At 43.4% G+C, this 72,089-nt stretch overlaps 1 protein-coding gene across 4 annotated transcripts; it reads left to right on the forward strand.

Moving 5' to 3' along the window:
* The first annotated feature begins 20,510 nt into the window (after positions 1-20,510).
* On the forward strand, positions 20,511-50,965 carry LOC147446289 (sugar transport protein 2-like). Of its 4 annotated transcripts, XM_086525542.1 has the most exons (13): positions 20,511-20,660; positions 21,229-21,548; positions 22,910-23,200; positions 23,915-24,256; positions 24,665-24,838; positions 48,182-48,252; positions 48,423-48,566; positions 48,656-48,916; positions 48,997-49,262; positions 49,334-49,408; positions 49,490-49,903; positions 49,981-50,102; positions 50,180-50,965. In XM_086525542.1, exons 1-13 carry the CDS (start codon positions 20,531-20,533, stop codon positions 50,411-50,413), a joined length of 2,844 nt encoding a protein of 947 aa, XP_086381668.1. In that variant the 5' UTR covers positions 20,511-20,530; the 3' UTR covers positions 50,414-50,965. The 4 variants fall into 4 exon arrangements, with proteins under 4 accessions (XP_086381668.1, XP_086381667.1, XP_086381669.1 ...); XM_086525541.1 differs by having other exon boundaries at positions 48,512-48,916; XM_086525543.1 differs by lacking the exon at positions 48,423-48,566.
* Positions 50,966-72,089: the final 21,124 nt, after the last annotated feature.

Genomic DNA, 72,089 nt, shown 5'->3' on the forward strand with positions numbered 1-72,089 from the left:
CTCTCACCCACACAAACCCATGCCCCGCCATAGCCCCTCTCCCCCTCACTCTCCCTCACACACTCTCTATCTCTTATCCCCTCCCCCTCTCCCTCACTCTCCCTCTCATCCGGGTACCGGCAGCGCGCAAAGCTCACTCTCTCTCTCTCTCCCCATGCGGGCAGCGCTGAAATCAACCCACACGCACACACACCCTCTCACTCACACACACACACACATACCCCACACACCCCCCCCCCCCCCCACCTCTCCTCTCTCTCGCATGCGCTGTAGCACACACACTCACTCACACACACACACACACACACACACACACACCCCACACACCCCCCCACCTCTCCTCTCTCTCGCATGCGTTGCAGCACACACACTCACTCACACACACCCTCTCTCGGGCGCCGCATACGCAACAAACACACACACCCACACCCTCGCGTGTAGTCCGCAGACCAAATACACACACACACACACACGCGTCTTGCAGCAGCAGAAAAACGCCACACACACACACACACACTCACCCCAATCCCCCCCCCCCCCCCCCCCCCCCCCCCCCCCCCCCTCCTTCCGCCATGCGTAGCAGTCCGCCATCCGCCACAGAAAAAAGAAAAAAAATATAAAATTATATATTATATATTATATATATACATTATATAACTCCCCCCCCTTCCCGTGTTCCCACGCACGCATGCGCACATACATATACATATACGCACTTACCCGCAAATACACATATATACACATATATGCTCCCACACTCACATACATACATACACACACGCATAAACGCCTACGACATCGACAAACGAAAGAAGAAGGATCCAAAGCACGCGCCGCCAACGACAAAAATAGAAAATGCGCCGAAGGCATGCCCCGGCCGACTCCGAAAAGAAGTACGCTCGACACCAACGCACTGGCAGCTCGCCATTCGCCCGCAACACGCAACCTCGATGCCATCCCAGTAATTTTAGGTTATTTTACCATTATCTTTAGTTTTCACCCAAGCCATTGTAAATTTCCCTTTCTGTAAATATCCTCTCTTTATGTGATGGTGACAAAGGCCCACCTAGAGATTTCCATCTTTTAATAACCTTCCCCAAAACAAAGTAAGGGTCAACCGCACCGGGCCCACCACTTGCTTTGTCTCCCCGATTAAGATTACCCTAACCACACTGGGATTACCATAATCCAAGCAGCCAACACCTATAAATTGGCACTGAGAGGTCACTATCTGGGGGGGGGCAACTTATGTGGAACCATGCATTGGGTAGAGTGTAGTAGGAGGGATTGACACCATCACCATCACCATCACGGGGAGAGGGTTTAGGGTCTTGTGTGTTGGGTTTGCCTTGGAAATTGCACCATGCGAAGGGAACCACACCCATCTCTCGACTCCAATGGTCGATGCACACACGTATGCACGCTCTTGGCAATGAACATTCACAGTCATGGAGTCGCCCTAGAGAACGCACCAAGTAGGTTGCACCATCTCCTTCCCCTACCTCTCTACCACCACGACATGCCACCTTGTAAATATTGCAAAAATAATTCACCCTCACACCCCCGAGGATGTCTTCATCAATTGCGAGTGTTCTCTCTCTCTCCCTCTGTGTGTGTGTGTGTGTGTGTGTGTGTGTGTGTGTGTGTGTGTAGGCTTGCAGTGTTCATATCATCGTGGGCTTTGCGTCCTAGCCGCTCAAAGCTAGGTGGTGCCCCCTGTTCGCTTTACCGTGGCAGGCTCGAGGCGAGCCATTCGCCCCCCGGCGTTTTAGAGGCCTTCGCGGTTCGGGGTCCGCTTTGCGTCCGTCACCATGTAAACCTGGACAATAAAACTATCATCATACAAGAGTATAAGTCTTTTTAATACCCGGGTGCCCTGCACTTGGACTATCATGACATTCATAAAAAATTTGGCATCGAATGTCCGTGTCCATAGGTACACAAACTCTCCCCTTGTGGAGTAGGTACCCATTATCGATGGTAAAATTCTTCCATCGCTGTAGTTCATCACTCAACAGAGGAGAACTGCGTGTGGAGGTTAACGACACAGTACCAGCATTGGAGTGAGAAGGATCCCTCATTTGCACATGGCTCCACACTTTGGAATATGCGTTATCATGCTCATATTTGCCCTTCAGAGAATCCAAAAATTCACTGCAAAGTTCCATGAACAAAAGAGAATTGATCTCAGGCATACGACTAAGAGCATCAGCCACCACATTATATCGTCCTTTACGATACCGGAGCTTTGCGTCATACTCCTAAAGGATTTCAGCCCACCTGGCTTTTCGACCCTTCAAGTCGGTTTGTTGTGTAAACCATTTAATGCTTTCATGGTCAAATACAATCTCAAACTGATGTCCATACAAATAATGTCTCCATGTCTTCAAGGCAGACACTATTGCATGGAGTTCGCGTTCATAAGCAGAATAACTCTGCTGTGCTGAATCAAGCTTCTTGCTTTCAAATGCAATTGGCCTCACTTCTTGTAGAAGGACTGCTTCAATAGCACGGTTACTGGCATCCGTTTCCAAAATGAATGGTTTCAAAGGATCTACAATAGCTAGAATAGGAGTTGTAGCTAATTCATCCTTGAGTGTATCAAAACTATGCTGTTGAGCGATCCCCCACTGGAAGGTCTTGCCTTTGTATTTCAGTTGGTCCGTCATTGGAACAATAACATGAGCATAGTTTTTAACGAACCTTCGATAAAAACCTGCAAAGCCCAAGAAAATATGTAACTCTTTCAGATTTCTAAGAGAAGTCCACCGGAGAATGGCATCCACTTTGGATTGATCCATGTGCAACCCAATAGCTGAGATAACATGCCCAAGATAGTGAATTTCCTCCTAGAGAAAATCACACTTGGATGCTTTGGCATATAATTGATTTGTTCGTAGCAATTCAAAGACCTGCCTCAGATGTTGTAAGTGTTCTTCTTCAGAAGCACTGTATACAAGGATGTCATCGAGAAAAACGATAACAAATTTGCCCAAGTATGGTTTCAAGACACTATCCATAAGCGTCGTGAATGTTGCGGGCGCATTGGTTAACCCAAAGGGCATAACCAAAAACTCATAATGTCCAAACCTTGTTCGGAATGCAGTTTTGGGTATATCAGCAAGTCGAATACGTACTTGGTGATAACCCAACCGCAAGTCTATCTTTGTAAAAATACGAGCATGTGTGAGCTTGTCAAACAACTCATCCACGCGTGGCAATGGGTACTTGTTATTCACAATAACCGCATTTAATCCACGGTAGTCTACACACATGCGCATACCACCATCCTTTTTCTTCACTAATAGGATAGGAGAAGCCCATGGTGAAGGACTGGGTTGAATAAACCCTCTGCTAAGATAGTCAGCAAGCTGACGTTCCACCTCAGCAGCTTCAGAATAACTCATTTTGTAGGGTGGTTTACTGATTGGTTTACTGCTTGCAACCACGTCAATGCTATGTTGTACAGATTTTGTTGGCGGTAATCCTGATGGAAAATCATTAGGAAAAACATCGTGAAATTCCTTTAATAATTTTTTTAATTCACTAGCAACCTTTGCTTGTTGAGAAGTAGCCATTGGTGGAAGAGATGAGAGAGAAGCATGCGGCGTTGAGGAATGTTCAACAGATTCAACATTGGAAAGAAAATGACACAATGAGTAACACAAGAAAACTTCATCTATTTCATTATCAGAAACGAGCTTCATAAGATCTACTGTACATATCAGTGGTGAGGAAGGCACATCCTTCTCTCCTAACAACAATGCATGTGAGCCATGGGATTCAAACATCAAGCTGTTGTGCTCGTAGCTATGCTTCAGTGATGGTCCTAGGCTATGCAACCAGTCCGTACCAAGTACCACATCTACCTTCTCCATATTCATAACCTGAGAATCCAAGGATGTGGAATAGCCTTGTATTTCCAACGGCACAGCTCTAACTTGAGTATCCCATATTTCAGCATCATAACCATTCATCATTGCTACCAGCGGTGGGAACTCGGAGTTTGGGGCAATTTGAGTTTTTTCACTAGTCCATAGTTAATGAAATTGTGAGTAGCACCGTCATCTACCAAGATGCGCACCTTTTGCCCTTGAAGAGATCCATGCATACGCACTAACTCATGTGGACCAAAGGTCTATTGACACATGGAAGCTGTGATACAGCATTCATGCACCACCTCGGTGTGTGTTACTTACACCGTAAGAAATCGTGAGGAAGACTCAAGAGGCAGCAGTTGCACCGTGTGCACTGCTTTCTCCTTGCCGTGAGCAGCAGATTTCCCCTTGGGACAATCCTTTTTGCCATGTCCGCTTCCCAAGCATTGAAAGAATAACTTCTCTTTTTTAGACTTCTCAAATTCCTCAGGATAGAGAGCACCACGAGACCCCTTGGGTTTTTTAGCTGCTTCAGAATTGGCTACTATAAATTTTCTTTTATTGTGTCCATACTGTGTGCGTATATTACCATGTGTATTAGCAGGCACGTGATTATTATGTGATTTATTTTCATCTGGATCATCATGAATATGTGCTTTCACTATGGCCTCCTCAAGTGTTTTAGGGTGCTGAGTCTTGACGTGCTTCTTAAGCTTGGGAGTCAAACCACGGATAAACCCACGTACTTGCTAAAAGGTGTCTAGCCCTTCCAACTTTCAAGCAATGATGGGTGTTGGCGCACGGAACACGTGCCTCAAGCCGTCCAATTTTGATATGCCTCATTGTTAACTCTCACGCACATTCCTATCACCTAAGACGGATGTTGTATTATTTATTTGGTAGAGTCAGGTACCGGGCTTGTCGGTCCAATAGGAAAAGGGTAAGAGTCATCGCTGATGAGAGGCGCACTCTAACTGGAACATTGAAGGGATTAGTTGGCTAAGCATGCGTGCCCAAGTGTGAATGAGGCGAACTCATATAAAAGTCAACTAAACCTAAAATTCACTTATCTCTCATTTGTGCAATTGAAGAGTGCTCTTGCTGCATCTCCATCTTCTTCTTCTTCATCTCCTTGTGTATGTGTGTATGCGAGAGAGAGAGAGAGAGAGAGAGAGAGAGAGAGAGAGAGATAGAGAGAGATAGAGAGAGAGTGCGATCGAGCATTGCGGTGGCATGACGACGGCGAGGCGGTTGAGCACGGCGTGCGGCATCTCCCTCTTCTTCGCAACAAGGAATCCTCCACGATAGCAAGCGTAGAGCGGTGAGTGACACACCATCGTCTTCTTTGAGCTTACTAGTTTAAGCTAGTTGCGTGCTTGGAGCCATCTGTGGCTCGCACACAGTGTATTGGCAAGTTCCTTGCATTGACACGTGCGACAGACGTGCACATTTTTGGTTCCACTACCGGGGAAATGCCATACACTAAGCTTGAGTGGCACTCTGTACTTCTTTGTGGTGCAATTTCAATTATAGGAAAGGTAGGGAAGGAAGGTGTGTGTGTTGAGAAGAAGGATTTTGTTTTGCTACTGTGTATTTCTTTATTAATGAAGTTTTGAAAGGTACTATGTTTTCTCTGTGATAAGGTGTTAGTATTAAAGTTGTTAGTTATGTGTAATGTAAAGTACAGTAAGTAGGAAGTAGATCTGTTAGAGCTAATGAAGTGTGTTAGTGTGTAACAGTAGGTGTATTAGTTGTAAGTAGGTAGGTAGAGTGTGTATGTGCTCGCGCACAGGCCGCGATGACCTTATCCCCCCCCCCAAAAAAAAAGGTAGGACTAGGATCCAGAATATCTCCCACACCCAAGCCCAAGCTCACGCTCAGGCTCAGGCCTTAGTCGCCTCTTAAAACTACGTATTTTAGCTTCAGACGTAGCTAAAAATCGACTTTTTAAAGGACCAACAGAGCTTCAGGTGACCGAACGTTGTGCTGTAAAGCACACCACGACCCTCTGAGTGATACGCTCGTTTTGAGCTATCACACACTTTAATAAAAAATCCGATCATTAAAAAACATAAAAGAACGAATGAAAACGTACGCCCAAAAAAGTAAGCGGTTAACCTTTGAGGTTATTTGCCGACGCTTGTAGGGTGCCAAAGGCACATGCATCTGCACTCTGGTTGTGTGCTAGAGACGGAGAAACTGGAGAGAATTTCGACTTACGCGAGTTCTCAATATCCACCTACCTTAGGTTCCGGGCCCTCGGCGGGGACCCAAGGTAGTACAAACAAGACCCGAACATAGCGGCTAGTGACTCTTCCTCTGACTACGACATCATGGAGGGTTTCCCAATGCCTAATCCTGATAGCTCAAGCCAAGACATGCATGCCATGGGCCCGCGGTCCAGGCCGAGCGCGCTTAGCCGCTTGAAGGAAACCTTTAGTAGAGCCACTTGCTCCGAACATGGAGCTAGTGATGTAAATGAGGAGGGTGGGGAAGTAAATTCTCCATTGATGACCAACATAGATCATATGCCCTTAGAAAATGTGCACGTGAATACTCCATTCACTGCACCCCCTGACTCTTCAAAGCTATTCCCCTCCGAAGTTATATTACCTGATGGTAGAAGCCTTGCCGAAGTGCAAGAGGTTGAGCGATATATCATTGCGGCTAAGGAAAAGAAAATCGAGAGCTTACGCAAGGCGGAGCAACAAAGAGAGTTAAAAGCAAAAGCTCCTATGTCAATATCCTTGCTAGGAGAGCAATCGAGTGCTCTTGACTTAGCAACCGCTAAGAGCCAACCCCTAGAAATCAACATTGCATCTAGCTCAAAGGACACCCCTAGCACCTCAATCCTAGATGGAGCATTCTTAAATGAGAACTGGGAGTACGAACTACAAACAGAAACTTTAACCGACCTATACACAGGTCACACCATATCACGTGGGTTGGTTAGATGCCCTACAATCAACAATGGGTGCTACTAGTGTGGAGGATCAACAACAAAGAGTTTGTGAGGTCATCCATAGGGTCATTGAGTTAGAGAGACATAACAAGGGGATCCACATGCCTTCAACGGGTTTCATGAGATTCTTGGATACAGGGAAGGCTAAATAACCAACCTTATTGCAAATGGAGACTCCCTCGGTAAGTCCGATGGATCCTGCATATGTTGTTTCGCCAGGGGTCTGGGTGCAATTTGAGCCCACAAGTGATAGCTTTACCTTTCCAAGTCTAGCTCATATTTCCCTTGATGACACCACGGCTACCATGCCTACCAATGATGGGCATGCCTAGAAACACGCCATGGATCTCATTTGTTAGTAAAGCACCACTACATGGTAGCTCAATGCTTGCAATAGTACCTACAAGTGTGTACCAATCATATGCACCTATGGGTCATCGCACTCATGTAATCCCTACCCCTCCCATTGTTTCAACTACCTATGCTCCACAACCACAATACCCAAGCTCTTATTTCCATGGGACTATACCGGCTAGCATTAGCATGTCACATCCGACGTCTGCTATGCCTAGGGACACACATATGAAGATTGGGCCACCATATGGCACAACACCGTACCAAACGTGGAATCCAAGGGCTTCCTATGCGCCAAGCCCAATGCCAATACCTACTCCACATGTAGTCTCTGGAGTACCTTCACCCACGGTGCCTGCTCACTCAGGTGACTTGGCAACATTTGCTCAAGCTATTGGTCGATCTATTGCTGAGAATATGCGTAACACGCCTGATAGAGAGCCTAGAATTAAGGTAGTACAAATAGCCAAGCTCACACAAAAATTTAGTGGAGACGGGGATGTGAGAAAGCATATCGAAGTGTTTGAACAAATATGCGATTCTCTAGGAGAACACAATGACCTGCATAAGATAATGCTTTAAGCTTAACCTTAAGTGGGAAGGCAAGGGATTGGTATAGAACCCTAAGGGTGGAAGAAAAAATGATTTACCCTACTCTTAGGAGACTATTCTTGAAAGAATACATACGAGAGGGAGTGCTTTGGAGTGTAGCCTCTCAGCTCCAGAAAGCCCAACGAGAGGAAGGAGAGTCGGTGAGAGACTTTATTAGTCGCTTGAAGCATTTGAATTCTCGTTGTAATCCAAATGAGTGCTTCAATAATAATCAATTGCTTGATAGATTCATTAGGGGGTTACGACATGAGGATATTCATAATGTCCTAGTCATTAGAGGTATCACCACTTGGGAAGCAGTCACCACCAATGCGATCCAATTGGAGGATAATTTAATGATTCAAGGAGAAAGAGTGTCTGTTGAGCCTAAATCTATTAGCTCGCAAGCATCAGGGCATCAGCCAATGACCCTAAAGCCTATTGCTAAGGAGCCAAAGATATCTGAGATGACTTTAGCATATCTCACCAAGGCTATTCAAGAGAGTCTTAGAGACAATCGTGCTCCACAAAAAAATCATATGTATCCAAGAAGGGAGCAAAAAAGGTGCTCAATATGATATGGACCGCATAGGACCAGTGAATGCCCTACTTTTAGAGTAAAATTCAATGGGAACTACAATGCCTGTGGGAGGTATGGTCATCAAGCTAAGGATTGCATAGTATTTAAGCGCGCGATGGCCAATAGGCCAACCTTAGCATGGACAGACACACCTCGAGTGCCTGCATTGATGGCAGCCCCACCTCTTGAACAAATAGCACAACACATGGTCCCTAAGGCCCAAAATGTTGTTCAAACAACACCCTTACCACCTCCAGTGCTAGGACCGCAACCACCACATCCGAGAATCACTTATGTGAATCAAGTGGGTTGTGAGTCATCCATTGCTTGTTTGGAAGGCTGTGAGGAAGATATAGATCGTAATATTGCCTATGGGATGGATGTGCTTGAAGAAACTCCACAATACTACATGGAGGACTATTGGGGACAAGTCAAACTTGTCTATCAGGTAGCTGCTCTTGCCGCAAGAGGCCAAAATATCAATTACACTGCTAAGAGACCACCTCTTCAATGCTATGAGTGTGGAGGTCCACATCATGTGGCCGAGTGTCCTATTAGGCTACAAAAGAACGCCACACTAATGCAAACCAATCAAGCGAGCACGTCTACAATGCTGATACTCATGTGTAATCAATGTGGCATAGATCATTTGATTGCCCAACGTCCAAATAATCCAAATGCACCGAAGATCACGCCATTAAACTTGATTAAGGTTACCAAGGAGCCATCACAAAGTACACCTGTGGTACCAGTAAACGTACTCACATGATCGATGCTCCAAAAATAAAATTATGTTCTTGAGGAAAGAGACACGACATCAATTGTCCAATCTCAGAAAAAGAAGAAAACACGAAGGAAGAGATCACAAAAAGCAGCGAAGTCAGACCCCAATTCAAAGACCAACATAGGGATTGGTGACGACCCCGTATATATGAACGACATTGAAGAGGATTCTGATTCAGGTGAAACCATGGAGACCAAAACGACCACTAAGATAGAAACCAACAAGGAAGATCTTCATGAGCCACAATGACCAGGATCCAAGAAGAAGATAGGAACTTATCCAAACCCTACAAAGGAGATTGAGCAAGTCAAGCAATTAAGGATTTTGGTAGAAGATACCCAAAGGGATCTAGAACCAGCACCTAGGCAAATCCAAATTACAGACACCGTGTTCCCTACGCAACAACAACCTCACCAAGTCCATAGACCCTTAGCCATACCTAGTGTCATCCAAGAAGAAAGTGATTTAAAGTCATGGGAAAGTGGACTTGATGAAAAGAATGTTTACAGAGGGACTACCTGATCCTATTGAAGAAATGGAGATCCCATCTTCCCCACGTCAAGGGTCTGAAGTCCAAAAGGTGTCGTAAACATTGCCAAATTGATGGATTTCATGTCTACAGAAGTTAGAACCACCATCATGTCCAAACTATATAAAGACCCTGAGCTAGTCTCAACTCTTTGAGCCTTCCTCAATGGAGAACTAAAGTTTGGGCTACCACAATTTGCACAGATGGATGTAGCTGGGGAGATGCGAATAGAGGAGGAACACTTAGATCCACAACCCAACCTAAATGAGAACCTTGTTATAGAAATACCCGTTAACAAGTTGGGACAATACTTTGAGGGTGATGAATCCAATGCGACCCTACCAATCACTATGAAGGGATTAACTGTGAAGGGAATCCTTGATGGTGGCGTTGGGGTTAGCATTGTGACTAAAAATTGCTTGGAAACTATGGGAAGGCCTCACCTTGCGACCACAACCATAGTAGCGAAGATGGCCAATAGGTCTATTGTTAAACCTATTGGGATGCTAGAAGATCTCAAGATCAAGGTCTTTGGACATAAAATAAGGATTACCTTCATTGTTATGGATTTCTCCAAACACACTATGGCATCGGAGATGATCTTAGGACGTCCTTTCAAAAGGGAAGCAAAAATGGTGCATGACTGGTCTAAAAACCATGTCTAGTTGCAGTTCCAAGATTCTGTCATTCGAGTGGATCTTGTGACTAGTCGAGCACATCCTCTAGGAACATGTTTATAATTGATCATAGATCTGACACCACAGTTCACTCGGCCCCATTGTAGTATTGTTACACGTGTAAAGCGAACACTGATGTTGGGGAAGATTCTCCTTATATGGATGTACTACCTGGGATGACTGAGCCGGACAATGTGGATTGGGTCCACCTAGCAGCAACCATAGACACTTGGGGAAATAGGGGGATGACCTGGCTAACACCTGAGGGGGCTGAAATGCCCCCACTCGTACCCATAAATATGCTAGAAGCAATGCATATAGCTTCTGATGACCTACAAGATGAAAGTTTGACTGGCAATGGAACCAGTAGCGCCTCACTAGACTATAGCCCACACGATTTGGGGTCAGAATCATCAATTGAAATTGACTCTGAGGAGGAAGAATCTGAGTTTAAGCTTAGTGAAAATGTGGGGACAAACCATTCAGGGCCCAGTGGTACCCCTAGCTGACAATCTATCCAAGGGAGCAGAAGACACAAGAAGTGATTCATCTAGTGACTCTTCACTAGAGATCGGTTGTAATCGAAAATTAGACAAGAAGAGTAAGAGATATAAGAGGCGACGATATTGAGCAAATATGCATGCTAGAATAAATGAAAAGAAATCTACCACAGAATGGCTTAATTATATAGGGGCATGTGATGCTCATCGAAGGTTGGTAGATAACTGGGGTGAATACCTTCAAAGCGTTATGTGGTGTAGTCCACAACCCATTGACATCGCACAACTAGAGGCTACAGAGAAGCCAAAATTGGGCCGTACCCTAAGGAGACGACAAAATCGAGAGTTAGCTCAACAACAAAAGGAATCGGAAGTGAAATCACAGTCCACAGAACAATAGGACCCCACAAACTTACACCCTGCACCTAAACATTTCAAATCCTATACCACAGAGGAACGTAAGGTTGTGTATACAAAGGCTCAAAGAAAACCTATCGATGGGAGCAATGGAGTCTATGACGGTCCAACGATAGTTAAGGAAATAGAGTTATCAGACCCAAGAGAAGAGTCCAAACCTGTTTTCATTGCCCAAGATCTGACAGAGACTGAGGAGTGTGTACTTAAAGAACTTCTCAAGGAATTCACGGATATATTTTCCTGGACATATCATGATATGAAAGGTGTTCTACCTTCTGTGGTGCAACACACAATCCCCATGAATAGCATGGCTAAACCAGTTCAGCAACGACCCTACCCAATGAATCCTAAATATGCAAAAATCGTTCAAGAAGAGATTGAAAGGCTTGTGGAATGCGGATTCATGTACCCTATTGAGCATCAGAATGGGTGTCTCCAATAGTGATTGTGCCAAAAAAGAATGGGAAACTCAGAGTGTGCGTGGATCTCAAGAAGGTCAATGCCGCCACTAGGAGGGACCATTACCCCTTGCCATATTCAGAACATGTGCTTGAAAGAGTTGTAGGGAAGGAAGCTTATAGCTTTTTAGATGGGTACTCTGGCTACAATCAAATCACAATTGCACTGGAGGACCAAGCTAAAACAGCCTTTATAACCGAATTTGAAGTGTTCGCATTTTGTGTTATGGCTTTTGGCTTAACCAATGCCCCTGCTACCTTTCAAAAATTAATAAACACTGCTTTTAGAGAATATTTGAGGGAGTTTTGTGAAGCTTTCTTAGATGACCTTTGTGTTTATTCCTCTTGGAAAGAACATCTATCATGCTTACGAAAAGTGTTTGAGAAGTGTAAATTGTATCGCATCTCCTTAAACCCTTTCAAATGCCAATTTTGGGTTAAACATGGAGTCATTTTAGGACATATAGTGTCTAAAAATGGGATTTTCATAGATGAGAGCAAAATTAAAGCCATTGCTAAATTGCCACCACCTACAAACTATAAAGGAGTTCAAAAGTTCATGGGCCATGTTGGTTATTACCAACGGTTTATTTTAAACTTTGCCGAGATAGCTCGTCCTTTGTACAAGCTTCTTATTGAGTTCCAATGGACTGCGGAGTGTGACCACGCTTATGAGTCATTGAAAAAGACCTTGACTAGTGCTCCTATTGTACGAGTGCCTGATTGGAATGTAATTTTCCATGTGCATATTGATGCATCGAACTTTGCTATTGGGTGTGTTCTAGCTCAACTAGGAGAACATAAACTGGACTACCCCATTAGCTTTGCAAGTCGTCAATTGAATGATGCCGAGAGAAACTACACCACTACAGACCGAGAAGGTTTAGGTATGATTTATGCAGTGAAGAAATTTTGCTACTACCTTCTGGCCAACAAGTTTGTGTTCTATGTTGATCATCAAGCCTTGTTGTATCTAGTAAATAAACCTTGTTCCACGGGAAGAATTATATGATGGTTGTTAATTCTCCTTGAGTTTGATTTTACCATTGTGGTGAGACCTGGTAAAAGACATGTCATGGTGGATCATTTGTCTCGCATACCCAATGGTGAAGCCCCTACTGGAGTCGATGATGAGTTGCCCGATACTTCTCTTTTCCTAGTAGAAACCATACCTGAATGGAGTGAGAAGATTGTGAACTTTCTAGTTAATGGTTTTCCACCCAAAGAGCTTCGTAAAGACATAGCTCAAAAACTATTAAAAGAACGTGAACCTTACTCTCTCATTGTAGAAACTCTGTACAGGCTAGGGAAGGATGCTATTCTTAAACGTTGAGCCCGGAGGATGAGTATTTATACATACTGCAAGAAGCCCACATGGGTATAGTCGGAGGACATTTCTTAGGGGAACTAACAACTAGAAAGGTGTTGCAATCAGGCTATTGGTGGCCTACCTTATTCAAGGATGCATCACTTTTTGCAAAAAGATGTGATGAATGCCAACGTTACAAGATCACACAACGAGAGGATAGGATGCCCTTACATCCTGTTAAAGTGACTCGACCATTTGAAAAATGGGGTTTGGACTTTGTAGGCCCAATTAGTCCGGCAGCTCGTAGCACTCAATCTTGATATATTATCATTGCCACTGACTATGTGACAAAGTGGGCGGAAGCCAGGGTGGCACGTAAGGCCCATGCGAGGTCAACTGCCAAGTTTCTCTTTGAGAAAATTATTACAAGATTTGGTTGTCCCTTTGAGATTGTGAGTGACGATGGTACTCATTTTATAAATGGAGTAATGAAAGAAATCACTACCAACTTTATGATAGCTCACCATAAGTCCACACCTTATTATCCACAGCAAATGGCCAAGCTGAGAGCACCAACAAGACCTTAATCTCTATCTTGACCAAAACGGTGGAAGCTCATTGCACAGATTGGGATTTAAAGTTTACATCAGCTCTATGGGCTTATCGTACTGCGTACAAAGTTTCCATTAACTGCACACCATTTAAGATGGTGTATGGCCAAGAAGGGGTTATGCCATGGGAGTTTGTTGTTCCTAGTCTTCGAGTAGCTTCTCAAGAAGGTTGGGATGGTAACCCTTAGTTGAGTGATTATATATCCTTGAAAGGCTAGATAAAGAGAGGCAATTAGTGCTGCAAAATGCACTTGTGGAGAAAAATAGGAGGAAGAAATGGTTTGCCGTCATCTAAAGAACAAAGATATCAATGTTGATGATAAAGTCCTTATATATGGAGTGCGTAACGAAAAGAAAAAGTTAAAATATGCGGGAAAAGGACCATATAGAGTATGTGAGATCACCCCACAAGGAACCATTTGTGTGGAGACTCTTGATGGAGTTGAAACCATTGGATTCCTCAATGGGAGCAAATTTAAAAGATACTATGATCCTTTAAGCCAAGAGGAGCTACGTGCCATCCATACAAAAAAGGCAGCCAAGGCACAAACAGAATTGAAGAAGATACAAACTCAAGCTGAGGCTAAGGAGTGACAACACGAGAGGCTAACCTTGGAGTCACACATGAATTCCACATTGAAATCGACGAGGATTGGTTGGACTCTGACACACCTCTACGATACCCTATTGAGCTAAATAGCACCTATAGAAAAGTGCTATATAACGCCTTATTGGACACGGGTGCTAAATATAATTTGCTATCATATGGGGTGTGGTGTCAGTTAGGGAAGCCACCTCTATCTGAGAGTATTATCCAAGTCCTGGGGCTTCATTCCATGCGACACCACATAAGAAACATTTCCAAAATTACACCAAAGGTAGTTTTGGAACTGCGGTTTTTGGAATCTGACACACTTTTATCAGTTATGACAATGGGGTTGTAGCTCAAGACTTTTTGGTAATGCCTGTTGGAACTATGGAGGGTAATATAAACCTAAGACGCATGTGGATGATAGCCACCAAATGCACTATTGATTGGGGGACATGGGGTGTCACAACACAGAAACCAACTCTTAGCCCTGCCACTCAAGCCATAGTCCCTGAGATATTGCCTCTTAAGAAAATAGAACCCAAAACATTAGAGGTTGAACCATATGTCTCCATATCACAACTCTAGAGCTTCATTTGATGTAGTTGAAATAAAGCTTGAGACACACAAGACCCATCCCAATATAACAAAGAAAACATACAAGTGGGTCCCTAAAGCTTCTTTAGCAACCATAGCAGTGCTAAAAGACAGGAGCCTGGTAAGAGAGGTCCCATTCGCCCCAAGAAATATAAAGAAACGTTGCGTTGGATTCCTAAAAAACTATTGAAAGCCCAAGGCTACTATGAAGGAAATGATCAAATCTGGGTGCCAAAACGTAAATTGTGCTCTTACTTGTCAACGGGCCCATGTGAGCTCAATCCTGTGGCTCCAAAACAAATTGAAGATCGCGGAAAGGAAAAAATCACGGAATGCTACATACCTGCTCCAGAGCTAGTTTGGGTACCAAAGAAAGAACGAGTTGTTACACCTAGCTCAGGAACAGGGAAATCAAATGAAGCTTCTTGCTCTTCATGTAGTTCCTATACAGAAATAGAAGCTTCGACACAACATATCCATACAAGCAAGAAAGAGTTTGCACCTCCCGTTGTAAGTTCACTACCTACAACAATGTTGCAAATAAAATCATGGGAGAGTACCTTACCACCCTTGCAACTAGATGAAACGCATACGGCGGTCGAAAAATATTGGTTAAAGCCTTCACCTGTAACAACTTGGAACAACTGGTTTCAAAGGGTGACGACATCATTCCAAAAGATATGATCTACCCAAGGAAGGGAGGAGTGTTTGCTGACATCCATCATTCACTTGCTTCCCTCTCAACCTTCCTCCCTGACCTCTCAATCTCCAATCTTAGGGAATGTATATAGCCTTATACTCACAAAAACAAGATAAAAAAGTAAAATGAGCAAGAGCCATAACACAAAATAATAAAAACACATTATGCACAAGAACACGACCCTTGTAATATTTGCACTCTAACCATCATCTATTTGCTTGTACAGATATGGCTAGTACGCTAGAGTCATCCACGTCTGCCTTGGGTGAGAGCTACCCTCGTTACTTTTCACAAATGTTTCACATGGTCTTTCCGGTGCTTGCGTGTGAATGGGATTTGGTAGGTATGCTAGCATGTGAGAGGAATTTCGAGGAGTTAGAATGGCTGATACGTCTCTTGACCACGACTAATCCATACTTAGTAGAGAGTGTAACTCCCATTGCACAAGCCTATCCTTTTGACCAAGTGACTATAGGCATCTAGTGACCTTCTTAGTAAACATTGGTGCCTCTGATGAAGAAGAAGATTTACATGATTATACGGATGGCACATATGGTCTCACGGATGATGACTTTGTTTTTATCGACGACAAGGATAGGGGTTTAGCCTTAGGGTTTTCCCCCCAATCTCTACAATATCCTATTCCCTTGACTCTCTAGGGGGAGTGCAAATAATTAGGTTAGGGTTCCTTATGTTTTTTTGTTGTGTTCAATAAGCGTTGGTACCTTTTCCCACTGATGTGCCTCCTAGAGGTATTCTTTGTGTTTCCTAGTGTGTACAGGAATGTGTTGCTGTTGTTAGGATTTGGAACTTCATGGAATCTTTCTCTCGTTCACACTTCAAATCAAGCACGACCATCAACACAAACAGGTGTTTCTTGTCCATTAGCATTGCCCCTTATCTTTTTGCATCCATGTTTGTCTACTTTAATTGTGATTGGTAGCATAATATTCAACACATTTGCTTAGTATTAAACATTAAATTCAATGTAATTTTTTGTCATAATCACTTGTCTAGGTTTGAAAATCAAGCAGTCTAACTAAGCTAGTTTGACCAAGCTAGGCGTTAGAGATCTTCTCTTAATATCATGGGGAATGCCTTCCTAATTATCAATGGTTACTTAGGTTCTTAATCCGATTTAGGCAGCATTGTGTGCAATGTACTAGAGCTTTCTAGTGGGCTTAGTCCTTATTGACCTTTAGCTTAAGTATTATGAAGGGAGTTTACTAATGTGATGAGCTTGGGGAGGGTATATGACCCCCAAAGTTACAAAATTAAAATGCTGAAAACGAACAAACAAAAAAATCAAAGTGCCAGAATGTAAAATCTTAAGCTGGAAGAGAAATCTCAGCTTGATTTGGTACTTCACTCACATGTATCGCCTATGGTCCTAGAGCCCTAGAGGTTCCCAGTGTGGACGCTTTTCCTTGAAAAGCACAAAACCCAAGGCATACAAAATAAGCACACACATCAAAATTGAAACAATGTGAAAAGACTTTGGGGGGTCAAAGAAAAGGAAATAAGTCAGGCGATGATTTCATGAGCAATTCCTTTTATCGTAGCTTAACTACAAGGTCTTCTAGCTAAAGCCTCTAGTCAACCCTCGGACATGAAATACTTGACTCTCGCGATTAAACAACTTAATTGACCAAAGAAAATTGAGAAGCTTACCCATGGTATTAATAATTGATCTTTAGTGCTTTTCGATCGTTAAATTAGCGACCCCGAACTTGTTTAGTTTTTTACCTTCCCAACTGTTTATGCGTTTGATTATATTGCAATTTAATGTTTATTGCTGACAAATGGTTTAAATTTTTGTTACCAATCAAATTGTCTGCCTACAACTGTATATGCTTTTTAATTGCATATGAGAATGCAATTACTGTGCCAATGTTGTTTGATTTTGTAGTGACTGAAGAAGGCTAAGGACATTCATCTCAAATACTCTTCCAATTACTGTGAGAATGCAATTACTGTGCCAATGTTGTTTGATTTTGCAATGACTGAAGAAGGCTAAGAACATTCATCTCAAATACTCTTCCACCTCAATGAACGAGCTTCAACTCAATAGCTTCCGAGGATGGAATCTACATCAGGAAGGGTTAACCCTCACGCACATTCCTATCACCTAAGACGGACGCCGTATTATTTATTTGGTAGAGTAAGGTACCGGGCTTGTCGTTCCAATAGGAAAAGGGTAAGAGTGATCGCCGATGAGAGGCGCACTCTAACTAGAACATTCAAGGGATTAGTTGGCTAAGCATGGGCGCTCAAGTGTGAATGGGGTGAGCTCATATAAAAGTCAGCCAAACCTAAAATTCACTCATTCTCTCATTTGTGCAATTGAAGAGTGCTCTTGCTCCATCTCCATCTTCTTCTTCTTCATCTCCTTGTGTGTGTGTGTATGCGCACGCGTGTGTGTGTATTGTGTGTGTGTGTGTGTGTGTGTGTGTGAGAGAGAGAGAGAGAGAGAGAGAGAGAGAGAGAGAGAGAGAGAGAGTGCGATCGAGCATTGTGGCGGCACGACGGCGGCGAGGCGGTTGAGCACGGCGTAGCGGCGTCTCCCTCTTCTTCGCGGCGAGGAATGCTCCACGACAGCAAGCGTAAAGTGGTGACTGACACATCATCGTCTTCTTTGAGCTTACTAGTTTAGGCTAGTTGCGTGCTTGGAGCCATCTGTGGCTCGCACACAGTGTATTGGCAAGTTCCTTGCATTGACATGTGCGACAGACGCGCACACTCATTCGTAGGCAAAAATTCTTTTAGAAATATAGCCTCAAAGGCTGCCCAACTCTGTGGTATAATATTCTTCTCCTTGAGAGACATCTACCATTTGTAGGCCTTGCCTTCCAGAGTCAGACTTGTCTGCAGTGCTCTGACTGCATCCGGAGTACGCCGTAAGGCGTGAATTCCATCCCACTTGCTGAGAAAGATATTCATTGCATCCTTATTGCGATCTCGATCCTCTCCCTTAAAAGTCGGTTGCTTGGTGTTTTTCAACAACTCGTCCACCTCCTTTGCAATGAGAGAGTGCAAAGAGTCCGGAGATGGACCTTGTCCATGATCAGAAGGGCCTTGCCCCTAATCGGCAACGTGCTCATGCATGTATGTGTCAACAGGGTCCTTGGCCTGCTGCTGCATAAATTGTGTCACTAACGTGGATAATTTAGTGACATTTTCATTTAGAGATGCAAAATTTGTTTCCATTACTGAGATGCTTGTTTGAAGTGCGCGAAATTCCTGAATATCGAGCAATTCATAAGCGTTATCACCTCCCGTAGCGTCGTGGGCACCCTCCGTGAGAGTATCCGGCTGCGAGCCATCATGGGAAGGATCAGGCGTATGATGCTCGAAATCAAAGGTCATATTAATATCCGAATCCATGGCAACACCGTGCAGTGTAAGAAAGAGAAAGAAGAATACCTTGATTTGAAAAACAATATCGTAGCCGTAGTATACTTCGGTGCATACTACGATACTACCGCAAAGGGGGAGAATTAGCCGTGCTAATTACTTTTGTTCGTCAAAGCTTTGTCAGCCCATAATTCCACCTGTTCACTTACACCGTTGAACACGTCGTAGTCGATTCGATCTTCTGAAAAAGACAAGTGATGTTGGATACTTGTTTGAAAACCTTAAAGCCGTCGCAAATTAACCTTGACGCACTGCAAATGTTGATTTCTTTAGTGCAACGGCTCTATGGACATTGTATCCAATTGGCAAAATTTTGAAATGTACCAAATTTATGCAAGGAATTGTCGACTGATGATTGCTGAAAAAGACCCGGCCCTTTGCCGATGGTGGCCCAGTACGCCCTCGAAGCAAAGGAGAAGCTGCGACCACCATGGGCACTTGCCCTAAGGATTTAATTTGGGTTTGCCATAAGGCTTTGGGCGGCCAAATATGGTGAGGCCAAAAGAATTCAAGGGTTGGTGATGGGAGCTGAAGCTCCGAGTGCAAAGAAGAGAGAGAGAGAGAGAGAGAGCTCTGTGGCTCTACAGCTTCTGCTCGCGTGACGGATTCTGCCCAGCTCCCCCGCGCGCACCTTCTGAACCCAAGCGGCCGACCTTGCCGCTACTCACTCCCCTCGATAGGGTCAGATCCCGCGGCTTCAAGTGCCTTCGACTCTCCCTGGTAAGCGACCATGCCCGCCTGCGAGATGTGTTCGGTTCCCCTTTCCTTGCATGAACATGCAAAAGAAGTGAACGGCTCTCCACGCCTTGTATCCCAAAATAGCGGCTCTGATACCAATATAAGACTAGCGGTGCTAGACCTTGAGATCCTCCTCCTAACCTCCCATTATATAGGCAGGCTCCTAGCCTCTTGCCCTATACGGATCCCCTGTCCACATTTTCTAGCCCGGCCGCCTGGCCGTAGTCCGTGACCCCCTGGCCTTGCACACAACAACACACATAGAGGAAGGATGTGCCGTTGTGATATTGCAAAACATCATCATCCCACGAATGCCACTTAAAAAGAAGCTATGCATTGGGTGAGCAACACGTGTGGGTAGTTTTGGTTCTCCAGAGTTGCAAAAGGACCTTAGTATTGGGGTGACATAGTGTGGACATAGTGCCATAAGAAGATATAGAAATTTTCTCATGAAGGAAAACACAGTCTTTTTAAGTGTTTTTCATACAATGCATAACATCATGAGTTTTTGTTCGGGAGGCACCGCATACCTAGCTAGGTACAATTGGGGTAGGGGACCGCCAGCCCCCCCCACCGGGCCGGCGGTCCCCTACCCCCAATTGTCCTCCCTCAGAGAAGCTCATGATGTTGAGGTAAGTCACAATGTTGGGAATTATTCCAAAACTTCTTGTGGTGCGGAACAAGAATATAGTCGAAGTGTTCCATTCGTGTTGCATAGAGAGAGGCCCACAGGATTATTACATTCCCGCACAAAGTAGCGTCCACTGTGTGCCCTTCGCAAGGCCCATACGCAGCTCGTGCTTAAAGGCCCCTTCCGACCACCACCAGAAGAGCACAAGCTGATGAACATGGCTGCCACCCCTCTTTCGCCTTCATCTGCCTCTGAGGCAAGGCTTACCCGTCATGTCCTACTTTGCTGCCTCATGGCAGCCACTGCAAGCTTCATCTATGGATACGACCTCGTCGTTGCCGGTAAACTCATATCTTTCTCTCTGCTTTCTTCATGGATGTCTGTGTATGATAGCAACTATAAACAAGACATTTTCTCATGTAGCAAAATGGGCTCTTTCTTATTGTTTGCATGTACTGTCTAACATCACTAGCTTCCGCTCGTGAGGCACTGCCTACCTAGCTAGGTGCGATTAAGGGCAGGGGGCCACAGGTCCGCCCACCGCACAGGCAATCCCCTGCCCCCCACTACACCTAGCTAGGTACACAATGCCTCCCTCACCTAAGCTCATGATGTTGTGGTAAGTCACAATGTGAGAATTACTTTAGCAATTTGTTTGAAAGCTCTTGTGAGCTAGGCTCTTTAAGACTTTTGAATGAGAGAAAAATTGCTAAACCTTTTTTTCAATGGCTAGTTATGCATAGTCTTAGTCTTACAACAGGTAAAGAGGAGTGGTGATTTGGACTCCTTATGTGTTTTGTAGTTAAAATTGCTTATGGTTTTACACAGTAGTGAGACAATTCGAGCCACAGGCTTGCCTTGGCATCGAACTAAGCTCAAGCATCTGATTTTTGTAAGTATTGTGTATAGGTGGAATTGGTATAATGGATGATTTTCTACAAAAATTCTATCCGGGGGTGCTGAAGCAAAAGAAAAATGCAAAACAGGATGTGTATTGCCGGTATCGAAACGAAGCATTTCAGCTCTTTGCATCAAGTCTTTACCTTGGCGCCTTCTTTGCCGCCCTTGTAGCCTCCTTTGTGTCAAGCCGGTATGGGCGCAAGCCTAGTATGCTGATCGCTGGCCTCTTGTTTATGGCGGGCACCCTTCTTAGCACTTGTGCTCTCAACATCCAAATGCTTTTGTCTGGTAGAGCCTTGCTTGGTTGTGGCCTTGGCTTCTCCACTCAGGTACTTTATTTGTGCGTGCTATTCTCTTTTGAATTGCTTTTAGTTTATCATGTTGTCTTTGAGCTTATGCTTACTATTGCAAAAAAACATAGATTTAAGGAGTTTGTATGTAGTAGAATGGCAGGTGGTGCATGTTTGAGAAACTACATCATGCAAGGCATTGCTCTTGGCTTGCGTATGGGTTTGGTTGTGGTTGTGCTCGATGGATGCCGCAATTTGTTCTTATTAAATCCTCTTTGGAATGGCAAGGGGTATTTGAGAAGCTAGTTTTTAAAGAAGTGCTTTGCATAAAACATCATTCTTGACATAGATGCTACTATGTTTGATTATATCTTAACGTAAGCGATTTAATGCTCACTCCCTTCGTTGCATTTGGCATATCGGCTCTCACAAGTGACCTCTTTGAGATTATTTGGATCACTAAATCCATTGTAGACATTCTACTAAGCTCTTACAGGGAAGAAATTTAGCATTGCAGGGTAGGAAGTCTATTGAGTCTCCATCGTTGGGCTTTCGTTCGGGAACTTCAATAACCATTGCTTAGGGTACTTCATGTTGTAATGCACTCTATGAAATCCTTTAAATTCTCAATGAGCAAATGTTTCAATTCAAACATGTTTATTGGGTCACATATGTTTCTTAAAGAGCTTGGAACTAGCATTATCAATCCCAAGCTGGTATTAATTTGACCATTTGCAAACAGATACAAACAATTAACATGCATTGAAAGTGATCTCATTTTACTAGTAATCATATAGCCCAAGGGCCCGTATCACCATTAGAAGGTATCCTTAATATAAATTCGACCATTTGCAAACGGATAGGAACAATTAGCCACATAATGACATGCATTGAAAGTCGTCTCATTTTACTTGTAATCATATGGCCCAAGGGCCCCTATCACCTTAGAAGATTTGCCATTAGGACCTTAAAGACCATGAGACATGCATTTGCCATAGATTTCCTTGCCAATGGATTGCTTGGATATACATTATACTTATGGAAGCAACATCACGTGGAAGGAAATAGGAAGAATCAACGGCGAAGATTTGAAGCTTATGGAGTTGCGTTATACAAGCAAACAATATACATATTTAAAGCAATAAAGTGAAATCCACACTGTTGATACTTAGGCAATCTCATCCAATTAGGAATATTCAGTGGTACTCCAAAAATCCGAAACTGATGGAAAATGAAGGCAGTATGAAGCTTCCTTTCCATGGCCAGGTTTATTTACACCACTTAATATTCATTAATATTTGAGAAAGGTACAATTTTGTATAATGTTTCGCTCGAATGAAGTAGCATTTTTTTAAAATATTAGTAAAAGTTTTTCTAACACTTCTTTAATCTGGGTGAAGGTCGTGCCTATCTATATATCAGAAATATCACCCCCACATTCAAGAGGTGCAATGAACTACATTTCCGGATTGTATTTGACGTGCGGGATACTAAGTGCTAATGTCGTAAACTACTTTGCAAATACTGTGCATCCATGGGGTTGGCGCATCTCACTAGGGATCTTGGGAGCTCCAGCCCTTGCTTTTACACTCTTTATTTTCTTCTTCTTTGAAACACCAACAAGCCTCATCCAACGAGGCCATTACATCAAGGCAAGAGATGTATTGGCCATTTTAAGAGGTCATAAGGAGGTTCTCTCTCTCTCTCTCTCTCTCTCTCTCTCTCTCTCTCTCTCTCTCTGAGCCCTTAAAATGAAATAGGGGTGACACTTTGTGCATGTGTGTGTGCAATTTATGTGTATTTCTACTTTTGATCTATCAAACAAAGAAATGGTTGTCTACTAATATTTTGCTACAAATTTTTTGATGTGTTCTAGCTTTGCCCATAGCTTTGCAAGCCGCTTGTGTGCTTTTATTTCGAATGTCACAAGTTTCCGCATAAATCAGCACAAGTGCACAATGACAAATCTCTCTTTCTCTCTCTCTCTCTCCCAAAATTTCCATTGTATTGTGTACTTTTCACTCAAGGAAGAAAGGGCAAGCCATTTTTTGTGATGAGTTTTGCAATTGATGAATCTCTCAACTTCATTTTAGAAATATGACTACATATAGAGTTTTTGACACTTGCTTACAATTCTATAAAATGGGGGTGCTTTTAATGAATATTTAAGCCAACATCATGTGTCAAAATGGCTCAAACCAATATTGTTAAAGCAAATCATGCATATAAACAATGGATGCTAATCCTCTCTTTCCCTCCAATTTTTGTATTTTTGAGAGGTGGTGATGCTAAACAATTTCCTAATGTGTGCATTATAGAGAGGAATAGCAACAAAGAATACCCCCCCTCCCCCCGCCCGCAGCAACACAAATTGATTACTCTTAATTGTTTGTATTTGTAAAAAGGTTGATGGAGAATATCAAGGTTTGTTGCAAGCCATCACTGTCCAAGAGAAGCTTGATAAGAATGCTTTTGAGAGATTATTCATGACTAAATCCAAAGTGCCACAACTAGTCATAGGAATGGCAATACCATTTTTTCAACAAGTTTCCGGAATTGATGCCATAGCTTTCTATGGGGTTTTCATCTTCAAAATGGCTGGCTTCACCGACAATGTTGCCCTCTATTTTGCTATTATCACTGGAGGTGCATCCCTTTTGGGGATTTTTATCGCACTCTTTTGTGTAGACCGCATTGGTAGAATAAAGTTACTACTTGGGGGAGCTGTCACATTTTTCCTGACTATGGTAAGATTTCCCTTTTGTGTACTTGCATTTTTGCATTGATATTGTTAGCAACTTTGGTGTTAAAAAAGGTACCAAAATGCAAATAGATCTTCATAGAACATTCTTTTTTGGTGCAAATAGATACATACAGGTGTATGGATGCCAAAATAGTATAAGTCTTTATATGCATACTTGCTTCTTTGTATAGTATATATGTACGCACATGCACACGTGCGCGCACGCGTGCGCGCGCACACACACACACACACACACACACACACACACAGACACATACACAATGCTTGAACATGTATGTGGATCTATTATAATTAAAATGACATGTTCAATGCATGTTGCAACTTACATTTATTCTCATATCATATTTCGATAGAACAAGGCATGTAAATGACTAAATGACTATTATTGCAGGTGATTGTGGCAATTATATTTGCACTAGGGCTAAAAGGAGCAAAAACAGGGCAATACCTAGGCCATGGTGAGGGGATAGCGCAAGTGATATTGGCGTGCGTGTTTGTAACTACCTTTGCAAGCTCATTAGGGCCCTTAGCATATGTTATTCCGAGCGAAATATATGACAGTGAGGTACGATGTGTTGGAATGAGTATAACTATTTGTGTGAACATGCTCTTCAAATTCATCATTGCCCAAACCTTTCTCTCTTTCTTGTGTGTTCTTAAGTATGGCATTTTTTTACTCTTTGCTGCCTTCATGCTACTATTAGTTGTATTTACTGCTTTATTCATTCCAGAAACCAATAACATTCCCCTCCATGAATTACAAAATATATGGATATCCCATTGGTTATGGAAAAACTTTGTAGTTCCTATAAACAAGTTGCCAAACTCTAGCTCGACGCAGTTGCGAGCTACTCTTCAGTGAAAAGCTTCATCTACTAAATAGCACAATTGATACTATGTTATGATAAAAACTTGGTGGTGAGAAGAGCCAATAAATAAAAACTCTTAATGAAAACTTCATAGAGTGATGTTCAACTATCCAATCCACTCATTCAATCCTTGTGAATCTCTTTTCAGAAAGTCATTTGAATAGTGTTGTCTATAATACTTACTAGTCTGGCCGACAGCCTTCGGCCCTCTCTCTCTCTCTCTCTCTCTCTCTCATATTGAGCGTTGGGGGCTGCGCCACATGTGGTGGTGATTTGGGGGGGGGGCGGCGGGGGGAGACCGGAATGCCTCCCCTTTTTATAATAGTATAGATGGATGAAGAAGAGCTATAACTTTACTAACAATGTAATTTTAGAAACTAAAGGTTCAAAGTGTGCTCGTTGCTAGTGTTATGATAGTTTTTTTTTCAAGCAACTCTCTTTGGTTATCTATACATCATCTATCGCATCAAGACCAAGGAGCATGCATGGCATGCACATAGAACACACCGTGTACGTCGATATTGGGGGTGGAGTCTATTGGGGCAATGATCAGTATGGTCAACCGAACACACCCCTATAGTAACTCACAACTAGTCTTATTTTTATATCAAATATAAATAAAGAGCTGGTGAGCTTTATCTCACTACAAACCATACATACTGCACTCCTCTTTCTCACCACATGCATGCATTTGCGATCATACTCCTTTCAGAGTCCACATAGGATTTGAGGAGGCTTAGACAACACACACCGTAGGCTTGGGTGATGTTTGTCCAAGTGTGAACGGATAGACCATGATTATATAACAATTGAATTCCTAAGGTTGGGTGGATAGTTCTAGGGAGTGCTCCAAGGTAGAGAGCTCACAACAGAGCTCTTCCAAGGGATTTCCACTATGAATTTTGCATCATATGTACCAAAGCAAGTGGCATTCTTGCTTGTGGTTGAGGATCCACGTGCACAAATCCTAAATTGGGGCCAATCTCTTAAAATTGGCACAAAGAGGGTCATGAGGACTTGACATTAATTTTTTAAAGGGCGGAGGAAGTCACCCCCACACCACAAACCCTCCATTAAAGATAAGTAGGAATTTGGAATGCTTACTAAAGATAATGGTAGCATTAAAGGAACACTAGCTTACAAAGAAGTGAAGCCAATTGTATCTAATTCACTCGGGCTATGGAAGCATGACAAGTTCTATAAACTTAGACTCTCACTTAAGGCGTTAGAGCTAGAATGCCCAGTGAGACTATTAAAGGCACTTTGGTAGCAATTCAAAAGTAGCTATGGCTACCTAAGGGTATTATACAAGGTTGGTCCAAAGGTGGGTTGTGCATGGCAATCTAGGTCCCTTGATAGACCTAGTCCCTCAGATTTTGAATGTTTAGATGATGGAGGCATTTTCCGTCGTCAATCTAAGAGCAGTTAGTCCCTACATAAGTGTAATGACCAAAGGAAACGATTACACACACATGTGTTATCAAGTATGCTTATGATTTGGATACTTTGATCGGCAAAATACTATGTCATCTAAGTGACCTTGAGTGAAGCCATATCGTATGGGATGCATAGTTTCATCTGAGAGAGCTTCATATACATTTTTCTGCTCAGCTTTTAGTACACACGAAGACAGCCAAGTTCAACAAGTTATTGCACCTGAAAAAGCAGTTTTAATTGAGGACAAATAAAGTCCTTAAGGGAGGAATAAAGTAAAAGAGTAACACTACTTGAAGTAGCGGCTAGAAAATACTAGAGGAAAGAAAACAATCTAGGTGGGGTAGAGAGTGCATGCATTGAGTGGGCAATGTCTGATGTCACATCATCTATAGTATCGAGACCATGGAGCAGAGATGCATGTGTGTCTAGGTGCGTACATCACACCACGAGTGCCATTGTTTAGGGTGGAGTTCACATGGGTTTCCAAGAGGCCATCTTTGGCTAGGTGAGAGCAGTGAGATTCTAGGTTGTGGTTTAGTTGGCCTTCCAAAGTGTTGTATGTGTAGGATGGTCTCAGCCTGACAAGCTAAAGAGATTTCCCCCATGTGTCTTTCGTGTCATTTGTATCTTCGATTGACATTATGTTGATCTAGGTTGTGTTACATGCACTTTATGGGTGGTGTGATTCACTCTCGCAACATTGGCGCCGTTGCTGGGGATACAAGGACTTAGGTAGGTATTCCTACTAACACTCGTGTGATGGTTGCTTGCTTTAGTTTTGGCTAAAGAAAGCATTTTTCTTAAGTGGATCCGGAAGAGATTATTCCAAGATCAAGTGGATAGGTAGAAAGCGTTGGAGAGGGGGAATGGGGAGAACGCCCAACTCGCCAACATGGTTGCCTCCTATAGCCCAGGGCACACACTGCACCCCAATCCACTTTGCGAGCACCTTCGACTCGCTCGATTCACCAAACTCTCCGCGCACACGCGCTCACATAGACACACTTGAACTCACACAACCCGCACCCATCTGCAATAGCCTTTGCGCGCTCCAACTCATTCAAAACACCACACGCACTCTCTCTCTCTCTCTCTCTGCAACACTCCGTAGGGGCGGCACACACTTGCCGACACGCCCGCACGCATACACACGAGAGCAGAAGAGAAGGGGGAAAGGGGGGATGAGACCGCGCAAGAAACTTGACTGCAATGGCGTAGTTCTTCTTCATTCACGCAAGAAACTGTACAATCCTCATCGCCGCAACCGGCGTGGACCAAAATACACGAAAGGGCGAGCTCCGCTCAAGCCCGGCTTCAAGGACTCCATGGCCTATGCTCCTCGTGAGCTTCCTATGGCTCCAAACGAGCGATCAGTCCAACAAGCCTCCAAAAAAACCCCCTAGTTTTTAAAAAAAAACGTTTTTTTATGTGAGAGCTAGACATTTTTAGCAATTACGCCTTTTTGCCGCCATGTGGCGCTCCTTTTGACCTCTTGAAAATTGGGCTCGAACTCCCTCTTATCACTCTCTCATGAGGACTCCCCCTAGGGAGCAACGACGGCGCCGTCGTTGCTCATAGGCGGGTAAAAAACCTCCTTCTCAAAAGACTTTTGCAACGAGGGCCACTGCCCATGTGAAACCGGGCTAGCCACGCAATCATGCCACGTCATCACCTTTCCCGTGCGGGCGCGCCGCCCTTGGCGCCACCTGCCTTGGCCAAAATCTCCGCGGATCGCCACTGTGCGCCGCGCGCAGTGTTCATCTGGGCCGCCCACTGTTCACAGCGCCCACGGCCGCCGACGCCATAGCCAAGAGCTTGCGGAGCTCTCGCTCCCCACACTAAATCACACAATATCAAAAGGCCCAACGGCCTGGCCTTTATCCACTGCCGGATAGGTCCCTTCCTACACATATGGGTTATATGCTTGGCCACGTGGCAGCTCCCAGTCCCTTGAGCCCTCAAGGTCTTTGCAAATTTTTTTGAGAACACTTCCACAAAGGGCCCACTTTCCCCAGCTTGCAGAGCCTGCCAAACATCACCTAGTGGTCCAACTCCCAAGCAATCAAGGCTCACTGAGATTTCATATCTCCGGCTACAAGCCGCATAGTCCTCATCTCATCCCTATGCTAGGAAGACCTCGAACCGAGGTTATAAAAACTGACCAAATCACGTGACGCTCAACCTGGGAAAATGCACCTCCTCTTCCGACTTCAATCATCTCACCGCTCCGGACTTCGAACAATGCGCCGTCGACTCTGACTAGGTCCACATGATGCATACTTCCACCGAGAACCCTGGCAAACCCATGAAAACACCAGCTGGCGCATTTCCCAATGCGGCCCATCTGCCTCGAAACTGACCCCTGTCAAATCTTCGATGGCCCCTAACTTTCCATCCACAGCTCCGATTCTCGATCCGAGAAGACTGGCATGCTCCACAACTCGAGCACTACACACATATGCACTGACATCAGCCCAGGCCACCTGTCCCTAGCTGCCCTGTCCGTCGGAGATCTGCTACACACTTTAGCTTTAAACCGCAATATCTTGAGCCCCAGGGCTCCGTTTGACGAGCCGTCTGGACCTGCTCAAAAAGCACACCGAGCACCACATTTTTGGCACACAAAACTATCATTTCGGGCATATAGGGCCATATCCCTGTTTGGCCATCTGCAACATACCGTCGGCCTAAAAAGCCGCATCAAGCATACATCTCCACTTCCACCTAGCTGCAACCGCACTTCACAGCTGCATTATCACCTGGGCCTGCATCTGCTCGACCACATAGCCCCGCTTGTGTCCATTTCTATCGTCGACAGCATTTGGCTGTACCATCATTGCCCACCCCCTCGTTGAACATTTATGTTCAACCAAAAGCATGCACACTACACACCACAATGGCATAGCCTGGCCAACACTGAGCAAAACTACAAACCACACCACAAACTGTATGTACACCCTATACATAGCTCCTGGTTGCTGCTCATCAGGCGGGTTGCCCAACCCCCTGCAGTATCTGCTATTATCCTCCAGGATCAAACACCTGGCATTGGCCATCACCATCCACCTGCTGCAGCTCTCTGTAGAACTGCTCCCAAACACCAACCCAATAGTGCATATAAAATGCACCCAACATCTCCTCACTGCTCCACACAGTCACTAGCATCCAAGCATTCAAAAGAGCACTTCCGTGCTCACCACTTTGCCCAACGGCCATACCAACACTGCCACCAACATCAGCATACAAACCTGACAAACCTGACCCTCCCTCCCAACCATGTAATGTGGAGGCACCCTCCACGGACTCCTGTAACTGGCGAATTGCCCACTGTACCGCTGCACTGACAAGCATGGCCTTCAACATCTCAATGCACACCTCCATTGATGGCTTCACCGCATCCACAGCCTGCTCTTCCTCATCCATGGCAAAATGCACCTGCTCATCACCCAAAGGCCTCTCTACTGGCACCATCTCATTGCACTCCAAACCTGTGGCGGCCTCGAGCATTGGCTCCTCAAGCTCATCCATGCAAACAGAGCCACATGGCTCAACCAATGTCTCCTGCAGACCATCCTTTGTAACCTGCTCACTTTCCACAACCATGGCAGCTTCCTCTTTGTCCAAGCTCCTCACCTGTCTCACGACCAAAGCCCACTGCATGGCCACTTTAACCAACATCACCATTAGCATGGTGCCACACAAGACCTTTATCTGTATACCATCATCCCCAAGCTTGGGCACTTCCACCTGCTCCTCAGCCATAGTGGCAACCATCACCTCTTCATGCACATAGCAAGGCAGCTTTATCAGCACCATCTCAAGCTCACTGGAGTCTGTCTCCTCACCATAAGACGCGGACTCGTCCTCTCTACCCGTATCCCACAAACTCGAGCTCAAACTCCCATCACCATCACTACCATAGGCCAACTCGGCACCTGTATTCACATCCTTTAGCAGCTCCAAAAAAGCTTGGCTATTGCCAACTTGGCCTGCACACTCTCTTCATCAAAATCCAAACTCTTGGCATCTCGGCCACAATCTGCCACTTTCTCAAGCAAACCCTCCACAAGAACAGGCTCTACTGCCTCTTCAAGCTTCACTTGGCACTTGGTATCTGCCATCTTTTCCACACAGAGGCTCTCCTCAACACATGGCTCGCCCTCGTTGGCAAGCGCATCCACCATTGGCACTAGCATCCTGCAAACAGGCACTTCCACACAAGCAAAACTGGCCATCGGCCTTACCTCCATAGGCTCCACAACTCGCACAACCGGCACCATCCTCGACGGGCTCACAAAACACTTCACTGCTGCCTCAACAGGCGCACAATTTGCCGGCTTTAGCAAGCCAAGCTCCATTTTCCTTCTCACCTTGCGGCTCTTTAACCTGGCAACGTGGACCGCTTTGACATAGCACTTCGGATCTTCATCATCAACCTTTTCTCGAACGACAGGATGCAAACAAGCCAAAAACTTTTCCAATTTGAAGGAGTCGCCGTTAACCACATGCGTAACAGCCACCAACTGCTTCCAACGAGCTTCGAACTCAGCCACAAAAACCTCAAAATTAGCACTCACATCTTGCCGCAGGCCTTTGATTTGCGCTTCCACTTCATCAATCGATAACACCTTACGAAACCGCAACAGAAACTGCTCTCTAAAACTGTGCCAAACCCGTTTGTCTGCTGCCTGCAGACCATCAAACCAAAGCTTTGCTTTTCCTCGCAGCACCAAGGGCAACGTATGCACCTTGTCTTCATCACCTATCATCTGCAATGACAGTAGGAATAATTCATAATCTGCTAGCCAGTCATCCGCATCCTCGCTTCCGCTGAAGATCGGGCCACTGCTTTGCCACATCCTTGCTTCCAATCACATTACCGGGGAGCTAACAATGCGCTCCTCAGTGGGGGCACTAGAAGATGGAGAGGGGGAATGGGGAGCACGCCTAGCGCGCCAACATGGTTGCCTCCTATAGCCCAGGGCACACACTGCACCCCAATCCACTTTGCGAGCACCTTCGACTCGCTCGATTCATCGAACTCTGCGCGCACACGCGCTCACATAGACACACCTGAACTCACACAACCCGCACCCATCTGCAATAGCCTTTGCGCGCTCCCACTCATTCCAAACACCACACGCACTCTCTCTCTCTCTCTCTCTCTCTCTCTCTCTCTCTCTCTCTCTCTCTCTCTCTCTCTCTCTCTCTCTCTCTCTCTCTCTCTCTCTCTCTCTCTCTCTCTTTGCAACACTCCGTCGGGGTGGCACACACTTGCCGACATGCCGACATGCACACACACGAGAGCAGAAGAGAAGGGGGAAAGGGGGGATGAGACCGTGCAAGAAACTCGACTGCAATGGCGTAGTTCTTCTTCATTCACGCAAGAAACTGTACAATCCTCATGGCTGCAACCGGTGTGGACCAAAATACACGAAAGGGCAAGCCCCGCTAAAGCCCGAATTCAAGGACTCCATGGCCTGTGCTCCTCGTGAGATTCCTGTGGCTCCAAACGAGCGATCAGTCTAAAAAGCCTCCAAAAAAACCCCCTGGTTTTCAAAAAAAACGTTTTTCTATGTGAGAGCTAGACATTTTTAGCACTTAGGCCTTTTTGCCGCCATGTGGCACTCCTTTTGACCTCTTGAAAATTGGGCTCGAACTCCCTCTTATCAATCTCGCATGAGGACTCCCCCTAGGGAGCAACGACGGCGCCATCGTTGCTCATAGGCGGGTAAAAAACCTCCTTCTCAAAAGACTTTTGCAATGAGGACCACTGCCCGTGTGAAACCGGGCTAGCCACGCAATCATGCCACATCGTCACCTTTCTCACGCGGGCGCGCCGCCCCTGGCGTTGCCTTCCTTGGCCAAAACCTCCACGGATCGCCATCGTGCGCCGCGCGCAGCGCCCATTTGGGCCGCCCACTGTTCACAACACCCACGGCCGCCGACGCCATAGCCAAGAGCTTGCGGAGCTCTCGCTCCCCACACTCCATCACACAATATCAAAAGGGCCAACAACGTGGCCTTTATCCACTGCCGGATAGGTCCCTTCCTACGGATATGGGTTATATGCTTGGCCACGTGGCAGCTCCCAGTCCCTTGAGCCCTCAAGGTCTTTGCAAAATTTTTTGAGAACACTTCCACAAAGGGCCCACTTTCCCCAGCTTGCAGAGCCTGCCAAACATCACCTAGTGGTCCAACTCCCAAGCAATCAAGGCTCACTGAGATTTCATATCTCCGGCTACAAGCCGCATAGTCCTCATCTCATCCCTATGCTAGGAAGACCTTGAACCGAGGTTATAAAAACTGACCAAATCACGTGACGCTCAACCTGGGAAAATGCACCTCCTCTTCCGACTTCAATCATCTCACCGCTTCGGACTCCGAACAATGCGTCGTCGACTCTGACTAGCTCCACATGATGCATACTTCCACTGAGAACCCTGACAAACCCATGAAAACACCAGCTGGCGCATTTCATGGCTCCACACTTTGGAATATGCTTCATCATGCTCATATTTGCCTTTGAGAGAATCCAAAAATTCATTACGAAGTTCCGTCAACAAGAGAGAATTGATCTCCGACATACGATTTAGAGCGTCAGCCACCACATTGTATGGACCTTTACGATACAGGAGCTTGGTGTCATATTCCTGAAGAATCTCGGCCAGCCTGGCTTTCCGACCCTTCAAATCCGATTGTTGTGGAAACCATTTGATGCTTTCATGGTCAAACACAATCTCAAACTGAGCACCATACAAATAATGCCGCCATGTTTTTAAGGCAGACAATATTGCATAGATTTCGCGCTCATAAGCAGAGTAGTTTTGCTGAGCTGCATCAAGCTTCTTGCTTTCAAATGCAATTGGCCGTCCGTCTTGTAAAAGGACTGCTCCAATAGCACGGTCACTGGCATCCGTTTCTAAAATGAATGGTTTCAAAGGATCTACAATAGCTAGTATGGGAGCTGTAGCTAATGCATCCTTGAGCGTATTGAAACTGTGATGTTGAGCGGGTCCCCACTGAAAAGCTTTGCCTTTGCCTTTCAGTTGATCCATCATGGGAATATCAATATTAGCATAATTTTTAACAAACCTTCGGTAAAAACCTGCAAATCCTAAAAAAAATATGTAACTCTTCCAAATTTTTAGGAGAAGGCCATTGCCGGATTGTATCCACTTTGGATTGATCCATATATAGCCCATTAGCTGAAATAACATGTTCCAGATAGTGAATTTCTTCTTTGCCAAAAATCACACTTAGATTCCTTGGCATATAATTTATTTGTTCGTAACAATTCGAACACCTGCCTGAGATGTTGTAAGTGTGCTTCTTCAGAAGCACTGCAGACTAGAATATCATCAAGAAAGACGATGACAAATCTGCCCAAGTACGGCTTCAAGACACTATCCATAAGTGTCATGAATGTTGCGGGCGCATTGGTTAACCCAAAGGGCATCACCAAGAACTCGTAGTGTCCAAATGTTAGGTGCAGCGGAATGAATGTTTGCGCTTTGCTCAAGATGAGTGCTCCGAACTGTGCTCAAGGTTCCTTTTGTTCTTATGGAAGGTAGAGCCTTCCGTTCTTAATGAGAGAATGCTATGATCACAAACAAAGTGAATGGACACTATGCGTGCATGTGAATGAGACTGATAGATAGAGAGATACGACACCAGAGACGTTGTAAAACCATCCTCCGAAGGCCCCACTCTCGTTGGCGAGAATGGTCTACTATTGATTGCACAATTTGGTACAAATGATATGCATGAGACTGATGCAAGTCTAGGCTATGTTGACGATGACGATGGTGATGACGAAGTCGACCTAAGGGCTGAAATTTGCAATCTTTTATCTACTAAATTCTGACTCTATGTCGGTGACGATGTTGATGACGATGATGCGACGACCATGCGCTGAAAACGCAGATCCTTAAATCTGCGTTTGCCGGGCTGAAACTGTAAACCTTGCGGAAACTGACGTGCGGCGAGGAATTGCTGCGGAAAGGTGAGATCTATGAGGTTCGAGACTTGATCTGCGAAGTCTAACTGCTGAAAACTGCAAACGCTGGTCCTAGGGCTGATTCTGTCGTGATAGATCCGCAAAACACTGAGGTTGCTGGCAAATGCAAAAACGCTAGGGGCTGAAATTGGTGTTTCTGTCGCCGGGATTTTGTAGATGCAAAAACGCTAGGCTGATCTGCTGTGGTCTTGTCGCCAGGGATCTGCAAGGGCAAAACACTGGCTGATCTGTGGTGTCTTGTCCAAAAACGCTAGCCAAGCTGCTATAGAGCAAAAATGCTAGAAGCCTTTGGGGTCCTGTTGAGAAGGTGCCTGTTGAGAAGGTGCCTGTTGAGCGGTGCTCCTGCTGCCTCTTCTGCCATTGAGTGCTAACTTGGGTTTGCTTATATACAAACTTAGCAAAATTTCCCTACCTACTTTTGTTGGAAAGTAACTTAAAAATAATAAGTGAAAATACCAATAAATAGGAAAATAGGCTAAATGCACTGGAAAATTCCCCTAACTGATGCTAATGGATTCTGATGGGAATTCCGATGATCATGCTGTGTTGAACCGGAGGATATGCATCTAAGCTAAGTGACTGGGCATGCACGGTCTACGAATAGACTCACAAAAGTGCCAGATCACTTCTAATCTAGACTTGACTGGACTGACTGAACCCTTGTCGTGCTGTAGCTTGTCCACGGACACATAGGGTTGGATGTGTCACGTGATATCTCCTCCTTTTCAAAGTGAGGTACTGGTACCGAACTGTATGGCATCGAGGGAGATCGCCAATAGCATCTGGAATCCTGGAAGGGACTCTTCGCCGGCCCACTCTGATGTGTGGGTTGTGCGGTACTTGAAATTCATAAAGGTATGCAATGCTTGCTTCTTTGGGCCGCGCCGAAAGCGACACAAAGTCGTTTGAATCTCCTTTCTTGTGTCAACTGCGTCTAGAGATCTGCTTCTTTCGTCTTCAAGAATCTCCATGGCTGAAAATTCCTGAAACCATCTCCAACACAAAACCATGAACATACCCATTCCATGTAAAGTGAAGGAAAAAAATATTGTCTTTGCTAAAGACTGTGTATGCAATGTAGATGAACATAGAGACGGAGTGATAACCCGTTCATCAAACATATACAAACAATGCGCTCGAATCTTTTCTGTTTGATCGAAATCAATCAACTGTGGCAAATCACAATGGAAATGTCCATGCTTGGTGCTCATACAATCATGTGCTCTTTCGGAAACTGTGTCATACCAAGGAAGAGACATGGAATGCGACTTCCTTACATACAACCTTTTCAGCTTTTCACGCAAAATCCGCATACATTCGTGCTCATCCATGAGAGAAACGTGCTCAACATACAATATGTCATGCCTAGGAAAAGGGATCACATAACGATGCTGACTAAAATACAGGAAACCTTCACGAATGAAACACTCGAAAAATACGTGCGTATCAATCATGCGAACACATAATAATTTCTGTGATGGTTCTTTGGATCAAGGCTTGAGAGCCAAGATCGGTTCGTCCTGAATGATCGAATCGTCCTGTGGGGGTTCTTTGGACCTCGACTCGAAAGCCAAGATAAGATCTTCGCGATTGATCGAATCTACAACGAGGTTAGCTTCGCTAGGAAAAGCATCCACTAACACATCATCCTTGTGAACAATCACATCATCTTCATGCAATTCATCATGCTTGTCTTTTTCATCCAAATCATAATGTAAATCATTATCATTTAAAGCATCATGCTTCTCATAATCATGCAAGTTCTGTTTGTCATGTTGTGGAGAAAAAGAGACTGAGAGAGTCTCCTTATCTCGAATCCTTTCAACCTTGTCCTGCATATTAGCAATGAGAGATGGAGAAGGAGCAGTGTCCACTCCATGAAAGACAGTCGGAGAATCACTGTCGGCATTGAGAGTTATAGTGTTAGCCAAAAAATTTATGAAAGCATCATTATCACGAAACCACTTAATGCCTAAAATCATATCACATCCTGAGAGAGGAGAAACAACAAATCTTCTAGTGAAGGCAGTCTGTTGAATTGTAAACAACACATCAAGGCACTCATCCGTGATGAGAGCGTCCATACCGGGACAAAAGCCAGAGACCTCGATAGGAGATCTCAGACTAACTTTGAGGCGGGCTCTCTCAACAAGAGAAGAACTGATCACATCATGCATACTAACTAGGTGAAACAATATGACAAAACGGTGCTCCGACGTACGACCATAACATTTAATGAGAGAATCATCAATGCGAGGGTAGTGAGAAACTTTGGGCACACCCGTGTTATCATTCATTGCATTGACAGATGTAGTGGGTGCTGTGGGTTCTTTAGATTCATTCAATTCAAGCTTAGGACATGTTCATTTTATGTGACCCTTAATGTGACAATGAAAACAACGACCTTCCTTAGAATAAGTGCTTTGTTCTTCCGACGTGATGTATCCTCCTACAATTCCTTGTGCTACCTTTTCATTTGGAGTAAGCTTAGGTTTAGCAATTGTGTTAGCCTTACCCTTAGATTCATTGGAAGAATTATTTGATGAGAGACTGTTGAAAGATTAGTTAGAAGAGTTATCATTCTTACCATTCTTAACGTTCTTACCGTTCTGAGGGTTCTGAGAAGTCTGCGAGGTACTTGTGGAAGTCTTGTTCTCCTTAGGCTTTCCCTTGTTGTGTTTCATCTCCTGCGCGAGAGCAATCGCTACCGCCTTGTTGAGATCGATTGGATCAAATATCTCGACATCGTACTTGATATACTTGTCCAATTCAAAGAGAAATGCCTCTTTGCGTTCATCATCCGACATGCGTAATTGGGTACCTAGCTGCAAAACACATTTAGAAAATGACATAACTCGCATACCATTTTGCTTGAGAGCGCGCCAATCGTCCTTCAATCGTGCGAGGTACTAAGGTGGCATAAACCGCGCCTTGAGCTTGTCTTGGAAATCAGCCCAACTAAAAGAGAGGGGCGTGAAATCGTCGGTTGCCTCTAGGTGCGCGGCTAGCTGTGCCTCTTGCCATGCGTGGTACCAATTGATGGCATCACCGGCAAGGTACATAGCTGCCGTCAAAACTTTGCTTTTTGCTGTCGTCTTAGTTGTCGCAAAATAAGCATTAAATTGATGCAACCAAGAATGAATAACTGTAGCATCCATCTTACCGTCATACTTACTGAAAGTCAACTTTTATGTAACTGGATGGTTGGAATCCGCATCGTGGTTTGCGCCACTTGAGGAACTCCCACAATCTTTGGGTGGTTCGATCTTCGAGGCTAGGACTTGGGCAAGCAATTCTTGATGGCGAAGCTCCCTTTGAGCTTCATGCTCGGCGTCCCTTTCTACTTTTCGTTCATTTTGTTCATCGCGCTCACATTCGAGAGCAAGTCGATTTTCTTCTTGTTGTGCGGCAAGTCTTGCGTTTCTTTCATCGCGCTCACGCTCAAGAGAAAGGCGCTTGTCTTCCTGTCTATCCATCATTGCCATCATCTGCTTGACCATTTCCTCCATAGGGTTTGGAGCACTTGGTGGTGTAGATGGCGAAGGGGGAGGGTTGAAGAAATCATCTCCGGGTGGGGACGAGTCTTCGTTGCCTCTCTCATGCTCATCACCTGTATGCTAAGTATCCATTCCGCTTCGGGTGACGACCATGCACTATGATCTTGGGGTCTTAAGCTCGCGAGGACCTTGGGTTCTTGAGGGTCTTGAGGGCCTTGATTCTTGAGAATCTTGGGTTCTTGAGTCTTTAAGGTCTTGGATTCTTGGGGTTCTTGAGGTTTTCTTTCGCTTGCAAATCGCGTTGGAGAAGGATCTTCTCTTCACCCGAATTCTACTCTTTTCTGCAGGCGCACCCCTTGGCGGCCTTGCGTTGACACCAAGGTTGCTTTTTCCCACCTCACGTCGATTGACCGGCCGCTAAGTGCACGGTCCGCTCTCAATGAGTGAAAAGAGACACAAGGGGAGGCTGGACAAGCCCTTCTTTCTTGGGATTCCTGTCACTCTTCAACAAAACATGATTAGGAATCGACACGCCCAAGCGAACTTGGGTTCGTGCGACCTCAACAAACAAAAAAAAATTATTATGGTTCTTTCCTTGAGTTATGCTGAACACTGCCAAAGCTCTGATACCAATTTTAGGTGCAGCGGAATGAATGTTTGCGCTTTGCTCAAGATGAGTGCTCCGAACTGTGCTCAAGGTTCCTTTTGTTCTTATGGAAGGTAGAGCCTTCCGTTCTTAATGAGAGAATGCTATGATCACAAACAAAGTGAATGGACACTGTGCGTGCAAGTGAATGTGACTGAGAGATAGAGAGATACGACACCAGAGACGTTGTAAACCCTCCTCCGAAGGCCCCACTCTCGTTGGAGAGAATGGTCTACTATTGATTGCACAATCTGGTACAAATGGTATGCATGAGACTGATGCAAGTCTAGGCTATGTTGACGATGACGACGGTGATGACGAAGTCGACCTAAGGGCTGAAATTTGCAATCTTTTATCTACTGAATTCTGACTCTATGTTGGTGACGATGTTGATGACGACGATGCTACGACGATGCGCTGAAAACGCAGATGCTAAAATCTGCGTTTTCCGGGCTAAAACTGTAAACCTTGCGGAAACTCAACGTGTTGCGAGGAATTGCTGCGGAAAGGTGAGATCTGCGAGGTTCAGGACTTGATCTGCGAAGTCTAACTGCTGAAAACTAAAAACGCTGGTCCTAGGGCTGATTCTGTCGCGATAGATCCACAAAACACTGAGGTTGCTGGCAGATGCAAAAACGCTAGGGGCTGAAATTGGTGTTTCTGTCGTTGGGATTTTGTAGATGCAAAAACGCTAGAGTGATCTGCTGTGGTCTTGTCGCCAGGGATCTGCAAGGGCAAAACATTGGCTGATCTATGGTGTCTTGTCCAAAAGTGCTAGCCAAGCTGCTATAGAGCAAAAACGCTAGAAGCCTTTGGGGTCCTGTTGAGAAGGTGCCTGTTGAGCGGTGCTACTGCTGCCTCTTCTGCCATTGAGTGCTAACTTGGGTTTGCTTATATACAAACTTAGAAAAATTTCCCTACCTACTTTTGTTGGAAAGTAACTTAAAAATAATAAGTGAAAATACCAATAAATAGGAAAATAGGCTAAATGCACTGGAAAATTCCCCTAACTGATGCTAATGGATTCTGATGGGAATTCCGATGATCATGCTGTGTTGAACCGGAGGATATGCATCTAAGCTAAGTGACTGGGCATGCACGGTCTACGAATAGACTCACAAAAGTGCCAGATCACTTTTAATCTAGACTTGACTGGACTGGCTGAACCCTTGTCGTGCTGTAGCTTGTCCACGGACACATAGGGTTGGATGTGTCAGGTGACACCAAACCTTGTTCGAAGTGCAGTTTTGGGTATATCAGCAGGTCGAATACGGACTTGTTGATAACCTCACCGCAAGTCTATTTTCGTAAAAATGCAAGCATGAGTGAGTTTGTCGAACAACTCATCTACTCGTGGCAATGGGTACTTGTTCTTAACCGTAACCGCATTTAAGCCACGGTGGTCTACGCACATGCGCATACTGCCGTCTTTTTCCTTCATTAATAGGATAGGAGAAGCCCATGGTGAAGAACTGGGTTGTATAAACCCACTGCTAAGGTAGTCAACAAGCTGGCGTTTCACCTCAACAGCTTCAGAGTAACTCATACGGTAGGGTGGTTTACTGACAGGTTTACAGCCCGCAACCACATCGATGCTATGTTGCACCGATCGTGCCGACTGTAATCCTGGTGGGAAATCATTAGGAAAAACATCTTGAAATTCCTTTGATAATTTTTGTAACTCACTAGCAATGTTTGCTTGTTTGGAAGTAGCCATTGGTGGAAGAGAGGAGAGAGAAGCATGCGGCGTTGAGGATTGTTCAACAGATTCAATGTTAGAGAGAAAATGAGACAATGAGTAACACAAGAAAACTTGATCTATTTCATTATCAGAAATGACCTGCATAAGCTCAGCTGTACATATCAATGGTGTAGAAGGTACATCCTTCTCTCCTAACAACAACACATGTGCGCCATGGGATTCGAACATCAAGTTGTTGTGCTCATAGCTACACTTCAGTGATGGTCCTAAGCTATGCAACCATTCCCTACCAAGGACCCCGTCTGCCCTCTCCATGTTCATAACGTGAAAATCCAAGGATGTGGAGTAACCTTGTACTTCCAACAGAACAATTCGAACTTGAGTATCCCAAATTTCGGTATCATGTCCATTCATCATTGCTACCTTGTAGCGGTGGGTACTCGGAGTTTGAGGCAATTTGAGTTTTTTCACCAATCCGTAATTGATGAAATTGTGAGTAGCACCGTCATCTACTAAGATGCGCACCTTGTGCCCTTGCAGAGATCCGTGCATACGTACTAACGAGGAATCCCCATCCCCGAGCAAGTACTTCCGAGCAAACAAAAAACCGAGCGAGATAGGTTAAATAAGCGAACTTGTTGTATCTTACTTTGTTTATAACAAAAGATCCATAATGTTAATTTGTTCACAAACGTAAATGGAAAATTTAAGAGAGGCACTTGAACTAACCTAGCCACCAAAATACTGACAAAAGAAATTGAATGAAGAACATAACCCCAATCTTCAATAAGATTATGTAGCAAACCCATTGCATCTTACATTGTTTAAAACAAAATAGTGTTCTTTTTTTACAAACACATATGAAATTTACAAGAAACAATAGAATGCACTCTCAAAACTTGTGCTAATCTCTCACAAACTAGGGCTTATCATAAGTAGACAAAATATTGCTAGGGCTTATCATAGGGCTGATCTCTCTCAAACTAGGGCTTATCATAAGTAGACAAAACACCGCTGCATTTCAAACTACATACCACACAAAGCCTTTACATCTAGAGGCACTTTAACTATTGCTGCACATTTGGCCGTAATCCTCCCAAAGCTTGAAACAGCTCCACCTTCGTTAGGGCTGCTTGGTGCATGAACTCATGGGCATGAGAGTCCAAACCCAAAATTTGGAGAAACACATAATAAATATTCTTGAAAGGCACATATGTCAACCTCTTGGACTCTCTCTTTTGGAAGTCCTCACATGTACATCTTGGAAAATCAGACAATGTCACAGAGTATGAAACTCCCTTTGCCCTTGACCCCTCTGTGCTAATGTAGAAAACATATGTTTCAGTGCACACAACAATAACCTCTTTAACTAATGTTGCTACCATGCATTTTCCAATATCAATTCTGGTATGAAATTCTTTTGTCAGCTTTGAGCGCCATTTAATAACCTTGCCATCCATGTATTTGGGCCGAAAGGCACTTGTAACTCTATTTGCTGCTCGAATGCCCCCATTCACAGTTGCACATTCTACCCCATGTTGTTGTTGAAGTACAAATCCATTTGCTTGGAGTTGTTCTACCTCATGTGGTAGTAGATTTGTACCCTCTGTGACCCTGCAAACCCCTGGTGCAGGTCCAGGTGGCCCCACCACCATGTCATAAATCTTCCATGTGTGCATGTTACTAGCATTGCAGAACCATACATAACCCTCAACAATCCCCCCAGGCTTTGATCATGACGAGGGATATTTTCTTCGACCCCAAAAGCACGGTGCAGCTACCCCAGAATTAATATTAGGCGAGCCTTGATTAATGAATCGTCCACATCTATCTGTTTGATCTTGAAAAATTCCAAAACATATCATTTTACGTCCAGGTTCAGTTCTCCTAATTTCCCATACCGTTTTTGCAACAGTCACCTCAGGCCAATACTTTGTTTCCCCATGTGCACGTGCATACTTTGTTCTACCAATGGGTTCAGTGACTGTGACATACTCGGGCCTATGGCTATCATCCTCTAGCACAACACCAGCATCCACAAAGATTGGTCTCTTTTTCTTTACACTCTTCTCCCTTATATTTGACCTATTCATCTCTGGACTTTGCAAACCCATTTCGTCCATTGAGCAGTGTGTAAGATTGACCAACTTTGTTGCAGCCGAGGAAGTGGATGAATGATGTAAAAATCTTTGCGCAAGGTCTTGTATTCCAGGACCACTACATGTCTTTGCACCTTTAAGGTATGCATTGTACTTAACACTTTGTAGTACAGCCATTGCCATATCTACCCCTGCGGCTTCATATAAACTAATTTTCTCTTTGAAACCAAAGCATGCCCGCATGCTAGCATGTTTACTCTCAGACAAGTTAGTGTTTGGCACAAAAATGCCAGACTCATCTTGCATAAAAAATCTTCCTCCCCAATGTGAAACTCTGATATCCCACCAAGCCAACCATGTCTCCAAACATGAAACTTCACCATCAACAGCATGCCCTGCTCTCCAAAAGCGACGAAGCTCTCCTTTGCAAATATCTGCTTGATTCTCTAATGGTGCATTTCGCCATTTTCGGCATTTAATTTTGTGTTCCTCTTGTGAGGAAGGTTTGATACACTTAGTAGTATGTCGGATCATGGATTGCTCCCAATGAAACATGCAAGACCTTTCCTTAGATGGTACAACCTTGTTGGGACCCCCAAAGTAAACTGTTCTGATTGCTATCCAATTTGCATTAGCCTCATCAGACATGAAACCTCTGAACTCAGGCTTATCAAATCCTTGATCTTGAACCACCTTATTGAGCATCTTCCAAAACTCTATCTGTGCAAACTTATTCTCCACAGTAAACTCACATGTTGCAATTGTCATAAGTTCACGAACAAACGGATCATAAACATGTGCAGACATTGTGGGCCATCGTTGCACACGATGCACATGATCAAAGTGTATCCACATCTGCTCAAGATTTCCACCCGGACGCATTCGATTAACCAGATCAACTCCACTTCCTGGCCCAATTATTGACATCTTGAACACATGTGGTTGCTGGGAATTTCCAAGTTGACCATGGAAGAGAACATCATGTATATATGGATACCTACTCTTACTCTTCAAGTCAAGCACTGATTCTAAGCCTTTTTCACTTATATTTTTTGATCTTTTGGCGCATTCCAAGCTTCGTTCAATCCTTTGTCTACTTGACAAAGGTGTGATTGTGTCTAGAAATTCAACAAACTCACAATCTTCAATATATTTGGTGTTGTCTGCATTTTCCATTACAAGCTTTCCCATGATCATATCCTGAGCAGTCATGTGCTCGAGCTGTTTGGCTATAGTGAATGGTTCTTGAGCAGCACGAGCTTGAAGCACTGATGCTACTTTTCTCTCATTTACTCTTGACCTCCCTTCCGCACAAGGATGTTGATGCTCACCTAGATGCAACACACAACGGGTCCACTTTTGTTTCTCCCTTGGCATACAATAATAAATAACTGTAGGACATGTTGCCACACACTTTGGCATTTTAGAGCAATGATTGCATGTCAAGGGGCCCTATTCAGATGTTAGCATGCCTTTTGGAGATGACTTTGAAAGCCGGCCTCACCAATGAAATTCATTGTAGAGTCCTGTCCTCGAGTAATATGGACAATCAATGTTGACACAACATAAGTGACCCGAGCATCGACTGAACCTAACGACCCCTGAAAAGGTATCACTGCTACATGTGACATATTCAATCCACATGTGGTCATCATGTCTCTGTTCCATCCCAATCATTCCATTAGCGTGACCTAGAGAGGGCAACTCAAATGCAACATATCCATCATAAAACACAGGAAGCTCTTGAACTTGAATGATATCTTTAGCTTGTTTCAGGGCCAAGTACAAGTTGCTCTGCAAAGGCATTGAGCGTATAATATCAAGTACGCTAGAGCAGCCATGTGACTCGGCATCTGATTCTAAATCGACAATTACTAGAGGAGCCTTGATTCCATTGTCATGTTCAAGAATTGTCAAGCGAACCTTGAAGAACTGACAGACATCATGATTCAGAAGGAAGACCTCTTCACCACTAATAGACTCAGTAACTTCCATTTTTACTCGTCCTCCACTTAGTGTAAGTGGATGTAAAGTAAACGCATTAGTTAGCTCAAAATGCTGTTTCACAGAAGAGACAGAAAGCGCATATGTGCTGCCTTCAAAAATAAGGACAAGCTTTTGACCAACTTGTGGCCCGAATACTGTAATGTGCCTAGACATTGGAAGCAATCGTCTTAGAGAAGTGAAAATCTACAGATGGTAGTCGTTATTTCGGGCGTCATTCTCCAAAAAGAGATGCAGACGGCTTGGATTCATAAAACATGATCACCGAAATGTTAAGCAAATCCGGTTCAAAATCTAAAAAATTCAATAAAATCTTGTTAATGAGTAAAAATCTGTAAAATCTAGTAAAATTGGTCCTCTAAGTAACTTGACTTATGCCAAAATCTTTTAAAATTTTAATAATTACTTAGTAAGCCTAATGAGGTTTTGCCAAATGAAGCCCATACATTGAGCCACGTGGATGAATCACCACCTTACGATGCTAGAAGAAAAAGCAATGCAATGCATAGCCTCCTACTACTTTATGAATTTACTAATGCTTGTCACTCTATTAAAAGGCCAAGGGCCTTATAATAGATGTATCCTGCAAAATGAGGGATAGTGCCGGTGAGAAAAGTACTTTGAACTATTGTATGCCACAGATCGAGACCCTTTGAAATATGGAGGTTTTATACTCCTAGAATGTATACCTCACTGTGTCGATCACAAATGATCTCTATTGCAAGAGGTTCTTGGGCATGTCTCCTATTGTGATGAGATCGTTTTTGTTTGACATGTATGTCTTTGAGGATGAGTGGTGTGTGTTCTTAAATGTATACTTCTTAAATGTATGCATGCCTCTGTGAAACGCGATCTCTCTGTGAAACGCGATCCCTTCTACGTGCGTGCCGTTTGCTCTGTTGCGCGTGCGTGAGAGGAGCCACAACTATCTACCCGTAGGAGCGCGCGCCGGCGCGCGGTAGTTTAGGCAGGTACACAGCAAACGAGCTTGTCTCTTGCTACCCTACACAAGGCCAGCGCAGACAGGTCAGGCAGGTCCGATTTCAGCCGGTTCAGGCGCAATAGGTCAGCGTTCAGGTAGGTCACGCAGTCCGATTTCAGGCAGGTTCAGGCAGTCCGATTTCAGGCAGGTCAGGCAGTCCGATTTTAGGCAGGTTCAGTTGCAGCAGGTCAGCGTTCAGTTAGGTTGGTTTAGGCGCAGACTGGTTCAGCACAGGCGAGTTCAGTTAGCCATAGGAGCGCGCGCCGGCGCGCGGTGGTTCAGGTAGCTTACGTTCAGTGACAAGCTCAGCAGGTCCGTGCATTCCGGTTTCAAAAGAGTGTGGTTTCCGGCTTTAGAAAGGGCTTTGAGAAAGGGCTTTGAGGGCTTAGAAACGGATTGAAAATGGCTGGTCGAAACTCCGTGTTGACTCAAAGGGGTCGTCCACCTACAAGGTACTCAATGATGCTCAATGCAAACTTTGGTCTTTAAAATTGTGTGATTCTTTGCTTTGAAAGTGATGAGTAAACTCCGAGCTTAATGCATCCTGAACTTAGCTTAACATTTCCCTTCTATATTAGCTTGGCTTTGAATGGGGATATTGCTCAATTTAATATCAGTTGGTTCTACAGCATGCAGTATGACCTCTGCGTGCATTTGATGTATGGAGACTCCGGCTAATTAGGTAGTTTGTTAGCACGTGTTTGTGATACATTTGTTCAAATGCTACCCATTTTAAATACCACGTTTTCTATGCATTACGAGGGGCCGAGATACTGTAAACAATCGATTATAAACAGCTTTGTCATGGATCTTCGTTGGTTTGTGATGTTTGGCAAATGCTAGGGCATGGATCATCACAAACTCTCTAGGCCTTGTTTGCATATTTAAGCACTTGAATAAATACATCTTTTTGATGGCATAGAAACACTCTACTTGGCATAGAAACAATAGTTGATCTTTTACTATAACTAGTACTTGTCTCACAAATGTGAAGAGGGTGTATACACTATGATGGCTACTAGTATATGTGCGTGAGTACTATCTTTCTGAAAAATAAAAAAATAGCCAACACGCATATAAACCATTTACTTTATTTACATATGCATTGTCTTATGATATTTGTACTAAATTTGTTGCTTAATGTGTTGCTTCATAACTTATGTTTATGAAAGAATTTTAAAGACCAAAATTTTTCAAGTGAGAAGCCATTATGGGCTATAGTATTTTTTGAAATAATTCTCTATGTACAAAGGTAGCTCTGTCCAATTTTTTTAAAGATTTCTATTGTATTTTATTTCAATATGGTGCCATATATAATTTGACTCTTTTGTAAAATTATTGTCTCCATGTTTTTTGTTGATGTTGAAACAACCCGAAACTGCATGGAAGATCACGAAGGGGAAGGAGTAACAATGCTTCTCTTTATGGCCAGGTAGATGCTAGTGATCAAGTATCTTCAGTCTCAGCTACTGACATGATAGAGGAAATTGAGACACAAGGTGAGGAGGTTCTTTCCATGGAAATGGGACAGAGCTCTCTACACGAAGTTGATGATACTTTAGCCCCCGAGGAGAATGGTTTACAGATTGTTCCATGGGAGATAATGGATGAGGTTACCGCAGCTTCTGAGATGGAAGATGAGCAAAATATCTTTATGCATAGAGGTGCTGACATTCTTGAAATCACACGTGTTTTTAGTTGCTTCGATTGTCCCTCCATTCCTTTATGTAGATTGATTCCATATGCGAGAGTGAGAGGTTTGAGAGATGATCTCAGTGGATTGAAGGCGGCCTTTGCAAAAGAAGGTTATATGCCAGAGAAAGGAGCATTCATTGTCTCTTTGGTAACATGCAAAAGAGAGGAGAGTTTTGTAAATAGTATGTGTTCACACTTTTCATTTTTGTATTGATGTCCACGTGCTGTGAATGTTGTTTGAAGTTTGACTTTGTGAATGTTCTAAATGAGATAAAGGCTACATGGGATCCTCTTTGGAATGGAATCAATAAAAAATTTGAAGCCGAGTTAAAAAAACAAAGAAAGTTTCAAGATCTCACAAATCACATGTTCTATGTTTGAGAAGGGAATCATCGCACCGTGGCTTGGAGGGAAGCGATAAAAGAGAAGTTCTCCACTTCAAAGGAGAAACGTTGTCGAGTCCTATGCACCATTATAGATTCCACTAAGGTGCCAGAGATTGCCTTGCTAAGCAGTTTACAATGAATGAACTTGTAAGTGTTGATGTTTCTTCTATTTTTGCTAACACTTGAATGTGAGTATCAAATGGTTTTTTGGTCTTTCAATGCAGCATGAACACTCATGCTCTTGTTGTCACTCATCTTCGTGAATTGATTGTCAATACGACACATATTTGTACAGCGGACCATGAAATGTATCTAAAGGGTTTGCCAGATAGAGATCAAAAACTTATTGCCGCTGTACGGAAGAAGAATGCCAAAGGTACAGAGCCTTGGTATCCACTTACGCGACGGTACCTTGGAAGATTGTTCTATGACATATGTGTCAGACTAAATGATTTTTACTCTCATTTAAGTGCATGATTTCAAAGCTTGTTAACGTATATTTAATTTTAGATTCAAATGACAAAAGAAAAAGAAAAGCGAGTTTCTCTTATCAAACAAAGCTTGTCTGCAGAAGAGCATCAGAAAGAAGAAGAGAGAATTTGTGAGGAGATTACTCACAAATATCAGGATCGAATTGGAAAGGTATGTAGATAACATGAATTCACGGCATTCTCTTGAGAAAAACGTGCAAAAAGTTACTTAAGTACTTGTCATATGCAATATTAAAGTTTTCGGTTGCTTAACATTGTTGATCCCAATCTTGGGACGGATTGGCTAGCAAGAGTTTTGTATTTGAAATGGGGTCTTGATAGTTGGGCTACGTTGGAGAAGCTGAACTTAATAGCACTTCAAGACGCCCCTGTGCAAAACAAGATTCATTGGGTTTCATTATTGGAAGCAGACAAGATTACAAGGAGTGCGTATGGTCTGAAAAAGGGAGATCACGTCTTTCGCATGCAAGTATAGCTATGATTAAAAGTACTAAATATATCATGCCTTTATATATAAGTCTAACTTTGTCTCCTCTTTTTATTTGGGATTGTAGCTGGCTTCGTAGAGAGGGTTTTTTGGCTCGGGTTTTTCAGAGGGCATTTCAGATTGTGTCAGATCTTTTGGATGTGCTAGGCGGGGTGCCTTTGCAGCATGACTGCACTCTTGCATTCTACTTTGAAGAAATTAAATTTGAGGCGAGGCCCTATCTATTTCCAATAGAGGTGTCTCTTGGAGTGAAGACTAAAGATATCGATAAGCAGGCATTAAAGAAGGTGGATACATTGAGAATGGTAGCACAACGTTTGGCTTTCAGGTGAATCACTAACTGACTTAGATATATAATATTCGTTGTTATTGTTTCTTACATTCGTGTCACCTAATTGACCTTTGTAGATTCTTCATGTTCTTGGTTACCAAGAGTGTCTTGCCTGCCATGCCCTTTCTGGCTAGACAGTGGACTCAGCTAGCGATCCAAGACACAAGCATGTTTCCCTCTACTATGCACACATTGACTCCTTGGGAGATAGATAGTTGTCCATGGTGGATAGATATGGAGAAGGGCCATGTTCTTGGACGTGAAAGAGAGCTACAAGAGATGATATTGAAGGACACTGCGATGAAGGTTCCTCCAGTGGACATAGTAGAAGAGAGTCGTGCAGGTATGTTTGATCATGCTCATATTTACCTATCTAAAAGTTACAATGCTCTGATTTGAAGTTATCTATTTTAGCAATGCGCAACTCACAAAAGGAAAAGGAGAGGGTTGTGGATCAGATCATTGACGAGGAGGTGGAGCCACCTCCAGGTAAACTACAAAAACATTTGTTAATGATTTCCTTCCACGTGGTTGATGCATGGCTTATCAAACCTCAATGTAATGTCTCAGTTGCTCCTGGCACGATCGTGGCTCGAAGGAGTATCTCTTTTGTTTATATTATGGAGTCTCCATCTCATTGTCTCTCTAGTTCTATGGATACTCGATGCATGGCTATTGTTGGGGACTACATTGCCATTGCTGTAGACTATAGGGCGGGGATCCGTAATCTTGCATGGGTCCCTGTACACGAGTATTTCGTGTGGGCATGCTCTGACTCTATCTTGTATACCCGCGGCACGAAATCAGTTTCATGGGCTGCAGATTTGATTTTCTTAGATCTTCCATTTGGTGGGTCCCTCTTAGGCTCCTCTACTTCTCCTCGTTGGGACATTTGCACCGAGGATCATGTACGTGCTGGTGTTCATTTGGCATTCTCAACATTGGCGAATTCTGGATGGCTGTTGATCATGGTTTCTTTGGCAGGTCTATCTTGTATATAGTCATGCAAAAAAATTGTAATATTTGTGGTATTTATTATTGATATTTAGTTAAAATAACAGGAGAGGCCGTTGGCTGGGTGGAGAGATTTTCTCGTGCTTCGGAGATGGTGGTTCATCGACGCATTGTAGTGCTCCATCATGGAGCGTATGGTTATGTGGAGAGTTTTGGTGGTCGTGTGGAGGTGATACATTTGTTTTTACATCAATATTTTAGCACTTTGTCTTGTTGTTTGCTCTAATCGTGTGTCTTGTTTTGCAGTGTAATTGCTCTATGCTATTTATGATTCACAGAGTGGGTATGCGTCCACCTTGCTTTGTATCAGAAAGCGCTCCCTTGTTCTCCCATCTTGGTATGCACTCTTCGGATTCTTTTATGGTGCATCACCTTCCGGAGCTCTCTCAGGCTAGATCATTATCAGGCGAGCCATTGCGAGGAGGACTGCAACGGAGCCATTCTTTCATTGCATGTTTTGTGGAGCTGCTTTGCCGATGAGGAGGTATTTTTTTGGAGCTTGGATGTGGCACAGCCCCTGTACTAGCAGCTTGCTTGGCTTCAGGACAAGCATGTGTTGCAGTCGACATTGATGAGCCACTGATTTCAGGATATGTGTTACCGTTGCTTCGCCCTAGAAAGCGGGGCAGAGAGGAGGCGTCCACCTCTTTAGATATTGATGATGAGAGTGACATGCCATCGCGTGTCAATCCCTTTGACGACTAGTGAGGGTCCCTCTTACTTTTGACATTGACATTGCTCTCTTCTTTTTTGTCACTATTTTTGTATTAGCGTTGGTATTTATTGATCATCGATACTCCCTATATTACTTGTTTGGTGTTTAACTTCAAAATATTTTTTTTTTATAAATGGAAGTGCATTGCCGGTCTACGCAGAGCAGATGGCTAGAACCATGGCAGCAGATACGCGGTACAATTCTTGCATCCCTGAGAGGTATCAGAGACATAACGTATTCATCGATGATGAGTGCGAGTCATCATAAGAACAATGGATTTATAACATTGGTGGATGTTAAAATTCAAATTCATGTCTTGTTGTGTTCAGAAGAATCTCGTTATATCACGATGGAAACTTTTAACAGTTGATGTTCTAATATCTTGGATTGTGGATAAGTAGTATGTACTGTTTTGATGGATTTGGTTAAGGTTTAAAATCCTCATGTGAGGTGCTGTGAAGCCTTATGATTATTTTTGAAATATTGCTTCATGTACAAGGGAAACTATGTCCAATTTTTTTTAAAAGTACTTTGTTTGTTTTGCTTTCTTTTTTGTGAGAGGAGGCATAATGGTTATGGCCATTTTTATTATTTTTTCAAGCGGTGATAATACCACAAATACTGATGTTCTAATATTTTGGATTGTGGATAAGTAGTATGTACTGTTTTGATGGATTTGGTTAAGATTTAAAATCCTCATGTGAGGTGCTGTGAAGGTTTATGGTTATTTTTGAAATAGTGCTTCATATACAAGGGAAACTATGTCCAATTTTTTTTAAAAGTACTATGTTTTTTTTGCTTTGTTTTTCGTGAGAGCAGGCATAATGGTTATGGCCATTTTTATTATTTTTTCGAGCGGTGATAATACCACAACTATAGATGTTCTAATATTCTGGATTATGGACAGATACTACGTACTCTATTGATGGATTTGCTTAAGGTACCGTGAAGGTTTATGGTTATTTTTGAAATATTGCTTCATATACAAGAGAAACTGTCTGTTTTTTTCAAAACTACTATATATGTCCTGCGTAGTTTTTGGTGAGAAGTGTCATAATGATCATGGCCATTTTTTCTAGATAGGTGCCAATACCACAACTATAGATCTTCGCTCAAGTTTTGCTTTGCTTGCAAAATCTTGCTCGGGCTATGGTAGGACTCCGTACTAACTCATGTGGTCCGAAGGTCTGTTGCCACATGGAAGCTGTGAGACAACATTCATGCACCACCTCGGTGTGTGTTACTTCCACTGTAGAGAATCGTGAGGAAGACTCAAGAGGCAGCAGCTGCACCGTGTGCACTGCTTTCTCCTTGCCATGAGCAACAAATTTCCCCTTGGGAAAATCCTTTTTGCCATGACCGCTTCCTAAACATTGAAAACATAATTTCTCTTTCTTAGCTTTATCAAAGTCCTCAGGAAAGAGAGGAACTCTAGACCCCTTGGGTTTTTTAGATGCTTTTGAATTGGCTACTATAAATTTCCTTTTATTGTGCCCATATTGTGTGCGTGTATTACCATGTGTATTAGCAGACACGTGAGTATTATGTGCTTTCTTTTCATCTGGATCATCGTGAATATGTGCTTTCACTATGGCTTCCTCAAGTGTTTTAGGGTCTTGTGTCTTGACGTGCTTCTTAAGCTCTGGTGTCAGACCTCGTATAAATCCCCGTACTTGCTGAAAGTTATCTAAGCCTTCCAACTTGAGGATAAAATCTCGATAGTGAGATATATATTCAAGTAATGATGGGTATTGGCGCATGGAACACGTGTCCTAAGCCGTCCAATTCCGATCTGCCTCATTTGTAGGCAAAAATTCTTTGCGAAACATAGCTTCAAAAGCTTCCCAGCTCTGTGGTATTATATTCTTCTCCTTGAGAGTCATCCACCATTTGTAGGCCTTGCCTTCTAGAGTTAAGCTCGTTTGCAGTGCTCTGACTGCATCCGGAGTACGCCGTAAGGTGTGAATTCCATCCCACTTGCTGAGAAAGATATTCACTGCATCCTTATTGCAGTCTCGGTCTTCTCCCTTAGAAGTCGGTGGTGTGGTGTTTTTCAACAACTCATCCACCTCTTTTGCAGTGAGAGTGTGCAAAGTATCAGCAGTTGGACCTTGCCCTTGATTAGTAGGGCCTTGCCCCTGTGTAGCAACGTGCTCATGCATGTGCGTGTCAGCGAGACCCTTGGACTGCTGTTGCATTAATTGGATCACTAATGTGGATAATTTAGTGACATTTTCATTTAAAGATTTAAAATTTTCTTCCATAATTTATATGCGTGTCTGAAGTGCACAAAATTCTTGAATGTTGAGCAATTCATAGCTGTCGTCACCTGTCATAGCATCGTGGGCACTCTCCTTGAGAGCATTTGGCCGCAAGCCATCATGGGAAGGATCACGTGTATTTTGCTCAAAATCAAAAGTCATATTGATATCTGAATCCATGGCGAAACAGTGCAGTGAAAGGAATAGTCAGAAAAATACCCGAGATTGAGAGTAGTGCAAAGTTTAATTAGCCTTGCTAATCCTGTCAAAGTTGATATTATCCAAGTCGAAATTGATCCTAAATGTTAGCCGTGTAGGAAAATCCTTAATCCCGTTGTAGCCGAATCAAGTATGGGTAGAATTGCGTTCGACCATAATTGATTTTGAGAAATAACATCACTTTGAACTCCCCTTGAGATGCTTTATTAAATCTCTGATTTTCTGTAGATCATATGCAAAGAATTTGTGTGGTGTATGTACTTACCGGCCGTGTCGGGATGCTGAGCTTCGCGGAAGCTTCACGAGAGGGAGGGGGGTACCCCACTGTGGGTACCGTCCCTTAGCTTGTGAAAAAAAAGTTGTGGACAGTAACCCGATTGGGTTGGGCGCCCGTCGGGTGTGAAATTTGAGTTGCTCACCGGCTATGGCAGCCGGCAGACAGCACGAGGGGGGAGGTTTGCTCACGCCGCCTCTTATGATGGTCGAGGCCCGTCACTACATGCACGTGAAGTGCTCCCCACCCCAACGCGATGCCGTAGAGCCCACAAGGGCGTAATTTTGTGCAGGTCACCGACAGGCGGTTGCTCCTCGCAAGGGATGTTGCCCACACCTTCGGTCATGTCCTCCTCCTCATAGGGGTGATCTCCACGCCTCCTTGACCCCGACATGCAAAACAACATGCAAGAATTGTGTGGTTCCCCTCCTCCACGGCCGTGCCTTCCCAAAAAGTAACCTTGCTCTTGATACCAATGTTATACACGGGGAACTAGAACCTAGGAGTCCACCTCCCAACCACCCACTATAGAGCATGGCTCCTAGCCCTTTGCCCTAGTTGGAATCCCTTTCCACACTGCCTAGCCCTGCCTTTTCCTTGTCTAGTCCGGCCTTGCCGTTGTCTTGATAGTTCCCCCTGTGCTCCTAGCTCGCACCTGACCTAGGGTGCTTGGTGTCCCCCCCCCCCCCCCCCCCCCTTCCTTCCCCTCATCTTTTGTGCATAGATTTTAGCTCCGTCATGGTGCTCAAAATGGAATCCGAGGCCCTGCCCATGGAGGAAGACATCATTAAGTTTTTTCAACTGCTAGTGGCCAGAAAAACATCAACGAACGATGGAGTCACTCTGATGGATGAAGAGGATGGGACGACTTCACCTTCAAACGATGCCATAGCGGAGGGTGGGGCTCTGACAAGGGGTTTGACCAAGATGATTAATAATGTGCTCTCAGAGGACAAGGTCCTTTTATTGGGTAAAGAAAAAGGAAAAGAGCTAGTCCATAATGCTCAAGGAGTAGAATTTGAGGTGAAGACACTCAAGGAGGGAGTGTCCCAGGGGCATATCGATACAAATGTGAACAAGGGATCAACAACTTCTACTGCTCTCAGACCAGACATCTCATTTGCAATCATTCTGAAGGGTCCAAACTCCAAGGAATACGCTAAAGTCATAGTTGTTGAGGCATCAAGTGAGCCAGGCTAGGAAAAATTGAAGAATGTAAAAGGTTTGCTCAAAACATGAGGTGAAAGAAGTAAACAGTCAGTTTGAAGGCAACCCAAACGGTAACAAAAGAACTTGCTTCCAAGCATAATGCAGTAGGATCTTTGAAGAAGGACTAGGTGATCAAGGCTATAGTGCTCTAAAGAAGTCTCTTGCTCAACAAGTGGAGTTGCAGAGGCTATCACTATCAAGATTCCACCAACACTTATTAAAAAGCAGCTAGCCATGCAAGCTAAGATTACGCTCATGTTTTTCTTCAGTGGGAGAGTCCCTAACAGTTTTGAATTGATCCAATGGATTCAAGGACCACAAATTCTTGTTCATGGGGGGGGGGGGGGGGGGGGGGGGGGGGGGGGGGGGGGGGGCAGTAAAAAACACCAACTTACCTAGCCAAGGGCTTCTGCTCATTTAGATTCAAGGAGGTCTCTGACATGTTAAATGCATCCTGTCTGGGTCGAGTTCACGGGTCTGCCTAGTTGGCTTTGGGATAACATTAGGTTGCTAGCCAGTCAGCCAGGCACCTCCTTGTTTGTTCCTAACAAGAGGGGACTAGGTAGGTCCTCTAATCGGGTTTGTATAGGTTGGAATATTTCTAAGTCACCACCTAAGAGCATGGTGATCAATGTTGGAGATGGGCTCATTACTATTTCGCTCAATTTTGGGACATACTTTGGGGCATGCTTCTAGTGTAACAAATTTGGGCACTTTGCCAAGGATTTCCCCATGAAGTCTAATGGGAATACGATCCTACAATGCAAGATTCCAATGCGGGCTAGGCAGCCATGTCCCTTTGAAGGAAGCAATTGTGGAAGAGAAGGAGAAACACATGAAGAGTAATGTAGGGACATGAGCGGGGGAGGAAAAAGAGGCTATGGTGTGCATTAATGAAGCCATCAAATTGTAGAGAAGTCTGTGGAAAAGCGAAGCCTCACACTGCAAATCCCCGAAGGCCCATGCAATGATAAGTTGTTTTTTCTTCATGCTTCTACACCTAAACTTCTGACAGTAACAACTTTGTTGGCTAAGCAAGTCCCAGGATTGAAGAGGATCAAAAGGGTGAAGGCGGTGCCCAAATAATTTGTATCATTCAAGGATACAGGAGCCTTGAAAGGGCAAGTGTCCTCTCCCCCCCGCTCAAGGGAGGGACTTGTGTCCTCTTGCTCCATAATCCCTTTGAAGTGCTTCAAGTGAAGGAACCTCGGGTTGCTAGAGAACCTCCTGACTCTCCTAGATTCAGGGACGCAAAAACAGGGCAGGGATCGGTCGAATGCTGCGGAATTTGTCCCTCTCTTCCAATGATGGAAGATCTAGCTATCCAATCATGGAACGTGAAAGGATTAAAGACTCAAAGAAGAACACCCTCTTCTGAGAGGAAGTTAGAAAAATGATAAGGAAGATAATTGATGGGCCATACAAGTACATCATCTAGATGGTCGCAACAAAAGAAAATACGCATTGGGGACAAAGTTAGTTTTCTATGGAGAGGGAGTGGACAAGTTCAGTGGCATCCTCTCTATTGTGGACAAGGACCTCAAGCCCAAAGTGGTCCTAAATCACCCATGTGGGAGAGTCCTGGGAGTGAGAGTCAGTTGGGCAAATCAACCTATCACCATAGTAAACACATACGGCCCGTGCATTTCCAAGGATAGAGCCAAGTTGAGGATGCACCTTATGGATTCCCCTATTGAAGGAGAGTGGCTAATGATAGGTGACTTCAAAATGGTGGAGAAGAGCAAGGATAGAATAGGCTCAACCTACCTGTTAGCAAGTTCTAAAAAATCTAAATGGTTAGGTGAAGAGCGCGTGCGAGAGCGTGTGTGTGTGCAGCAATAGAGAAGAGAGGAGACACAGGTTTGGGTGGACTCCAAACACAATAGTGTTAGGGTTATGAGTCCTTATTCTTTTATGTAGAATGAATGGTCAGTGTTAGTTCCCGGTAGTCTCCGACTGCCTAACACTTAGGCGTGGCACATTGGGCTTTACCACCCCAACAACCTCCCACTTAAAGGACAATGTGCCTTTAAGCTGGGGTGACAATGTATATATATATATATATATATATATATATATATATATATATATATATATATATATATATATATATATATATATATATATAATACAGGTAGACAATGACCATGATCATCTACCCAATGCCCATGAGTGCCTGACAATGTGTAAACCGCTCTGAAGGTAAGCCCTTTGTTAGAAGATCAGCAGGGTTTTTAGTGGTGTGAACCTTGGCAAGCTGCAATCACTTGTCCTCAAGCACCTCACGAATGAAGTGATACTTCGCATCCACATGCTTTGTTTTTGCATGAAACACTGGATTTTTTGCCAATTGTATAGCACTTTGGCTATCACAATGTAACACAGGCATCTCAATATTGATTCCCAAGTCTCCCACCAGCCGACCAAGCCATATAGCTTCCTTGCAAGCTTCTGAAGCTGCAATATATTCATCCTCTGTAGTAGACAAGGTAGCATAATCTTGCAAACAAGATCGCCATGAAACTACACCTCCAGTGAATTCAAAAACATAGCATGAAGTGGACCTTCTCTTGTCCAAGTCTCTTGCATAATCTGCATCCGTGTAACCAATTACACATGCTTCCTTTCTTCCAAAGCAAATGCACATGTCTTTTGTACCATTCAAATATCGCATAACCCCTTTCCTGCCTCCCAATGTTTCTTGCCTGATTTGACATATATCTGCTAGCAACTCCCACTGCAAAAGCAATATCAGTACGTGTAGCAATCATAACATACATCAAACTCCCAACTACAGATGAATAAGGCACTTGTGCCATTTCAACCTTTTCCTCTTCAAACTTAGGGCAATCATTTTTAGAAAGTTTCACATATGGAGGCAATGGATTACTCAATGCCTTCCCCTTATCCATATTGAAACGCTTGAGCACTTTAGCAATGTACTCAGATTGAGACAAATAGACCAATTTCTTGCATCTGTCTCACTTAATGCGCATGCCAAGGATATGGCTTGCTTCACCCATGTCTTTCATTTCAAAGTTTGCATGTAACTCTAACTTCAAGGCTGAAATCTCATTCCCGCATTTCCCGACAATTAACATATCATCCACATAAAGGACCAAAATCAGCAAACTACCATCATTAACTCGCTTAGTGTAGAGGAAATGGTCCATATTGCTATGTTTGTAGCCTTGAGAGAGCATGAACAAGTAGAATTTACGATACCACTCCCTTGATGATTGTTTTAGACCATAAAGAGTCTTTTCTAACTGACACACCAAGTCCTTCTCAACAAAACCTTCAGGATGCTGCATATAAACTTCTTCTTGAAGATCACCTTGCAAGAACGCCGTCTTGACATCCATCTGGTCAAGTTCCTTGTCGTCTTTAGCAACCAACACAAGTACACACCGCAGAGTAGTCATCTTGACAATCGGAGAAAAGATCTCATCAAAGTCAATACCCTGCTGCTGCTTAAATTCTTTAGCAACAAGTCGTGCCTTGTACTTGGGTTCATTATCATGAGGTGTAATTTTTTGCTTGGACACCCATTTGCATGGTAATGCCTTTTTACCTTTAGGCAACCAAACCAACTTCCGAGTTTGATTCTTATGCAATGAGTCCATTTTTTATTGTATAGCTTTCTCCCACTTTGCCTTGTCATCCATTGACATGGCTTCCTTATAGTAGGAAGGCTCTCTGCAATTTGTCAACATAATGTAGTCCAATGAGGGAGTAAATCTATCAGGAGGCCTTGAAACTCTTGTAGGCCTTCTAATAACTGCTTGAGCCGGTTGTCCCTCAGCAACATCTTGTACTGCAAGAGGATTCTGTACTTTTTGTCTGACATTAGGCACTTCAGCCCTATTGTGGACGATTCCATCTTCTTGTAAGATAACTCTCCTGACCTCCACTGTATGCACAGGCTTTTTATGCATTTTTTCTTCATTGAAGTATACGTCGTTACTGCAAACTATCTTTTTAGCTTCAGGATCCCATAACCGAAATCCCATCTTGCCAGGATTGCCATAGCCAAGAAATATGCATTTCTTTGACTTAGGAGCCAACTTGCTTCAAAACTCCTTTGGAACATGGCAATACGCTTCACAATGAAAGACTCTAAGATGCTTGTACGAAGGTGGCTTCCCAAACCAAAGCTCTTCAAGTACCTTCTCAGCTAAAGCCTTGTTAGGATATCTATTACTAAGATGGGCAGCAGTTGCTAACGCTTTCGCCCAAAATCCATTAGGCAACTCTGCATTAGACAACATGCTACGTAACTTCTCTTGTATGGTACGGTTCATCCTCTCAGAACACCATTTTGTGGAGGGTTATATGGAGCAGTCAACTCTCTTTTGATGCCTTTGGAATCACAAAAATTATGAAAGGCTTTAGTGACATACTCACCACCATTGTCTGACCTCAAGCACTTTACTTTCTTGCCAGAATGATTCTCCACTAATGCCACAAAATTTTTAAACTTCATCCTTCTTCCTGAGAGGATATACCCACACTTTCCTTGAGAAGTCATCAAATGAATGCAACAAAGTACAATGAACCTCTCATGGATACGTTAGGCATAGGTCCACAAACATCCTTATGCACTAACTCTAATGGCTCACTTTTTCGAGTGCTTCCCCTTTTGTGTCGTGAATGTGTTTGTTTACCATAAAGACAATGCTCACAAACCGAAAAGTCTAAGAAATTGAAGCTCGACACATAACCAAAACGAGATAAGATTTTCATTCCCTTTTGAGACATATGTCCTAACCGACGATGCCACAAAGAGACACTTGGCTGCTCGGTTACACAAATTACATGGTTTTTAACATTGGATACATGTAGCATGTACAAAGTCGCAGACTTTGAACCATGTGCTACCACTAAAGGACCTTTGGTGATCTTTCATGAACTATCACCAAATGTGCAGTAATATCCTGCGTCATCCATTTGTCATGTACTAATCAAGCTTTTGATAAGCTTCGGCACATGTCTCACATTCTTGAGCATGAATGAAGAACCATTCTGAAATTTCACTTGCACATCGCCGACACCAACTATGTCGCAAGCAAAATCATTGCCAAGATGTTCATGACCTTTACGGGCTGCATCATATGTACTGAACCACTCTCTGTGAGAAGTCACATGAAACAATGCACCTGAGTCAATAAACCAATCCTGTAAAGCATAGTCATCAGTGGCAACCAAAAATGTTGAATCCATCGTAGATGTGAGATAAATATCCCCATCAGAATCTTCAACAAAAACATTGTTGATCTCTTCAATCTTTATACTGCTTTCCTTAGTCTTGCCTTCTTCCGACTTCTTGTCTTTACCTTTCTCTTGTTTCCATTTTCGACAGTCTTTCTTCATATGACCCGTTTTGTGACAATGATAGCACTCAATGTCTTTTCGGCCACGTGATTTGCTACGAGATTTTCCTCTCTGATTCTGCTTGCCCTTTTCTTGTGATCGACCACGAACAACGAGAGCATTGCTAGTACCATGAGAAGTATCAAGATTCTTCCTGCTAACCTCTTCAGTAAGCAAATTGCCATGAACATCAGCACATGTTAAACCATCAGCACATGTTAAACCATCAGGAGGTGCTGATTTACTTATGGCTGTGCAAAAGGTATCCCAACTTTTTGGCAGCGTAACTAGCAAGAACATTGCTTTGACCGAATTGTCAAAATTGACTCCCTGTGCAGAAAGCTGACTGAAAATTGTGCTGAACTCATTGAGATGGTTGCACATGGGTGTGCCCTCATCCATCTTCAAATCAACTAACTTTTTCATCCAATAAATCTATGATGTTGCACTTTTCTTCTTATACATGTCACATAACTTCTTCCACAACTCATAACTAGTCTTTTCCATGTTCACATTGAAGTACATATTCTTTGACAAAGTTAGCATGATGGTGGACCTAGCAAGATCATCCAACTCCTACCAATCATACTCTTGCACGCACCTTCAACTGGTATAAAAGCGCGTGCAAGAGCGTGTGTGTGTGTGTGCATCAATGGAGAAGAGAGGAGACACAGATTTGGGTGGACTCCAAACACAATAGTGCTAGGGTTATGAGTCCTTATTCTTTTATGTAGAATGAATGTTCAGTGTTCTCGGTAGTCTTCGGCCGCCCAACAATTAGGCACGGCACATTGGGATTTACCACCCCAAGATTAGGCCTCTGTGAGAAATGGGCTATGATGGACCTATGGGAGGTGGGCCCTATAACATCATACGAAAAGTCGGGGCTCAGTCCACTTGCTCACATATGAGAATAGGAATGCTACACAAGACCAAGATGAAATGGCTAGGATGATGCTTGATCATCTAAGCCAAATCATTGGCCAACCAGAGACCCACTCTCAAGAAGTGGTTGAAGCAAGAGCAACCTTCCTTGAGAGTGTCAATAGGAAAATTCCCCAACTTGAAGCCAACCATCTTGAGATGGCCTTTTTTGAAGATGAGTGCTCACTTGCATTGCAAGCTCTTGGCAAGGAGGAGTCCCCTGGATGGGATGGTGTGATCATTGAATTATTCAGGGATATTTGGGATGACCTCAAGGTCTAGTAACGTATATGGCTAACCAAGATTTTGTCAAGGGGTCATTGGATCCTAGTGTGAAAAGAGGGCTTATCAAACCTATCCTAAAGCAGGTTTGTTGCTTGCATCTTAAGCACTGGCATCCCATAACTATGATGTCTATGGCATACAAAATCATCACCAAGGCAATTGCTCTTAGAATTCCCCCCCTCTTGGACAGAGTCATCTCCCATCATCAGCACATGCTTATCAAAGGAAGGGCAATATATGACACTATCTTGGTAGCAATGGTTGGCATTGAATACACAACCTTCACAAAGTAAGAGTGAATTCTTCTTCAACTAGACTTGGACAAGGCGTATTACAGGATTATGTGGTCCTTTATTAAAGATTTCATGAAATCACTGGTCTTTGGGCCTCGCCTTTGTTGTCTTATACACACTCTAGGAGCAGGCAATTAATCTTGCTCAATGATAGAATTGTGGGATCCTTTGAAGCTAGAATATCTATCAAGCAAGGATTCCCCCTGCCCCCCCTTCTCTTTGCCATTGGGTCACATCCTCTAATAATGATTCTCAAAGCTGCTACTGCGCAGGGTGAAATTCAAGGTTTAACCTTGCACAACAATGACCAGCTCCTGGCGAAGATGTTTGTAAATGACTCCCTCCATTTTTTGAAATCCTACCTCCAGGTGCTCAGGAAGGCGCTAGAGATTGTGCATACATTTTTTGTGGCTTCGGGGTCAAATTGTAGTATTGAGACGTCTAAATCTCCCTGAAGGAAAACAACTCATTTAAACCATCAGTCTAGTCAGAGGAACTTGTGTGTAAAGGAAATATAATTTGACATCTAGGTGCCCCCTTGGGGGTGGAGGTTACACACAAGCAAAGGTTGCAGTAGGTCTTGGAAAAGCCAGTGAAAAAGGAGAAGGTGGGAGTATGTGTTGCATCCCTTCCTGAGTTGGGTCAAAATGATCAATTCATTTATGCTTCCTTCTATTTCCTTCACTAGCCTACTCGTCAAAATAGCCAAATGCAACTGGAAGGAGTTTTTGAAACCTGCTAAAATATTATTATGGAGGAACAACACCAAAGCCTCGTCGCCATGGCAATGGGCAAAGTGGGATGTTCTCGCTTGACCGGTAGTCCAAGGTTACTTGTGTGCCAGGTTGGTGGTCTCACTCACAAAACAAGACCACTCTTGGGCTATCATGACCATGGATATGATAGACAAGGCCAAAATTTTCTCTAAAGGTAGTGAGGCGGTCCGGGGCGGGCAACAAGAAGAGCAACCTCTAGACACCCTTCAAGGCTCCCGTGCTGCTCAATGGGGCTGGGGCACAACACAACACAAACCAAAACAGCAAACCCACAGCCAAAACCCAACTACACAAGGGGCACCACCTAGTTTAAGAGCGAACTAGGACGCAAAAGAGGAGAATCATAGAGCAACCCACAAACAAGCAAGGAATTTACACTAACCCTAACACCAATGGAACACTCTCACACACTAAAACACGAGAGAGAGAGAGAGAGAGAGAGAGAGAGAGAGAGAGAGAGAGAGAGAGAGAGAGAGAGAGAGAGAGAGAGAGAGAGAGAGAGAGAGAGAGAGAGAGAGATGGTGTACAACTTAGCTTCAACTTTATATTTTTCACAAGAAGGAACTTAGAGCTTGCGGAATCAAGTGACAAGATTTGGTTATAGCATCACTAGCACATTGTCTTAGGGTTATGGGAGCCCTCTCACCATCCACCCTTTTACAATGGTAGCCAAACAATAGCCAATGAATGACAATTAACAAAACAACAACCTTCAATGAAACAAGTCACCTTATGAAGCTGAATGAGTTTGCCAAGCCAAATTGGAGGAGAAGCGTGAGCCTTTGGAAATGAATTGCACCCAAAACTACCAATTCATTGATGTTGGGGTAGATACAACAATGGTAGGAAGAATATCTTCTACTCACACTCACTCAAACTAGCTCAAGCTTTTCTATGCACCAAAGTGATGGTGTATAGAGAGCTTACTCTCTCTTTACAACCAAGATATAACTGGCGTGTGCTACGCTCAATCTAGTGTGCAATGGTATAGTGATGTCTTTTACAAGGAGGAATGGGTTCTATTTATAGGTTTTTAGAAGCCTTGATTAGGATTAAGCCTAATCAATTTTATTCGGAAAGATCAAGGATTATGAATTTTTATGAATTTCAAATGAGAGTGGGGTCTCTCTTATCTCTTGAGTCACATGGATGTGGGATCAAGTAAGAGAATTATTGATGTGGTGAAAGGAGAGAAGCTTCCATGGGAGTGAGTGAATTTGGTTTACTTGTGCGGTTGCCTACTCCATATGTTGATAGTGTGGGTGCGTTGTTAGTGGTAATAATCACTAGAATTGTTAGTGATACATTTACAATGGGTAGAATGAGTTGATTTGATGAAGGAAGAGGGGTGAATTAAAAGAGAATCATTGAGATGGTGAAGCTTTGAAGAAGCTTGAACTCACCCTTGTGTAGATTGTGGAAAGAATGACCGTTGGTCTTCTTCTTCTTCTTCTTCGCTTCTTTACGCCGCCGCCACAATTGACCACCACGATGAAAAAGAGGATTTGTTGATGAAACATCCTCAATTTTCAGAAGTTAGCATGGTTAAGATGCTGAATTGTAGATATTTTTAGGAGAGGTAAATGAAATTGTAATATAGAAGCAATAGAGAGAGACATGGAGAGGGTGTATGTATGTAGAGGTTCATAAAAGAACTATAGGGATGAGAGAGAAGGGTAATGGTGAAGAGGGTGGGAGAAGCCATGGAAATTTCAGGTTTGAGTGAGGGATGGAGATGGATAAGTGTGTGTGTGTGTGGAAGTGTGGAAAGGTAAGAGAAGATTTAGGGTGCTTTGTGAGGAAAAAAGTTGACAGAATAGGGTCCACAAAACAACTCATACCTCCCGTTCCTTAGCTCCAAAAATTCTGAAAAATTTTGAGCGTATTTTTGAAATCATGATCTAACTTTTCTCTTTTGATGACCTGGTGAGATTCGGATTGGAAAGAAGCGCCAAAAATTGAGCCAAAACATGTATTTTCTGCCTTTCCCAAGTCTTTGATGTGGGTCCCTTGTGATGGGTTTTCCTTATAGCTCCAAGAGTGGGCTCTCAACACACCCTAGCATGACCTAAGGGGACTCAATTTCATGTGGACACTTGCATGGAGGAGATTATTTATGAATATAATATATACACATGATGGAAAAAAAACAAGCTAGTGTATGGAATTTATGATAATATAAAATCCTAAAAGATATGAAAAATAAAGGATATAAAATTCTTTAAACCTCATACCAAGGGCATCTACTAAGTGTTAATGCACAAGGCTAATTGGTTTGCTCTTTTGAACAAACATTGGAAGATACAATGGTCAAAAGTTTGATTGCTTGAGGTCACAAGCTCTTTGTGGATAATAATGTGGATAAGAAAAGAAGATATACTCAGGTCTAGTAATACACACACCTAATGTAAATATTTATATAAATAAAGAAATAGAAAACCCCTCTATTTAGGCCCTTATAAAATAAGATAATTACACAAAATGGGCCGTAATATTTTCTATTTTTTTGGTTCACCTAGCCAAGTAAGTAGCTAGCTGAGAATTTTTATTTTTTTTATTTTTAAAAAAAATATAGGTAAAGATTCTAACGCACATAGGCCTATGTACAATGAAATGGTAGGGATAGCCACAGTGTTTGGGTGATTTTGGTAGGGTGAGGTAACTCACTATGCCAATTACGGAGAGCCAAAAAAAGGCTATCATTAGCCCTCCCCCAGGATGATGGTATATTCATGTACCATCATAGAGCATCTTTTCCAAAGAGAGTGCTTCAGAGTCCTTGACAAGCTCTTCATTGTTTGGCCCCTTGGAATTTTGGCTTGAGTTACACTCATGCTTCATGTAACAATACTTACATGAGCCAGCGGCCTTTTGATAGATCTTTGGTAGATCCTTCGATAGAAGGCGACTCAAATAAGGCTTCAAGCGATACCCGTTTACCTTCCTGGGGTGCTCTTTCCCATTCAAGTCCATAAGTTGATAGTAACTTGAATTGAAAGCCTTCTTAACTATGTATGGCCCCTGCCATCTAGTTTCAAATTTGGCATCAAAACGATTATCGAGTCGATTGTCATACCTTAGCACAAGCTCTCCTTCCTTGATGCCTTTGTCCTTCAGTTTCTTGTCGAGCTTTTCTTTCGCTTGTGTGGCTTTCCACTTGTAGCATTCGTAAGATGCTTCTCTTTTCCATGCAAGCTCCACTAACGTAAGAAGTCGATCCATCCATACCTCTCGATCATCTTGTGCACCTTTGCCATGAAGCCGCATTGTTGGAATGTTGAGCTCGATGGGTTGCAAAGCTTCTTGACCATAGACCAAGTGAAATGGTGTGAACTCCGTAGCTTCCCTATATGCCCACAAGGCTCCATCCAAGAAGTCATCCCATAGCTTTGTTTTGTTCTTTACCATCTTTCGGATGATTCCTGCAATGATGCCATTAGCCTTCTCTACCAAACCATTTGATTGAGGATAGTAGGGTGTGCTATGCCAATTTAGAATGTGAAGCTCATTACAAACTTCTGTGAGCAAGCCCTTCCTAAATCCTGGACCATTATCAGAAACGATTTCCAAAGGTGTGCCAAATTTGCAACAAATGTGAGTGTACACAAACTTGCTAATTGTCCTTTCATTCACTCTTGCCACACTTTGAGCTTCTACCCACCTAGTCATATAGTCTATGGCCACCAAGATATACAATTTTCCATTTTTAGTCCTGGGCAATGGACCCATAGCATCAATGCCCCATTTTCCAAACGGACCATTTGCAAGGACTAACTGACGTGGACCATGTAACAGACGCTTGTTTCCATTAATCTGACAATTGTGGCAGCTTCTACACCAATGTTGAACATCAATGTGCAAGCTTGGCCAAACATACCTGGCAAGCAAAATTTTTTTCGCAGTGAGTTCCTGTGCAAAATGACCACCACACGTTTCCTCATGCAAACCTTCAAGAATGGCAGGAATCTCCTTGGTTGTCGGTATTCTGCTGCAAACTTGATCTTTTCCTCTTTGGTAGAGGGTACCTTCCAAAAACAAATACGAACTCGCCTTCTTAATGAGACTCCTCTTTTGAGCCTTTGTGAAGCCCTCTGGAAACTCGCCCTCTAAAATGTAGCTCACAATGGGAGCCAATGATTCCATCCCCTGGTACCTTGGTTGCTTAATCACTGTTGCTGCCATGATGACCTGCACTTCACCTTCAACACATGTAACTGCTTTTTGGGCAATCAAATCAGCATCTTCATTTTATTTCCGAGAAATATGATACAATTGTACTTCTTCAAATTGATTGAAGAGTTTACGGATGGCATGAACCTTTTGCCTTAGCCTTTCATTCTTACAAGCCCAAATACCTAGAATTTGCTTCACAATGAGAAGTGCATCCCCTTTTACCATGAGATGTTGTATACCCTGGCCAATGCACATCTTTAAACCATGAAGTAGTGTGTCGTATTCTGCTTCATTGTTGCTAGTTGAATCTGGTAGATTGACCTTCTCTTTCATGACCACCTCGCCACTTGGGTTGAGCAACACTAGCCCTCCCCCTGCTTTTCCTGTGGCTCATCGAAAAGCTCCATCAAAGAACAAGGTAAAAGAATTAGGAATACTTTTTGGTGGTGGCAATGGTAGGGTCTTTACTTGAGGCACCTTAATTTCCTTCTCATGTACCCTATAAGTGAGAATCCCTGCCAATTGTGCACGCACACTATCTTTTACCTTGAAAGAGTATTGAAACTCTTGCAACTCCATAATCCACTTTGAGATCCTAGTACTAAGATTCATTTGAGATGACACCCAAGGGAACAAATTTTCTGCAATGAGAATTACAAAAGGTTTTGGTAGCAGGTAGGATCTAAACTTTCTCACCGCAAACATTAGAGAAAGCATCATGAGTTCTGCTTCTGTGTAGCCTCTCTCCAAAGCATTCATGACCCTACTAGCAAAGTAGATGGGTTGCATCCTGGTACTGTGGGGATCTTGTTGTAATAAAACTGCACCAATCGTTTCCTTCCCAACACTAGAGCTAACAAAGAATGTGTACTCCCAACAAGGAGGCATGAGTGTTGGTAGCTCTGACAAAATGACTTTAATGTTACAAAAGTACTCTTCAAGCTCATCAGACCATGAAAATTCTACTTGTTGTGTCAACTTTTGCAAAGGATGAAGCAACTCCGAAGCTAAGTGAATAAAGTGTGACATATACTTCACCTTTTGAATGAATGAGATGACCTCTTTGAGATTCTTGGGTGATGGGAGCTCAATAAGAGCCTTTGCCTTTGAAGGATCCACTTCAATGCCTTTATAGGAAACCTTGTGACCAAGCAAGATTACTTCATCCTCACCTATGTGACACTTGTCGGGGTTGAGTTGACCTCCCATGTCATAGAGCTTCTTTAAACCTTCTTCTACCCTTTGTAGATGCAATGATTTTGAACTATAAATGCAAAAATCATTAATAAAAACGTTAATGGACTTTCCAAAGAATGCTTGAAACATCATGTTCATGAAGCGTTGGAAAGTTGCAGGAGCATTTGTCAGGCCAAACGGCATGACTCTAAAAGCATAACAACCCCAAGGAGTGATGAAGGTTGTTTTCAACTGATCTTCCAATGCGATACCTATTTGAAAGTAAGCAGAGTAGCCATCACACACAGTGTACTTTTCATGAACAACTACCTCATTTAGCATCTCATCCTGAAATGGGAGGGGAAAGTGATCTCTTTTTGTTGCCTCATTGAGTGGACGGTAATCCACACACACCCTCCACTTGCCGTTCTTCTTGGGAGTGACAAAAACGGGGGAGACCCACTCTGAATTCTCCACTGGATAAATGAAACTTGCTGCTAGAAGCTTTCTTACCTCCTTGAGTAAAGCCTGCTCCTTGATGACTCCTAGACTTCGTAGCTTCTGAGCCTTAGGTGTGGCCTCTGGCTTCAACTCAATTTTGTGTTGAACAACATCTACTCCACGCACATTGGTGTAGTCCTTAGCAAAAAGCCTAGGAAATTTCCTTAGCACACATTTGAACTCCTCTCTTTTGTCCTTTGTAAGTGTTGTAGACAACATACCTTCTAACATTTCTTCATCTTGCACATTTTGGTTCTCTTGAGTACCTACCTCTTCCAAACCTCGAGAAGAGGTTTCCTGGTTGTTTGACTTAAACCTTACCCCCATGACTTCGATGGAAGACTCCTCTTCAGTAATGCTACCGCTACTTTCTCCTTCTGAAGTGCTATCGGTCCAGCCTTCCTCCGTCTCACTTTGAGATGATTCTTCATGGAGCTCCTCTTGGCATTGCTCCTTCATGTCAAAGACAACATTCTTATGATTTTCATTCCTGCAAATTAGCTTTCCACTCTCCCAATCCTGCAAAGCTCGCATTTTCATTAGCCATGGTCTCCCTAGGATAAATGGATAACCATTTCCTTTCGTAGACATAACATAAAAATCCACTGCCTTCTTAATGCCAAAGGCCTCTACAAAAACATTTTTACAAATGCCTACACACCTAGCTTTGCTATTGTTTGCCATCTTGACTTTAATTTCAGGTGTCTCATGGATGTGCATGCCTAGTCTTTGCATGAGCCCCTCTGTCATGATGCAAATTTGTGCACCCCCATCCACTAGACCTTTCCTAACCAATCTCCCTTTTATGTAACAATCTAGCACAGGTGTAATGTTCTCATTCATTTCAGCTTGTACAATTTTTACAACAGGCACACTCTCTTTTAACTTTCTCCTAGTGCTAACTGCCCTTGTCAAATCCCTCCTAACTTGTGGACATAATGCAAGAAATTGAGGCCATGAGATATCAGGACCCTTACCTCTCATGTCTTCCAACACGTTGTATGGAGCCATACCATGTCCAAGAGGGAAGTCTTGGAGATTGATACGACGTCGAGTCCTCTTAGCTTCCTTGGTCTCCTTTGCCTTCTTGCCTCGTCCATGGTCACTCTGTGATGTGACACCTTCTTTCTCTTTACCTTTTCCTCGGCCACGCTTAATGCCATTTGCTTCCATGTCAACCTCATTTGAGTTTGTCACCTCTACCACATGCACATTTGGATCTGGCAAAGGTGGAAATTCTTCTACCCCTTGTGGAGGTGGTCTTGGTCCATTTGGTCTTTGTAGAATCCTTGGTTGTTGACCGTTTCCTTCACCTGCATTCATCACTAGGTAATTCAAGTTAGGTCTCCCTGGCTCCCCACGAGGCCAAGGAAAATTATACATCCGATGTCCAGACTCTCCGCAATTCCAACATTGCAAGACTCTCCTAGGTCGTGGATCTCGCTCTTCAGACTTCTTTGCTTGTCCCTTTGGACCTACAGCTTGTGCAAGGTGAATTGACAGGCTGCTTAAAGATTCATTTAACTTCTCAATCACTTCCGCCGTTACCTCAGGAAGCTCCCTAGATGTTGATGCTTGTGACTTACCTTTGGGTCTCAGACCTTCTATTGGAACCTCTCCCCTTAAGCACTTGAGTTTTCTATATTTCTCAGCAGCCCTAGTTTCAGCTGCATCAAAGGTAGCAGGTGCACCCGCCTCAACTTTTACCTTAAGGTCAGGAAAGAGTCCGGCTATAAACCTCTCCTTCTTTAGGAACTTTGCACCATCACCAGGGTTAGCAACATTTCTCACCCATACAGCCCAAAGACGTAGAAACTCTTGCTTGTACAAGTAGTAGTCATCTAAGTCTTTTTGCTTATGAGAAACAATGTCTTGCCATAGTTTTTGAGTGTTTTGGGGATCAAAGAAGTATTTCTTGAAACGATTCTAAACTTCTGTGTAATTCCCCTTAACTTCCTCAGGCAACGAGTCAAACCAAGTGCTAGCATCTTTCCTAAGGACCATTTCAAACATTTCTACACGTTCTTGATCAGTTACTATCCTCTTGATATGGCAAGACATCTTGAAATTCGCTAAAAATAATTCTGCGTCCTCTTTAGGCTCTCCAAAGAAAAGAGGATATCCAGACATTTGGCGTTGGCTCTCCATTGAATTGATTTCAAAGTGACGCACGTTTTTGTTTTTGCTTTCTTTAAAAGATTTACACAATAATATTTTCTAAATTGCAATCTATTTCTACAACAAAATAAAAATATTCACATCAAATGACCTATGATAATCAATAAGAGGTAGGATGACAGGGTTTGGTGACGCAAGAATTTCTCCTACTCTTTGGGCACCAAACATGAACACCATACGTTGTTGAAAGTGGATTTTTCTACTAATTGCAATGTTTACTCTAATGTGTGGAGTGAAATGAAAGGGGAAAACCTCTATTCCTGGGCCATTATCCATTGTCTATGCATGACCTAATGCTTAAAACAAAACAAAAATATAAACGTCCAAACTAAGGTCGTATCTAATGAGAGGCAAAATAAAAGGATTTACTGAAGCGTTTATCTCGGCCAACCTAAGAGGATCTAAAATTCTACGAATTACACGTTGAAATTGCAACTTAGTACTAACAATTATGTGTACCTTTTGCCTTGCAATGGGAATGAAAGGATCATACAAATTCTCATGATTCATGCAAACTACTTGACTATGCTAAAGACTGATCCTACACAAAAATACACAAGCCCTCCTCAGTGGGGGCACCAAAATTGAGGCAGTCCGGGGCGGGCAACAAGAAGAGCAACCTCTAGACACCCTTCAAGGCTCCCGTGCTGCTCAATGGGGCTGAGGCACAACACAACACAAACCAAAACAGCAAACCCACAGCCAAAACCCAACTACACAAGGGGCACCACCTAGTTTAAGAGCGAACTAGGACGCAAAAGAGGAGAATCATAGAGCAACCCACAAACAAGCAAGGAATTTACACTAACCCTAACACCAATGGAACACTCTCACACACTAAAACACGAGAGAGAGAGAGAGAGAGAGAGAGAGAGAGAGAGAGAGAGAGAGAGAGAGAGAGAGAGAGAGAGAGAGATGGTGTACAACTTAGCTTGAACTTTATATTTTGCACAAGAAGGAACTTAGAGCTTGCGGAATCAAGTGACAAGATTTGGTTATAGCATCACTAGCACATTGTCTTAGGGTTATGGGAGCCCTCTCACCATCCACCCTTTTACAATGGTAGCCAAACAATAGCCAATGAATCACAATTAACAAAACAACAACCTTCAATGAAACAAGTCACCTTATGAAGCTGAATGAGTTTGCCAAGCCAAATTGGAGGAGAAGCGTGAGCCTTTGGAAATGAATTGCACCCAAAACTACCAATTCATTGATGTTGGGGTAGATACAACAATGGTAGGAAGAATATCTTCTACTCACACTCACTCAAACTAGCTCAAGCTTTTCTATGTACCAAAGTGATGGTGTATAGAGAGCTTACTCTCTCTTTACAACCAAGATATAACTGGCGTGTGCTATGCTCAATCTAGTGTGCAATGGTATAGTGATGTCTTTTACAAGGAGGAATGGGTTCTATTTATAGGTTTTTAGAAGCCTTGATTAGGATTAAGCCTAATCAATTTTATTAGGAAAGATCAAGGATTATGAATTTTTATGAATTTCAAATAAGAGTGGGGTCTCTCTTATCTCTTGAGTCACATGGATGTGGGCTCAAGTAAGAGAATTATTGATGTGGTGAAAGGAGAGAAGCTTCCATGGGAGTGAGTGAATTTGGTATACTTGTGCGGTTGCCTACTCCATATGTTGATAGTGTGGGTGCATTTTTACAAGATAAGTTAGTTGTTAGTGGTAATAATCACTAGAATTGTTAGTGATACATTTACAATGGGTAGAATGAGTTGATTTGATGAAGGAAGAGGGGTGAATTAAAAGAGAATCATTGAGATGGTGAAGCT

The sequence above is a fragment of the Adiantum capillus-veneris genome, chromosome 12 (assembly GCF_014529385.1).
Source record: "Adiantum capillus-veneris isolate H3 chromosome 12, ASM1452938v2, whole genome shotgun sequence".
Taxonomy (NCBI): Eukaryota; Viridiplantae; Streptophyta; class Polypodiopsida; order Polypodiales; family Pteridaceae; genus Adiantum; species Adiantum capillus-veneris.

What these genes read in the sequence shown, in the direction of transcription:
- LOC147446289 (XM_086525542.1), top strand. Translation starts at nt 20,531, where the DNA reads ATGAACATGGCTGCCACCCCTCTTTCGCCTTCATCTGCCTCTGAGGCA. An exon ending in GCACAACGTTTGGCTTTCAG is followed by an intron (nt 48,917 to 48,996) that starts GTGAATCACTAA and finishes TGACCTTTGTAG; the next exon opens with ATTCTTCATGTTCTTGGTTA. An exon ending in GATCATGGTTTCTTTGGCAG is followed by an intron (nt 49,904 to 49,980) that starts GTCTATCTTGTA and finishes TTAAAATAACAG; the next exon opens with GAGAGGCCGTTGGCTGGGTG.